The sequence below is a fragment of the Bidens hawaiensis genome, unplaced genomic scaffold, assembly GCF_021521415.1.
Source record: "Bidens hawaiensis isolate Kalapana, Puna unplaced genomic scaffold, B.hawaiensis_p1.1 tig00009863_1, whole genome shotgun sequence".
Lineage (NCBI taxonomy): Eukaryota > Viridiplantae > Streptophyta > Magnoliopsida > Asterales > Asteraceae > Bidens > Bidens hawaiensis.
Genome location: NW_027491741.1, coordinates 778,858 through 850,946, shown reverse-complemented (window position 1 = coordinate 850,946; position 72,089 = coordinate 778,858). Strand labels below are relative to the sequence as shown.

The window sequence follows — 72,089 nt, the reverse complement described above, 5'->3', positions numbered from 1 at the left end:
TCTCCCTTTACGTCTACCTACAAAACATTATTAAGTGTCAAACTAGCAAGAATTAAAAAGACTAAAATGCATTATTTCATAATTACGTGCAATATGAGTGATGACGTAGATGAGCTTAGCATAAAAATAGTGACCAGGTAATTAAGCCAACCAACTCAATTCTAATAGCACCAAGGCTTAAATGGTAAAACGTTTAAGTGCATCAATTTTGATGGGACGTCTACATTGACTCCTAAACATTTGTACGCCGAACACAAGGACTAAGGTCCATTGTAACACGTGGTTGAGTGAGGGATACGTCTGTTATCAAGCAAACCCAACCCTCACTCACCCAAAAGAGTATAGTCTTGCCCATGATCAAGGAAAGAAGGAGAGCGCCATACCATTTTGAGCTTCTGAGCTGTCCACAAGAAACATAGCACCTTCTAATACTAAACAAAATTTTTTTAAAAATTAATCACTTAATTTAAAAGATAGATAAGTTAGTCACCAAGTAACCAAGCCTTGATCTCCTCCAACCGCCCAATGAGATCAAACCGAACCTCCATACTTCGAGTGCTACTACGTTTCACACTCGTTTCCACCATTCCAATACCGGTTCTAGACAACCCCTTCGTTAACATATCCACCAAATGTTCTTCCGTGTTCTAACATACTTCAAAATAATATCGTCTTAAGCGCCTTCTCTCGTATGAAATGGTAATGAACTTCTTTGTGCTTGGTTCTAGCATGAAAAGTTGGGTTCTCGGCCAACTGTATATATAGGATGGTTGCGACCTTATAGTCCACATCTTTACGCAACTCCTTTAACAAATGCACCAACCAAGTACACTCTTCAATTGGTCATAGCTGCTCGACATTCAGCTTTTGTAGTCGAGAATGACACTGCAAGCTGATGTTCGCTACACCATGAAATTGCCCCAATTCCAACCATGAACACACTACGAGTATCTTTATCTCTTGCATAATCCGCATCACAATAACCTACCAATGTGATCTTGGACTCCCTCTCAAGCATAACACCGTAGCTAGGAGTTGATTTAATGTACCAACGCACTCTTCAATAGCATCGAGATGTGCCTTTTGTAGTCTTTGCATAAATTGACTTAGGGCTTCTACAACATACTCAATGTCGGGTCTAGTAAGAGTAACATAAATGAGACTTCCAACTATCTTCTGGTACATAGTAACATCCTCGAGCTCCCTTCCTTCATCAACTCGTGACTCCAAGTTCTCATCTAGTGGAGTTAAGGCGGGCTTCCAACTCACATTCATTTGCCATAAAGCGCAACCTTTGCTAGCGGCTAGGGCTAACAACACACGAACAATTGTGAGCTTTGGTAAGTGCTACAATGGTAATGAAGAACGTCATTGCTAACCAATGCAAGGAACTAAAGCGTGAGCAAACGCATATGGTGATCGAGGGTGGAAAGCCTCTAGTGGCAATGACAATCAAGTCAGAGGTCTACATCGATAAGTTAAAAGAGCCAAGCTTGTTTGACGGGCTTTGACTCAACTCGTTTATTATTTACAACATGTAGTTGACCCATACATTACGAACTGATAAAGAACATTGATTGATCTTGTAGATCATCATTATCGATAAGAAATAAAATAATCGAAGTTTTATATAATTTACTATAAAACGATTACAATAAAGTGGCAGGCAAACGGGCAACAAGCTGCGCCGTTTGTTGCGCTTAATGAGGGTTACATACTTACATGATGATTTATGAATTAGTAAATACCAATCGTTTAAACTTAGAAAGTCATAAAGAAGCAAATCAAGTATTTATATTATTATTTTCACCTAAAATACGTGAAGAAAAGAGATGATACGTGAATGACTATATTAAATTTTGTTAGCTAATATGAGTGAAAATTTTACACGCCAACACTGCTTTGAGTAAGTCATGCTTTTCAGCATAACCAGATAGGAAAACTAGATAGATACTTGAGACATGTCACATGTTATGTCAAATATTAGAAGAGAGGTGTCATTTTAGTATATGTGGTTTGACCAACTACGCAATTTTATTATCTATTATTTATTTTGTGTAAATGACTACCTCAGTTTCAAAAAACTTGCATCTTTAGTATATTTTTTCTAACCCCGTCTATTTTTTCCGTTAAGTCAGGGATAATTTGATAACTTCGTTATTTTCTTTGTTTTTTTCTTTTCTTTTAAACGCTTATATCTTGTAAACTCTAAATCATCAAAATCCAAATCCTAAATCCTTAAACCCTTTCTCCATATCATCATAGGGTTTGAATTTCTACGACATTTGGGGATTTAGATTTGGATTTTGATGTTATGATTTGGGGATTTAGGGCACACGATATAAGCGTTCAAAAGAAAAGAAAAAAACAAAGAAAATAACGAAGTTATCAAATTATCCCTGACTTAACTAAAAAAATAGCCGGGATTAGAAAAAATGTACTAAAAATATAAGTTTTGAGAAACTGAGGTAGCCATTTATACAAAATAAAAAAACTGATGTACTAAATTTACGTAGTTGACCATACCACATGTACTAAAATGGCACTTAACTCAATATTAAAATAACTTAAGGTTAACAGAAATTTTATGATTTCTTGTTTTATTTTACGAGTCTATACTTAACGGCCGTTAACTTGTCCTGGTATACGAGCCTATCTTATCGACACGCGTAACTGTTTCTCCTCCGTTAAACACTTATCGCCTGTCCTATTCAATCGCTGTATGAAAAAGGGATAATTCTATGGCATAAAACATCCAATAGCAACTCGTTTCCCTACCACGTAGGATTCTACTCTACACTTTTTCCATACATGGCATTTTGCCAATTTGCAGCAATAAATCTTTATTTTTAATATTATTAACTATTTAACGAGTATTTTGTTAAACCCTTTCATAATACAAAACTATTTAAGTTCTAGCTATAATTATATATTAAGACCTATATGCAAATTTCTAATTTAGTTATAACCAATTTAATGTGATTAGTGATAAACTAGTACGTAATCACCAATGCTCCATGACAGATTAATTTCGCACAACATACATATATACGAAAATAGACATTGTAGAAATGAACGTTAAGAAATACAGCAACATTAAAAATAATGGTTAACAAAGCGATTAAATGTGTAAAACAATAGCCTACCTAGATTGAGCGTATAAAATTTTAGTTTGTGAAACGTTATAATTAATTAAGGTATTAACTCGTTCTCCACGTTTAAAAAATTAACGTTTTGGTGTCTAGACTCATTGGATCTCGCAACCATTTCTTGAAATAGTATTGAATTATCAAAAGACTATTTTGAGAAATGATTATTTGATGTCAGATTGTAGTAAAATAAATACGTTAATAAAAGGTAATTATAGGTTCATTAAATTAAATTAAATTAAATTAAATTGTGTATATATCCTGGTGGGGTAAAGGTGGTTTTCTTATTGTTTAGTTTGGTGGTGGTACTTTTAGTGAGCGCTATGCTCAACATCCCCTCGATGCTCATTCCCATATCACACAAAAATCTCGTGGGGTGAGGTGGTGTTCCTCAACATTTTCGGCTAACATAGCACCCGGTCTACATACATGTCACTTCCACACCCACACCTCTTGCATGTTTGATTTATTAGATGTTCTTAGAGTTAGAATATTAATTGAAGGGATGAAATATTTGCTAACATGAAAATGATAACAAGATATTTTAGTTAAATAAATTCAGAATCTTTACGAATCATTAATGAATGAATTCAATCAAAGAAACCGAAATCTCTTAGCAATGTCAACCCTCCACCAACACCATATCACCACACCAAATATACATAGTCTAGAGTCAAATTAACTTGTTTAGTAAAAAAGAAAAGGCATAAAATTTATAGTATTTTTAAGTGTATAATCTTTATCAATAAATAAAAGGTAAATTAGGTAATTTTAAATAGTTACAAATTGCATTCTTAAGTTTCTAAACCATTATTTCATATTTCCTTAATCTCATCTCACTTCTAAAAGCATAAATCACTACACAAAACTAAATTAAAATGGACCTTTTGGTTCATACACATGGTTTTATTTTTTGCCTTACTTTTTGGATACCGGAATTAATTTTTGGTGCTTGAATTTGGATTATCCGGTTGTAATAACGGGCGTTGTTGATAAAGAAAACATTTGATATATTAGGTCTGTAAATTTATTGCAGTTGTTTCACACGTTTTTTCTCCCATTGATTTACAGATTATCGTCGTCTTTTGTGATTCGTTTGACATTAAAGATAAAATTATTAGTGGAATCACTATAGTTTTTTTTTATTGCACATTAAGTGTTTGCGTTTTTCTTTTAGAAAAGTTACACACACACTGTTTCAACTTTTAATGCTTTGAGTATTTCCACTAAAATGTGCAACTTTGTTGCATATTTGTAATCACTTTACGTATATAGTTATACATTGAACATTAAAACTTATTACAAGCGAGTATTAACTAGACTTGTATGGTTTAATGTACCATTATAATGGGTTTTAATATGACATATATATTAAACTATGAATCAAATTTGTAACATTTGATGTTGTAATGAGTTTTTAACGCCCCATAATAAACATATGACGTACATAAAAACTCATTAACCATGTGAAAACATGTATGGCTAGGGACACAGCCACTTATCCTATGTATTTTGGGTTTGAAGCTTTCGAAGTAATCATTATTACATCAAATCTCATTAAAACGTTTAATATAACAATTCTCTTACCGAATTACAAAATTGAATGCTTCAGTTTGTTTTAAATAAAAAATAAAAGTATAATAAATATATTTGAGAATTAAAGGTTTGATAGAAACCATACTATTAAGAGATTGCGACCTCTTATTATATACATTATTTGATACCATATACACATAATTTCATTATTTAACAATTCATTTTAGTCACAATAAATTATAACTAGAAATTATTTAAGATTTAAATTCTAGTATATAAATAATTTTTATTGTATAAATTACCTAGAGTCAGAAAACAATGATGTAAAGTTAAATCGATAAAGTTGAACATGACCGACATATTATTCCTGAATTATGAAAACCTAAACATGACATGCATAACAAATTTAATTAAACGAGGCAAACATGTTAACGGGTTAACTTATTCAATACCCATACTAAAAACAAGACAATCTAAATATTTTCTATTAAATGAAACAAGTTAAACAAATCTACTTGAACACACCCTAATAAATTAAACTAGTTAAATAAATATAAGTAACTGAAATAGACATTACACCTCTATTTACGCGAAAATAAATGATAACGATATAAACAAAAGAAGACTATCGTTACAGATCGTCTAAATATAGAAGAACATGTTCAAAAGGATGTCCAAACTCACCAAACCAAAATGGCAAAAATACCCTTGGTGTGTTAAATGACCCAACGTTTTTCTCGATCTGGCTAATGCCGTAGACACCATTGGATTGAAGACCGCTTTCCACGTGGCGACATCTGGAGTGGTAGAACCGGTCATATAGGTGTCTGTCACCTGCTGTAACCGGTAATTCATCCGGTCAATTGAGTATAATAATAATATTAATATAAACTTAAAATAAAAGAAAGAAAGAAAGAAAGAAAGAAAGAAAACAGTTGGGGGTTTAAGGCCAATGGTTGGGTGGTTTTCACAGGGTTTTCGTAATTTGTATTTGTATTTGTATTTGTAATAATAATAATAATTGTATCCTCATCTCTCAACTCTCATTCTTCATCTCTTCTTTCAAAATTAACAAACACCAATTTCTCACTTTCAATTTTCCGATTTGGGTTTTTCTGGGTTTTCGATTTCAAACCGATCGTGCATTTTGTGATTGAATTCCGTCTACAAATCAGTGAATTCTTGATCAAATCGTGGGTTTATCACAGGTAGGGTTAAATTACAAGTTTTTGTTTCGAATTTTTATAATTTTGATCTGAATTCATCACAACCGAACAAGCATTATCGTGAATTTTGAATATTTTGGGTTAATTTTCGTTCAGAATTTGAGTTTTGATGGATCGATCTGATGTTTTGATGTCAGGATTGTTAAAAAGTTTGTATTTTGGTTGGTGGGTTTGACGATCATGGGGTGGGTTTTAGGTTAACTGTATGTTAATGATAACATCAAAGATTAATATTATTATTATTATTATTATTATATTTTTTCAGGGTTTTATTTCGTCAACCGGAATTCTTCAAAATTCAAATCCTTTTCAATTATTACTTTAATTTTTATTTTTTTTACATATTAAATTTCAAGCTTTTGAGGGATATAAAGTTGTGTCAAATCTTGTAAGTGTGACCTACCTTTTAAGAATTGTGTGTCAGATCTATACCTTTATTTTCCTGTTTGTTATTATTATTATGATCTGAATTTGAATCTGCATCTTTTAGAAAGTTAGAAGTGAATCTTTGTGGGTTTATGTTAGGCTGCGTAATTATGATTACAAAGTTATTGCATTCTATGTGTTTGATGTAATGCCTCTGAGAGAATTTTTAAGTTAATTACATGAAATCTATGATGCAGATCGAGCCGAGAACGTATGGCGTTAATTGTTTGTTAAGTTTGTTGAAACACAGATATGGTGTTGCAAAAGCGGTTAGAATATGGTTTTAACGGTTATCAGGTCCCCCCGACACCTCGGGCTCCCAGATCAGCGAGGGTAAACATTGTACATCTTTAATGAATCTTTCCTTAAAAGTAAATGTTGTTTTTTTATATGTTTTCTTTTTATACAAATTGTTTCAGAAGCGGGTTTCGTCTTTGAAGAAAAACAAAACTGAGGATGATAATCGAATGTGCGCATTCGACTTACTAGCCACTGTCGCAGGCAACTTATTATTGGAAGTTGATGATTCTGTGAATAAGATAAACAATGAGGAGGTTAAAACCGTTAACGACTCTTCAAAACCTAACGTTTGTGATCAAGTTAGCTGCAATAAGAGCTTTTTCTTGTCTGAGATAATAAAAGCTCCCGTTACCGACACATGTTCCGGGCCTGCTTCCGGCATTACGATTTCTGATTGTAAATTAGAGGATATAAACAACAAACAAATGAAGATCGGCTCGGCCCAAAATGGGAAACTGCCTGTTGTTAATAATGTAGATTGTAATTTGAACTTAGTTATTAGAGATAATGATGATGATGAAAAATCTTTTGGGCCCACACCGCCTGATACCTTAAATAGCAAACACTTTAGGGCCCGACCGCGTATTGGTGACCGAAGAATTCAGAGGTTATCTGCATCCAAACAGTGTGGTAAGTTTTATGGTTGAAAATTTTGTATATTAATATGTATCTTTAATTCTTTATAGTTACTTGAATTGAAATGTTTTATTGTTGTTTCAGATGCGTACCGTAACAAGAGAAATGGTTGTAAATATCAGATACCGTTACGGGATTATCCTTTTAAAAAACGAAGACTTTATCAGTTGGATGATACTTCCAATTCAGACAACAAATCTGGATTTATCGAAGACGGTTCTAGTTTGGATGCAACTTCTCAAGATTCACATGGTAATTTAAAAGGTTTAATATATATATATATATATATATATATATATATTTGTATATATATATATATATTTGTATCTATTCCTGTAAATAAAATAAAAAGTTATTTTTGTGTTTAAATGTTAATCAGTGAAGCTGAAGATCAAGTCTTTTAGGGTGCCTGAGTTTTTCATTGAAATACCAGAAACCGCAACCATTAGTTCTCTAAAGGTATATTATATACTTTTTGGTCAAACCAATTGTTTTTAAAGTTATACGTATAGGTTGACTTATATTGACTTTTTTTATAGAGGACGGTTATGGAGGCCGTGACTGCTATATTTAGTGGCAAGTTACATGTGGGTGTGATGCTTCAGGGGAAAAGAATTAGAGATGATAATAAAACATTGTCACAAACGGGTATTTGTCATGATAATAAACTAGATGCTCTCGGTTTTACCTTGGAGACCGATGAATTACAAGTTTCACCATTTTTATGCACCGAGAATCAGCCATTAACTAGGTAAACCGCTAGATTCTTGAATGTTATATGTTAGTTATTTATGAAGTTAATGAATTGATGATATTATATATTTATAACAGGTATACACCACCTCAGACGGTAGCTAATGAAGTAGTAATCCAGCAGCTGACAAAATCTAGGAACATAACTGAAAGTGATCATGAGATGTCGGTGGATGATAAAAGCGTTTTGGATTCACGTGCGTTGGTTACGGTTCCTGCTGGTGAGCTGGCGATGGTCTCTGCTAGGAAGTCAAAGGGAGCTGAGGTGGCACAACGCAGGATTCGTCGCCCGTTTTCTGTTTCGGAAGTCGAAGCGTTAGTTGAAGCTGTTGAGAAGCTGGGAACCGGAAGGTATATTATTATTATTATTATCATAATGATTATTATCATCTCACTAAAAACATAAACTTTATTTTGTTATGCTTTTGAACATTTCAGATGGCGTGACGTTAAATTACGGGCATTTGATGACGCGAATCATCGAACTTATGTGGATTTGAAGGTGAGTGTTATTATTATTATTCAGTACAAACACCATTTGCATGCATATAATGAATCTTGCTGACATGGACCATGATTGGTTTGATAATGCAGGATAAATGGAAAACACTGGTGCACACTGCTAGGATATCACCACAGCAAAGGAGGGGTGAGCCGGTGCCTCAAGAACTGCTGGACCGTGTGCTGATCGCGCACGGTTACTGGTCTCACCACCAAGCCAAGAGCCAGTTGAAGTTCAATCATCAACTGGATTCAACACAAACTTGCCGACTTCTCTAGAACGATTATCACAACATGTAAAAAGATTAATTCTTTCCTTAAATATTTTGAGTTCATGTGATGTGAGCCATCAATGACTAACCAGTTTAGGTTCACATGTGAAGCAGGACCAGATGGACATGGGTTTGAGCCTGGTCGAACCCGTTTCTCGATTTGGTAGCCGTGTTAGTGGTTGGGTTCTTTCTGATTTAGTGTTTTTTTTTTCTGTTACTGTTTGTAAAAAAAAATGACAAAAGAAAGAGTTTGTGTAGTTATGTTTTTGTTTTAATGGATGATGGTAGAGAGGAACATAGGTGGGACATTTGTAAACATGGGTCGTCGATGGAATAAAGATGTTGATTTAGGATAAGACATCATATTGTTTATCAAAGTGTCAATTATTTGTATTGACTTTTTCTTCTTAGTCGATGCTTGCTTTTGTCGGTTTCTAAATCAAGGTTGCATCATTTTGTTAATAGTAATCTGTCTTAACTATCTATTTTAAATAATTATCGACATCATATATTTTATGATCCATTATTAATTATTAGTGTACAACTTTCATGGTATGTTGAATAAAATATTAGGTTTGTCTTGTTGATTCAAATGAAGCTATCATGAATCATAGAGTCAAAGGAGAAAATAATAAAATTAGTGATATCTCAATCATCCATTAAAATATCATATAGGGATAGAAAAGGTTTGCTTTAATAGTTAATGATTATCGTTAAATTCTTGTATATATTTGTGTGTCTAATTTGCTTATTGATTCAGTATAGTCTGTTTGATATGAGATAATGGAATGAATGATCATTAACATTCTATTGTCTTATTTGGTTATCATATGAAAATAAAATGAATCACTACTTTGTGTTTTTTGATACGCATGAAGAAGACAATGGAATAAGATTAAATTGGTAGTGGAGGCGGTTGCAATGGTGGGCAGTAGTCGGTATGATGCTTGGCGCTGGCAGATGGTGTGGAGGTGGTGGTGGGAGGATGGTAGAGGTGATCTAGAGGAAAAGAGGGGATGAAATATTAAGAAAAACATGGGTGTATTGTGGATAGAATAAATTTGGGTTATTTGAAAGTGTATGAAATGGACAAGATGATAGACTAATAGGTGATTCCGTTCCATTAATAAACCAAACTCTTTCATTTTCATTTATTCACAATGATGTATTTTATTTCGTGTCTCATTCTTATATAACAAACACTATGTATATGATTTAAATATATTTTATATACATTTATTATGTCTTAATATCTTCTTTTTGTGGCATATTCTTTGTTGGTAGTTTGTTACGTTTGGATACATTATTATTTTATGAAAAGTAGTATTTGTGGAAGTGTTGCCAAATTATAGGATAAGGATAATGATCCATGCCTAATATTAAAATGGATGGAATAGAAAAACAAACAAAAAATATGATATGTATAATTGAGCTGAGTGTTTTTAATATCTCGTTTTCTTCATATATTCAATTATTCATTACTTATAATACATTCACGTCAATCAACTAATTTACAACCTATCCAAGTAACTTTATTACTCTAAGGAAGTGTTGTATTTTGTATTATTATTTTTTAACAACTATCAAACCCGGCCCACCCGGGTACATCCGTTGGTGCTAAGCCACCCACACCCGTGATCTCAAACAGTGGCCATGACCTGGCCTGCCACCAATTTTAGGAAAAACCTACCGTCTAAAGGTTTAGTGTAATAAAACCCTAGCTCGAGCATGACTTGAACTGGTAGCCTTCCCTTGAGGAAGTAATACGGTTACTGCTAGAGCAATGCTCGTTTGGTAACTATTGCATTATTAGGCAATCATTGTGAACCAATATATTAGATATGTAATGACAAATTAAGATTTTTTGTTATGAGAAAATGGGATGATCAAAAAGAGGCAAAGTTTGGGCCGGGTTGCAAATGATAATAAAATTGCATAATACGATTAAATTAATAAAAAAACTAACAAATGATAATAAAATTGCATGATACGATTTTTTGACGGAGTAATAAAGAAAAGTAAGTATATTAACTAGCATATTGAGTAGTTAAGTAACTATTTTTCAGTTGATTATAAGTTCACAGTTAAACTTAGAAACTTGACTTGTTGCTTGTGACATGTTTAGTTTGAAGTTTTATAAGAGTGTAGATATTTGATAAATGATTGTAAGAATGATAAAATGATTTAAACTTAAATACTTGATTTAATTTAACTAATTACTTGCTTTTCATCTACATAAAATTACTTATTTACTTGTTTTGATTTATATGAATTTTAAAATTATTTGTTTCACAAATCATATGCCAGTTTGTTTTACATATTTAGGGATGGACAAGGTCCCAAAGAATGAAAACAAAGGTGAGAAGGTTCATGTGCCTAGGGTCCAAAGGCGGGCTAAAAGAGTAAAAGGTATGAAGCTTGAAAAATAAAAGTGAAAATGATATAAAAAGGTTCATAAAAAAGAGAGAAAAAAAGATGGGCCAAATGAAGGGGGACAAGGCTATATTTGACAATGGTACAACTAGCAAAATAACAAATTTCAACCAAAATCTAAGTATTTGAGGCCCATGCTTTTAAGAGAAAACTTTTCTACGAGTGTTCTCATTTTCTTCATGGGGTAACCCGATATTAAAAACTGACCCGCCTAACTACAATAATGACGCAACACAAAACATGGCGATGAAATCACCACATAACTCAACACATCGATTTCATCTAACTAAATATGTGTTGTGGTGGTGCCCCCTCACGTGGGCAACAAGGACACAGAACACCGTTACTGTTATTGGGTGAAAGGGGTGCTGCCGTCTCTAGAATTGGCGGAGGCACACGAGAGCATGTCACACACATGAAATCTTCAAGGAATTTATTAACAAAACCTTTCAAACACAAGAGACTGTCAATATCTCGAGGTGATAAGAAAATAAAAATTTACATTAAATGATTTAGAGAAAACAAGATTGTTATCAACTTGTCGATATCACACAAAATATACAAAACGGAATCCACTAAGGTCTCAAAGATGAATTTCACCAATTGGTAGAAAACCAACTCTTTTATTTAAAGATGTTTATTCTCCTCTTTTTATCAGAATTCGACCCACAACAATTTGTAACCAGTTATGGGTCGAACCCACTCTCTAACTTGTCTCCCTTAATGCTAAAGCCCACACGAAGCCAGTCCATCTATAGTCAAAACTCGTTAAAGTCCAACAAGTAAAAGCAACCCAGCATGAAAAGAAATATAATTCAGAAAAACAAAGAACATTTATACAAAATTTTATACATCTATACGTTTGATATTGAATTGAAAACAAGCATATATATCAACAAAACTGATACCATTCATTTTCACATTTTATATAGACCGTGTGACATGTGACTTTTAAACTTATCTAGTCGTTTTTAACAATGGAATTCATTGGCTTTATGGAGAAAAATGTTGAACCCATTACCCACAAATATTTTACGAAATAAATGTTATTATTAAAACACTAACTAAACAAGAAAAAGATTGCTAAAGGTTAACCAATTATATTATTAGTCTCTTATTTCCAATTTAAAGAAGCCTAATTATTTTATTTTATATTTTTATTTTTTTTATCAATCAAAAGAAATTTATTTTGTTATTTACCCAGTAACTCAATTCTCGCAATCACACGTGAAAGCATCCAACGATCTTCATTCCTGTCTTTATGATTTTTTGCGAGGTGCAACCACTCGAGTAGGCGGAAAACAGATAAAGCTTTTTGCTTGGTTTATTACCGAATGATTCTTCAATTTGTTTAATTGAATAAGAGTTATTTGCAAAAGTTGTGACTAAAGATCGATGTAAAGGATTATTAGTATACGGAAACAACTATAACATGTAGGTTTCATATTTTAAATAACACTGAATTTTTATTTTTTTTAATGACGATATTTTTTATTATAATATTATCTTTATTACTTAGCCCGAACCAACCTGAAAGTTATGACATGGATTTTGGAAATCCAAATACCCAAAAACACTGACAACACAAGAAAAGAATTTTGGCTTCATATCACCTCTTGTAAATCAACAATTATCATTTTTCCTTTCATAACCGCATCTCTTTGTTGGTCTATTTATTTATCAAAACATTTTTTTATTCACTTTGGTTATTTTGGTTAACGGGTTCATTAAAGTGACAAACTGGATGAGAAGATGATGCAATGTGTTTGCCCTAAAGATCGTGTTTGAGGTGTAGGTTGTTCATAGACCGATAAAATCGATTGAACTATTCAAGTCGAAACAAAATTTCCTACTTCTAACGGTTCGTTCAACACATTTTATGATCCAAAGGTTGAGTCCGACTGAGCTGTCACCCGTGCAAACCTAACCGGTTGGGCTTATAGAGATATGCTCAAGTTATGAATAGGCTTATTATGTATATGTATATTCTTAAAGGCTTACTTTTCCACCTACTCCTAACTCAAAAAAACTAAAAAAGTTTGTTCAAATGAAAATAAAGTTGGTCAAAATAAACTATTACTTTTGAAAAAAAAGCAACTTTTAATACCGATTACTCAATTATTGATTCCGGAGGCTAAAAATGGATATTAATTTACCTTATTAATATTAAGTTTTTGTTGTAGAAAGTAGAAACTTACGTTATGTAATTTAATAATTTGTAGTACTCGTGACAAATGCATGTCCGCTATTACTTTTCATCACGCAACCTATTAGACAACAACAATCTATTGGAATTTAGGGTGTCTCATTTCTTTATCTTATTAACAATACCACGGTTGGCTCAACGAATGTGGAAGCTAAATCAAAAAAAGATTTTGGGACATTTTTTATGGCAATTGTTAAAAAAAATTGATTGATACAAGTTTTGAAGTCATGACCTATACTTTAGTAACAACTAAGCTAACGCATGGGTGGCTCGAGGGATATCGACAATAAGTTAGGCCTTTAGGCCCACGCTTAATTAAGTGCCCCAAGTCTAAAAACATTATATATAGATATATTATAATAGGTAAAGTAAACTCAAAGTAATGTACTGGTGTAGTGGTAGGCTTGGTTATTATTGAAGTATAAGTTATTAGTTCAAAACTTGTAATAAGCAAAATTTATTTTATTAACAATTGCCATGAAAAGGCCCCAAAATCGTGTTTTGATTAGGCCTCCACATTCGTTGAGCCGAACCTGTGCTAACGCCACACCAATACATTACTTTGAATTTACTTTACACATTATAATATATCTATATATAATATTTTTTTAGACTTAGATGCCTTAATTAAGTGTGAGCCTAAAGTCTTAACTTGTTTTTGATAGTTCATGGGCCAGCCCTGAACAATATATTAGGGTGTTAACTTCACAACAATATGTAACATCTTATTTGGTCTATTATAGGAGATGACAACCATGGTATTCTATTTGACATACCCGTGGCGTCCACAAAGCATTACTTCGGTGTAGCTTAGTGTTCGACATTTGACATACAACATTTGGCATAAATCGTAAGTGTAATCTCATAACTTACCTTAAAGCTAAACGGTTCCTTGTAGTTAACTTACTATATTAGACAACAATAGCGCATGAGTGTGACTTGTGCATTAGTGCATAGCAAGATAAAGTGGTCTAGTCTATAAATTTTAAATAGAGTTAATGATCATTTTCGTCCCTGTGGTTTGCTACTTTTGCCACTTCAGTCCAAAATTTGTATTTTTGTCAATTTAGTCCTCATAGTTTTAAATATTAGCCAATTACGTCATATCCGTCTAACGGCATCTAACTATGTCGTTAGTTTAAGGGTATTTTTGTCTTTCTCCTATTTATTTTGAGTTATTGGTCATTTTCTTCCCTGTGGTTTGATACTTTTGGCTATTCAGTCCGAAGTTTGAAATTTTGTCAATTTAAGTCAGTTTTTTTTGTCTATAACCATAGAGAGCATTATCCAAGCCCAAAACAAGTCTGCATTTACTCTGTCGACAACAGTAATCATACCCCCTCCTCTCGTATTTAGTTTCTAGACGGTTCCTAAACTCTCCCCCCATGGTGGAATTCAATGGTAAAGTGGTCAAAGCAATTCCTTGAAACCGAATTTACGGAAAAAACTAAAATCGTTTCTTTGATGAATGCATAATATTTAGGGTTTAGAGATTAACCTATCATAACGAAAATCTGGGTCGTAATCAACAATTAGACATTAATCAACAAAACGATTTTTAGTTTTTTCTGTACAATTCGGTTTCAGGGAATTACCTTGACCACTTTACCATTGAATTCCACCATGGAGAAGATTTTAGGAAATGTCTAGAAACTAAATATAAGGGGGGGAGGGTATGATTATTGTTGTCAACAGAGTAAATGCATACCAGTATTTGAGGTTGCTCGATGATTTTGGGCTTGAATTATGCTCTTCAAGGTTATAAACAAAAAAAATAAAAAATAAAAAAACTAAATTATACTAAACATTAAATTGACAAATTTTCAAACTTTGGACTGAATTGACAAAAATATCAAACCACAGGGACTAAGATGACCATTAACTCAAAATTAAAAGGAGAAAGACAAAAATACCCTTAAACTAACGGCATAGTTGGATGCCGTAAGACGGATGTGACGTAATTGGCTAATATCTAAAACTATGAGGACTAAATTGACAAAATTAAAATTTTTGGACTGAAGTGGCGAAAGTAGCAAACCATAGGAACGAAAATGGCCACTAACTCTTTTAAATACCGAAAAGAATAGTAGAAATAATTAAGTGATTTAAATAAACAAGTTGATTATTAAAACTCTTACAAAATCTTTTGAAATGTATTAATTTCTTTAGTAAATGTACCCGTTTTTTCAATTCAAACTTTCAAATTAGTTTTGATCCATCTAAGAGTTTAAAAATATATACATTTTTGCTTCTATTTAATACAGAAATTATGATTAATCAACGGTAAACGTTGCAATAAACTTGTATAAGTTCACACTCTTATTTATTTACTAACTAAACGAGTGCCCGCGCGAGGCCTTGATAATCACGTAAGAGATTTTGGGTGCTCATCGTTCCATTTAAAACCGTGGATTAAAAATTCTTATTTTAAACTCAATTTTGTAGTGAAATACAAATGAAACCGAAATCTAACCATTGTTAATCGTTTGTTTTTGTTGGGTTTTAATTTTCAACGGTTTGGTTTCAGTTTTCGATGGCAAAAAACGGCTTGGCTCACGGCTTAGTTTAAAACCATCAAAACCGGACCACAAACGACTATACGTAAGATGTTGTTTTTTGAATTGAAAACAAACTTTGACAATATCATACTCAAATTAAAGAGAATTAAATGCTTGTTTTTATAATGCAATTTTTAAAAAAAAAATATTAACGTATGAAAAAGTTATGACCGTTTAAAAATCGTGGGGAAATTTGGGTTAAATGTGAAATTATAAATAATATATAGTTAAAAGATGGGGGATCAAAGTGGTAACTATTCTCTAAATTTCCAAATGTTGATTAAAGTTGAGGGGCCATTGTTGTAAATAATTTGAATAAATATGAAAAAAACGTTAAATTTAGTATTAGAATGTCTATTATGTCCCAATTTAAGGTTGTACAATGTGTTTGAAAAACTGTAAATTACTTAAAATTGGTGTCTTAATTTGCCCATGGGTGGTGCATTATATATAGTACTAGACGGGTGCCCGCGCGATGCGGCGGGAAATAAAAAAATTAGTAATCATGTAATAATTGTGGATGTTCAAGGTTCGTTTGAAACCGTGAAAACGTTTGAACCAATCATCACTTTTGGTCAGCCAGTTTTCGAATGTTCAAACCATAGCAACCGGATTGGTTTATGGTTTATACAGAAAATTGACCATATAAAACCGGACTGGACGATAAACTTATTATTGAAGCTCAATTCATGAAACCAAACCATTAGTAACGATTAAGTTTAAAGTTTCTACGGTTCAATTTCGGCTCTCAATGACAAAAAATCGAACCAACAGTTTGGCTCACGATATAACTTAGAAACCGTTAAAACCGAATTGTAACACCCGGCCATATGTAATATGTTAATTTTTTTATTTGAAAAATTATAGCAATACCATACTCAAAATAAAGACAATAAAATACTCATTTTTATGGTGCAATTTTTTATAAAAAATATTAACGTATGTAAAAGTTATGGCCGTTGGAAAATCGTTGGTGGGAAATTATTTACAATTAAAATTAAAATGAATATATAGGTAAAGCTAAATGTCCAAAGTAGTATTATTTCTTAAATTTATAAAAGTTGCTTAAATTTGAGGGGACAATGTTGTAACTATTTCAAGACATATTTTCTAGTTGACAAGTTTGTCCATCTCTTACATGCTATATAAGGTGTATATTATACATTAAAATTTGTAAATCCCTTAAAACTAAGGTGTCTTAATTTGCCCTTCTCTCATACATTATATATAGTATAGATGTACATCAAAAATCAATTCACTTCTATTTAAGTTACTATAATCTACTAAAAACAATCAAGGATTGGGTAAGTTCATTGTCACTGTCACATTGTCGTTGTTACAGCCTCCAAAACACCCATATAGTTGTTTGTGTGGGTTTTTTAATTACTAGTTGTAAACTTGTTAAATAAAATCAAATAAATAGACGTTTACGGTTGAAGTGTCACATGCATAATGCATTTGTCTCTTTCGTTAATGTAAAGGTAGTTACACGCATTAATGACAGGTATTTGAATGCAATGATGACATGTCTCATTTTCCACCCTCCACGTGTCAGATGCATAATAAAAAAAGTTACACCAATTTATAAAAATCAAGAAACCAGTTTGGGTCAGTTTCTTAGTCTCAAAATCTTCAACCGCCCACATTTTGCTTATAAATTCAATCTCAAAGCCATTATTCATTTGTTCATTCGACACTCACATTTCACTTATTCCTGTAACTGTAAGCATGTTCATATGTTTTAATTTGTTTTTATCATTTTAAATGGTTGCATCCATGGCCACTGATTACTCTTTTAAGTGTTTTCAGACATTGATTTTACTTGTTATAATCCTAAATGGTAATGCATCTTTGTGTCACATTTGCATGATTAGATCATCATTCAATATCAAGTTGATAAAATAATAATTTGAATATTTTTCTCATTTTATTTCCATGAACATGAAATAAGTTTGAGTAAATTGGATCAGGTTTGTACCAAATGGAATACGAAAAAGGATACCAGAAACCGATCCCAGAATCGAAATACGAATGCCTTCTTTTCGGTTAGAATTAAATTTATGTCATCATTATTGTACTATATTTCTCAATTTGCATTTAACCTTCAATGTTACTTTTATTTTTTAGATGTTGATGATACTCTTTATCCTCTGAGTTCTGGCTTATCAGCAGAATGCACCAAAAACATTAAAGGTATTGCCTATATTCATCTTGTAACATTTGTTTAATTGTTTATGTACTTAGTGTTTGATATTTGTTACACTTCTTAGAGTATATGGTGACTAAGCTTAATATAGAAGAGAGTAAAGTACCGGAAATGTGTGCTCAACTGTACAGGGATTACGGGACAACAATGGCTGGTCTTCAGGTACGATTTCAATCCTAAATATGATTCACATAAATCATAGTAATTGCATATTTGATAATGTGACATCAAACCTATTAACCTTTTCTCTTTGCAGGCTGTTGGCTATGATTTTGACCATGATGACTACCACAGGTATTAAATTAATCTTATAATTTCATTTTTGTATCAAAACAAATCCCAAATTTTTATATTATGAAATGGGCGGTGATTAACAGATTTGTGCATGGAAGACTGCCTTATGAATATCTGAAACCCGACCCTGTTCTTAGAAGCCTTATAAATAGCTCGCCTTTGAGGAAAGTGGTACGATTTCAAGTCTTTTTCAACTATTTACACACTTCATTGTTTCTTTAACCACTTTGTAATAATTTATAGATTTTCACAAATGCAAATGAGGCACATGTGGCTGAAGTTCTTGGCCGACTTGGATTAGAAGACTGCTTTGATGATGTCATATGTTTCGAGACATTAAACACGGAAAACCAAACAACTGATACTCCTAAGACTAATGAACCCGTTGGTTTACCAACAAGTCCCGTTGTTTGCAAACCGTCGGAAAATGCTTTTCAATTGGCTTTTAAGATGGGATATATTGACCCTCAAAAAACTGTAAGTTATTTCAGATGAAGTTATAAAACGACATGTGTCACTATCGTGTTGAAACTCATGATAATTGTTTGGGTATTTCAGTTGTTCTTTGATGACAGCATACGCAATATACAAACCGCAAAGCTCACAGGCCTCAGCACCGTGTTGGTAAGTTGATTATGTTATGAACATTAAGAAATATTTTTATAATGTTGTAATTATTAATTGTGGGTACAACCAGATTGGGACGTCAGTGCGTACGAACGGGGTGGATTATGCTTTGGAGAGCATACACAACATCAAGGATGCGCTTCCCGAGCTATGGGAATTGGTCAACAAGTCAACCGATGTTCGAAAGATTGGGATTGAAACTTCTGTGGAAGCTTAAATATCTATAAGAATAAGACTATAACTATGCTCTTCTTTATGGTTCTAAATTTCTAATGTTGATGTGCAGTAGACTCTTTTATTAATCCATGTCTAGTTCTTATTATTATCTTTGCACTGATATATTTATGGTGTAAATGATAGCTTCAACTTTATTAATTTAATTGTGTTCCTTTCAATGTATCTTTTATTCTAACGAATCATATGATAAAAATATATTCCAACTTCATAGCATTTTCATTAAATATATAAGTTAAAACTTACAATTTACATACTTTGGATTATTGAAATTCTGAAATGGCAAACTACACATGACGAGAAACACAAATGTAGATCTAAGCTTCCACAGGAGTCTCGATCGCCATCTTTTGTGAACGATTAATGTCTAATGATTTATTGACCGGTTCCCATAGCTTGGGCAGAGCTTCCTTGATATTGTGAATGCTCTCTAAAGCATAATCGACACCTGTTTTACGCTGTGATGACCCAATCTGTTTCCGCCATTAAAAAGAAAACCCATGATGTTAAAAAAATGGTATTCGGTATATATCAACATTTAAACCGGCAACTAAATTAACATACCAAGACGGTAGTGAGGCCGGTGAGTTTTGAAGTTTGAATATTGCGTATACTGTCATCAAAGAACAACTGAAAACCCAAAATTAACATTATGTTAGACATATGTTACGAGTTTATGACAGACGATGATTTTGTCTTGTGGTTCCCGGTTAAGATTCATTGACTTACGGTTTTATGCGGGTTAATGTTTGCCAACTTGAAAGCTTGTTCAAACGCGTTTTCAAAGGGTTTACAAACAATAGGACTCTCGGGTAGTACAACACCATCATTATCATATCCGATAACAGAACCCTTGGGAGCATCAGAATTGGTAGTTTGGTGTTTAGGATTCAAAGACTCGAAGCATATGACATCATCGAAGCAGTCCTCCAATCCAAGTCGGTGAAGAACTTCCGCCACATGTGCCTCATTTGCATTTGAGAAAATCTGCGACATTAATACAAATAAAACTTGAGTATTTTATACTTCACAAAAATCATGAAATTTGTGGTCATTCATTTAAATAAGACAGAATTACAAATTCTGTCCTTTAAATAAGACGAATTACGGTTCGTGTCCTTTTCTAAGTTTCCTTGCATGCGGTGTACTTTAAACTTTTTTTTCCTACAAGTTTTGTCCTTTACGCTAACTGGGTTAGAAAAAGTCAGTTAAATCCCATCACGTGAGGCGCATGTGAGGGTAGTTTTGTCCTTTCGTTTATGCCTACAACAAAACCCCCTTTTATCAGTCTCTTTGTACCTCACCCACCAGACACCAACCCACCTTCTTCTTTCCCCATTCACCATCGTTAACCACTACTCAATCACCACCATCAATTCCTCCAGCCACCACCAGTCCACCCTACCCTCTTCTTCCCTTGCACCACCATTAACCACTCCGTCGTCAATCTAACACACACAAACCCTAACTACCACCGCCTGCTACCTTCCGATGGCCATGTTCCAATTATATGTTTGCCTAAACAACAGTTTCTCACTCATAGCCACCGTCTCACCCTTCATCTCCACGTCTCCTCCCTGCATCGTTGCCACCGTCTTCCACCTCCACCCATCTCCATTACCCGGAAACCACCACCACATCTTGTCCTTCATCAGATCTGTCTTCGAAACCAAAATCACGGTTGCTATCAGCAAGGGGCGTTGATTGTAAGCCCAAATTGGTCCACCATTATTTGACTGCAAGTGACGGCGGGGCTGCTGTTATAAAAGAAATACACTCTGATTAGGTTTTTGGCAACGATTATTAGGGTTCAATTATGGCCCTAGCGGCGCCGGTGGGTTTCCGACAGCGGATACGGATGTTGCAGTGGTTGTAAACTCCGGCGAAGCACCGGAACTCAACATCTCCGGCGACGCTAGAATGGTTCAAGGCAGTGGTGGTGTTGGCCATGATTTGAAACTAAGATATGACAAGTAATCGGGGGAATTTAAGAAATTGATGATTGTAGTGATGGGTTGTGTTTCAGTGGTTGAGGGAGATGAAAAGGGAGAGAGAGAGAGAGTGAGTATAAACTTTTTGTAGGTGTAGATGAAAGGACAAAACTACCCTCACATGCGCCTCACGTGATGGGATTTAACTGACTTTTTCTAACACAGTTAGCGTAAAGGACAAAACTTGTAGGAAAAAAAAGTTTAAAGTACACCGCCTGCAAGGAAACTTAGAAAAGGACACGAACCGTAATTCGTCTTATTTTAAAGGACAAAATTTATAATTCTGTCTTTAAATAAAGAAAAACTTACCACTTTCCTTATGGGCAAGCTATGCAAAAGAGTTCTCAAAACCGGGTCGGGTTTCAAATATTGATAGGGCAATCTCCCATGGGTCAAACTGTAAATTACCAATATCTTAAAATCAGATTTTAAGTTCCTTTAGTGACAAAAAAGGAATGAAAGGATTCGGTACCTATGATAGTGATCAGCGTCGAAATCATATCCCAAAGCCTATACAATGAAAAATTGTTGGTTTTTATAATATTTTTCAAATAATGAATGATTTCGTAAAGACCAATGATATCATACCCGAAGACCAGCCATTGTTGTCCCATAGTCCCGGTATAGTTGAGCACACAACTCGGGCACTTTGCTTTCGTCTATATCAAGCTCGTTCACCATATACTCTAAAAAAATTGTAATATATGTTAAATACAAAATGTTAAAACAAGGGTCACATATATATGCAACACAATGTCAATACCTCTGATGTTTATGGTGCATTGTGCAGATAACCCAGAGCTGAGAGGATAAAGGGTGTCATCAACATCTAATTACATTCACAACACAAGAATATTATAAATGGTAATCAAGTATATGAACATTTTAAAGCATCTATTGAAAACTTTAAATCATGTACTCTATTTAGAGGCTTACCAAAGAGAAGGCATTCGTATTTTGACTGATTTTGGTATTCCATTTTTTGCACAAGAATCAGTATTTGATGAAAATTATGATGAATGGAAGGAATGAATATTGTGATTAGAAATGGAAACCAAGATTTTATTTATAGGCTTTAGAAAAAGCTACAAGGTGGCTAATTTTTTATTGTATCCAAAATAATGATTAGCTTTTAAAAATTAAAACAAATCAACTTTAATGATCTTCTCAGGCAAGGTGTAAAATGGTGGGTCCTTAAATAATCAACGGATTTAGCTATAAGCATAACCTGTACACATTTAAAATAACCGTGGCAAACCGGTTGACTGATAATAATCAATTTGTAAACGTATTAACTGTATAAAAAAAAGATGAATTAAACAGATCAGAGAGTTAATTTGGTTAGTTAAGCAGGTTGACATGTTGATTAAGCATGTCAATCCGAATGTGACCTGTTTAGTAAATGAGTTATATATGTCGTACCATGAGTTTGCCACCCCATGTTACAAGCACTTTTTTCGCTTGTTTATTCATTTTCGGTTTGTTAGAAACAATAATTATCTATACTATATATAATACATCAAACAAGGGTAAATTAAGACACCCATTTTTAAGTAATTTATAACACTTAAAGCATGAGGTACATGTGTTAGTAAGGGTAAATATGTCTTTTAAACACAATCTATTCAACTTACAAGTTTGGTCCCTCATCTTTAACCATATTATGTTTTTAATTTAACTTGTAAACTAACTTCCCACCCATGATTTTTAAACGACTATAACCTTTTCATACGCTAATATTTTTATAAACAAATTGCACCATAAAAACGAGCATTTTATTCTCTTTAATTTGGATATAATATTGTTGTATTTTTTTTTCATTTTAAATAAATTAATATGTTACGTATGGGTGTTCAGTGTCGGTTTTGATGGTTTTTAAGTTAAACTTGTGAGTCCAACCGTTAATACTGATTTTTTGTCGTCCAAAACCAAACTCAACCATTGAAAGTTGAAACCGAATCGTTACTAACGGCCTGGTTCTGGTTTGATTTCACAGTTTAAACTTTAATAATAAATTTAGTTTAAAATAATTAATAATGTAAATGTACCGTCAAAGTTAACTAAAAACCAACATAATATGATACTTGAGATGATCATAAATAAAAAATGATAATTTTAGTCACATAAATGGTAAATATTAATGGAAGATTTAGGACGTGAAATAATAACAATAAATATTACAAAAGGAATCATATTGCAATTAGGTTCATTTACAGTCTTTTCTGGTTTCATATGGTCGGTTGCCGATATAAACCGCGAACCAACCGTTCACTACGTTTTGAAAATTTTGAAACCGACCAACAAACCAAAAGTATAAAAGAAAAAGAAAAAAGAAGTCAAACCAATGACCGGCTTAAACGATTTCAAGGTTTTAACCGAACCATAAACACTTATATTTGTACGTGATTAATAGGTTCAAACATCCGCTGCATCGCACGGGCACCCGTCTAGTACTATATATAAAACATCAAACAAGGGCAAATTAAGACACCCATTTTTAAGTAATTTACAACACTTAAAGCATGAGGTACATGTGTTAGTAAAGGTAAACTTGTCTTTTAAGCACAATCCATTCAACTTACAAGTTTGGTCTCTCATATTTAACCATATTATGTTATTAATTTAAGTTGTAAACTAACTTCCCACCCATGATTTTTAAACGACTATAGCCTTTTCAAACGTTAATATATTTATAAAAAAATTATACCATAAAAACGAGCATTTTATTCTTTTCAATCTAGATATGATATTGTTATAATTTTTTTCATTTTAAATAAATTAATATGTTACGTAGGGGTGTTCAGTGTCGGTTATGATGGTTTTTAAGTTAAACTTGTGAGTCCAACCGTTAATACTGTTTTTTTTGTCGTCCAAAACCAAACTCAACCATTGAAAGTTTAAACCGAATCGTTACTAACGGTCTGGTTCCAGTTTGGTTTCACAGTTTAAACTTTAATAATAAATTTAGTTTAAAATAATTATTAATTTAAATGTACCATCAATTTTAACTAAACACCAATATAATATGATACTTGAGAGAATCATAAATAAAAATGATAATTTTAGCCACATAAATTGTAAATATTAATGGAAGATCTAGGACATGAAATAATAACAAAGATCACAAAATTAATCATACTACAATTAGGTTAATTTGAAATTGTATAGCCAAGTTATTTGTAATAAAAAGATTATGTTCAATTAAATTTTAACTATATCTAACATCTATTACAAAACATATCTAATAATTAATAATAAAAAAACATTAAAATGCATTCAACATTTACAGTCTGGTCTGGTTTCATATGGCCGGTTGTCAGTATAAACCGCGAACCAACCGTTCACTACGTTTTGAAAATTTTGAAACCGATCAACAAATCGAAAGTAAAAAAAGAAAAAGAAAAAGAAGTCAAATCAATGACCGGTTTAAACGATTTCAAGGTTTTAACCGAACCATAAACATTTATATTTATTACGTGATTAACGGGTTCAAACACCCGCTGCATCGCGCGAGCACCCGTCTAGTATAATTATAGTGTTTTATTTCATTGTCTTTTTTAAAATTATTTAGGGGGGGTTTGGTAGAGGGATTTGATTGGGAAGAAATGGAATTAGAAATATTTCTTTTGTTTGTTTTCCACTTTTCATTTCTATTTCTCTAAAACTAGAGAATTCAATTTCTCTTTAAAACAAAGAGAAATCCATTTCTCAGCAGCCTCCTCATAGCATGTCACCACCTCGTCTCCGGCCACCACCCCGTCTCCGGCCGCCACCTCGTCTCCAAGTCTGCAACCGCCACCTCGTCTCCAAGTCTGCAACCACCACCCCGTCTCCGCCGTTCGCAGTGGGGAACACAGAGATGGTAACCGGTTGTAGGTTGCAGGTGGTACGGGTGAACAGAGATTAGGGTTTTAAGTGGTGGTTCGTGGTAGGTTAGGGTTTTCAGATGGTCGGGTGATTGTGGTCGCATGTGGGTGACAGTGGTGGTGGAAATCGGCGGTGGTCGCAGGTGGCTTCTGATTATCATCATTATCATCGCCACCACAACCACCACCACAAAATCTCTAAAGAGGCAGTGATGACAGATCTGAGCCTCCTTTTTCTATATCTTATGTTCCAAAAATTTGAATCTTTTTAATTTCTTGTGTACTGTGGTTGAAGAAGGGGATTTGGTGGCGGCAGCCGGTGATGGTGGGCTGTGGTTGAAGAAAGGGCTGTGGTGGTGGTGCTGGTGGTGTGGGGCTGTGGTGGTGGGGCTGGTGGTGGTGGTAGGGCTGTGGTGGTGGTGCTGGTGGTGGTGGGGCTGTGGTGGTGGGGCTGCGGTGGTGAGTGGTGTCAGGTTGGGTGGAGGTGGGGTTGGGTATGGAAGAGTTCTCTGTTTATTTTCTCGTGTACCAAACAAGAGAAATGATTCTCATTCTCCATACCAATTCTCTTTCTCTACAATTCCATTTCCATTTCTATTTTCTCTCCTTTTCCATTCTCTGTACCAAACACCCCCTTATTTTATTCAGTTTGTTAGAACCATTCTGACTGGTCAAATAAGTTAAAGCATCCAACCGTTGGTGACTAATTTGTTGATTGGTAAGGTTCCAAATGTTGATTATTCTATAATTTGAACGCGTTGTATCTACTCGGATCAATAACTAAATATTATATAAATAGAACGCGTGGATTTGAACGCTTTCAACTACTTTACAACATATAAAATGAAGGGGATTAAAGAAATGCTTTAGCTTCCATTATTACCAAACATGATCACGTGGGTTTTAAAATGTTTATAACAAAATTACTTATACAAACATAACCAAAATTTCCATATATCTCTTCTACCTTAATACGTTACAGCATAATATAAGTATTTAGAGTGTAATATATCGTTTTTGTTAGGACAAGGGCATAAGTTTTCTTTGTCTCATGAGTCATGAAGGGGATGCTAAAAGCCTAAAATTAAAATTATTTTTGTAGAAAAAATCTATTTTTACTTAAAATCATAACATTTTAAAATATGATAGCGTATAATTTTATATACGATTTTTAAAAGATACGTGAACACATGTTAGAGTTGACGTGATTTTTAATGAAAAAAGTTTATATTTAATTTTTTGTTTTAAATAGAGAGTCAAACTTTAGCTTATTTACGTTTAAGCTATACCTAGTTACAACTTTTTCTATTTGCAGTTTCAAATAAAAACTTTTACAATTTTATATAACAAACACAAACACAAACACGTGTAAATAATACAAATCACTTTGTAGTTAAGAAGTTTTTAAGATAGACACGTGGTATAAAAATAAAAAAAAAACTTGCTTTGAAGTTTAAGTATTACTTATAAAATAACAGTTGATTAGCTTAGCTAGCATTATAGTTTATGCAATAGTAGAATCTTTTTCATAAAAAAAATGTTTCTCTCTTGTCATATATTCTGTCTTTCAAGGTTTGGATTATGACATTATATATTTATTATTTAAAATTATTAATATGTTAAAAATGTTTTTAAATAAATAACATCAATTATTCATGATATATAATAAGCCAATCAATAATTCCAATAGTAAACAAACTAAATATGTTACCTTTTTCCTTATTGAGTTTTTTTCAGTTTAAAATAGATGTCTACATATCATAGTATCATAGGAGATACATGTTTATCAGATGTAGTTAATATATTGCTTTTAAATTTTAATAGTTAAATCTCGACTTAACTTTATAAAATGCATTTAGTTAATTCCATCAATGATGCAATTGTTTCTCTATTAAATGGATGGGGTAATAGATAAAGCTAAGAGTTTTAAGGTCTCTGGCTTGAAACCTAATTCTATGGGCGGTTTTTATAATGTGGGCTTTTCTCTTGATGGTGTTTCTAGTGAGTCAGGTCTGGAGCGGTAAAATTAGTATCAAAGGTTGACATTCCACTTCAGAAAGGCTTACTCGGGTAGTAGAGTGGTTTCAAAATATAATTTATAAGTGATTGGCGATTTGGCGGTTAATTAGGTAACTCTAACCTAGGCCATCGAGCATGGGTCTCAGTAAAGGTCCGGATAATAGAGAAAAATATGACAAAACATAACTGAAACCAAAATTGATGAAAAGAAGACCTATGTATAATAGGGTGGTCTCCATTGCAAGCACGCATGCCCTAAAAAGACCGGTTTCAAAGAAGAAAGAGTTGGGGCTTCCCAGATAATGGTTAAGCCCTAACATGATTAACAAAGACAAGTCAAGATCTAGCTGGACTTTGCCTTGTTTTAGCTTGGTGGTTTTAATAAAATTTGCTTTTCGAAAAAAAAAGACAAAGATAAAGGATACATGCATGACAAGCTCAACGGATATTTGCCATAATATATACTGAGCAAGCCCAGCTGCCGATGAGGTCCAGCCCAGCTGGTCGGAGGTGGGGGGGATAACTCGCTTGCGAGGGTCCCGCCCGGGTGGTGGCCTAGGTTCGAGTCTCTGCGGAGGCAAAAAAAATACCATTTTAGGTTGAAAGGTCCCTCTCTCTGGGAGATTCGAACCCGGGTCCTTTAGGTGTTAGGGGGTGTGCATTGCCAGTAAGCCAAACTGTTCAAAAAAAATATATACTGAGCAAGCAAGATGTCATAAAAAGAAGATCTTGCACAATAATTGGATTGATGGATAATACGCTTATCCCATGATAAAGACTGTGATAGTTAGATAATCAGGCATGACATAAACCTTGAGCTGCCGAAGGTTAGACAACATAATTAGCAACATTAAATGCACTTGAAAAGCAACATGTAATTTAGCGACTCTTCTCATTGAAGAGTCACGTTTTCTCATTGAAGAGTCACGTTCAATCATTTCAAACTACTACACTCACTCGAATTTTAATTACTCATTATCTGAGTTATGTCACCTATTTTGACGTCAATAGTTATCGCTCTCCCGTGTGTTATTTCTAGGCCTCCAGCCGGTATGTGCAGATTGTTGTAGCAATGTTGGTGTTAAATTTGACAGGACTCGATGGTCGAATCTCCAAACCTTTATGTTTTAGCTGGTTCGGTTTGAGAAGGTTGGATCGTTAACGAGTGAAGTGATTGGTATTTTGCCTTGACAGTTGAATATGCAAACCTCAGACCGGGTTAGTCTTCGGTCGTTCCGCTTCTTTACCAAATGTAGACTCTAACTTAGAATTAAGAACTTTTTTTCCATGCTGATAACTTGTCAGCATAGAAGTAAAAAGTTTGTACATCATAATCCTCACCAGATTCAAAATCTGACAATATTTTAACAAGCTTTTTCTTGTTTCTTTTAGCTTTCTGATGTAGTTGCAGGAATTGTTTAAAAGTCAAACTTTCCTTAGACCTTTTAATCAAAGGAATTTCAACAATAGATGCATCATATGCTTTATAACTGTCTCAGTTACTACCTTCCTGTTTTTCTCACAAAACATGTTTAACCGGCGCAACCCATTTAAACACACTTGATTTATAAACTTGCTTAATTCGATTTAGTGTCATAAACATGGTTTTCTCACAAACATGGTTTCTTCTCAAGATACTTCTAACTAAGGTTGGTTTAACTTCAGTTACAAGTCTGGCATTGTCATTTACCCTAGTTTCACAGCTTGTGGTAACATGACCTTTCACAACAAAAGAAAGCAAACTCGTTTTTCGACAAATTTATATGATGAGACTGGTCATGTTGTGGAAACATAAGGTTAAGAAGTAGAACCATGTTTATACATTGAATGAGCATGAGTCTCTCCTCTCTCTTTTTCTTTATATAATCAATGTTTGAACAATTCTCAAAATTCTGTAGCACATTTGAACCAATAGATTTTAAACATTTATTTTGTTGGAAAAAAACTGGATTTAGTGATGTATTAGGCTTTTGCTGTAGGTCTTTTAACACCCCTGATAGGTATTGTTGGTGCATCAGAATCATAAGAAAGAGCTTTAGAGATGTTATATACTTGGTTAACGACTTTAGGTTTAAGAAGTGCTAATGGTCTTATTGCATCATCATATAGCACATCAGACCCTTTAACTCTATACCATCTACAACTTGAACTATTCATAGTGATACACAAATCAAGTTCAGGCTTAGTTGATGGTTTACTGACTTGATTAGATTTGACAACCTTATTAAACTTTACTGAATCAACACTTTTAACAAGTTTCTCAACTAATGGTTTCACAAATTTAACATATGATTTAACAACTAGATCACAAAAAATATGATTTTTAATTGGAATATCATCTCTCTTTGACCTCGAAAGATCCAGCGACATCCTCAAAGCAGGTTTAGATTTAGAGTCAGATTTAGTCTCATTCACTATTTACCTTTCTTTTTCATATCCTCATCATTCTCATATTTCTTTTGAACAATTGGGTCTACAATTAATGGAAAAGAAATATCCACTTCTTGTAAACTTTCCTTGTTAGGCATGCTTGAATAATTTTGCTCGAATGGTGGAGGATTCTCAACATAACCAAGACATTGACCATTCCCATCAACAACTTGAGTCTCATTTATATGGTTGAGGATGAAAAATGAATTCTTAAAATTATCTAAACTTTATATTTAAGTTCAAAATCTCGCTTTTAGCTTCAACATATTCTTTATTACATTTATTAATTATATTTAGCTGAATATTTGAAGTATTTTGTTTATTCTAAGCTCAATTTTTAACTCTTTAACATCTTTAATCAAAGAATCAATCTTATCCTTATAAAGCTGTTCATGATCAAGCATGGTTTTGTAGTTATCTCTTAGCTTAGATAAATCTGTGATCAAACGTAAGTTATGTTCCCTATATCCATCAAACTTAGAGATATTTTCTTAACAATGTTCACATGAAGAAGAATCAGAACTATAAGAATCAGATGACTCTAAGCTTTCTTAAGTTAAAGATTATTAAGAAGAAATAGAAGAACTTACCTCAATTATCTTAGCTATAAGAGCAAACAAATTATCTTCTGAACTATGTGGAGAAGAACTTGAATCTTTAAAAGCTTCATCATCAGATAAATCTGAATCCTCATTTGTCACAAAACCTTCATCTTTATCAGCAATCAAATCACCATAAACAATCTAAGCCAAATTAGCTTGGATTTGACTATCAACAGTAGTCTTGAATTTGCTGGAGCAGTCAAAACCCTCATCAGACTAAGTAACCAATGCTTTAGAGTATGATACTTTCACATCTTCCTTAGATTTTTGACTACTTGAATCTCTTGTATCATTAGAACTTTGATTGTTGTTGATGAACTTTATTGAAGAATTTGACTCTCTGTTGTTTTGATTGTTAGGAGAGTAAGGCTTTTTTCGGTTTACAACACTCCTTAGCAAAATGATCGTTCTCTTGACAATTATAACACCTAAACTTGAGTTTGTCAAACCCAATTCTCTTATTTATACTTGGAAGATCATTCCAATTTCTCTCCATGTACTTCTTGACTTTCCTCACAATCATGGTCATATTCCACTTCAGATCCATAACTTCCAAATCATCGATTTAACCATAATCTTCATATGTAAGATCACATGCTGCAACCTTACTTCCAACCAATTGTTCATAAACAGTCATAAATGCACACATGAAAGCAAAGTTTTGTTATGCATCTTTCATGTTTACATTAGGTTGTTGTTGGAAGTTTGGTGCAGCCTGACTTGACGAATGACTTGTAGAGAAAATACCAGGTGAAGAATGAATTTTACCATGAGATACATTTTGAGAATAATTCCTGGATGAATAACTACCAAAAGACGAACCTTGATTGTGGTTAGAATAAAATGTTGTAATCGGTGTTGAAGAACCTTTTGTAACTGAAGTGGTAGCACCATACAGAGTTGGATCTTGTGTAGCTTGGGACATACTCTTATATTTCAATTCATTTTCTCTGGCTTGTATCTTCATTTTCTCTGGCTTGTATCTTCTGAATGAATTGATTACAAGTTAAAGTCTTCAAAGTATCATTCTCATTGAGGATGATGATGAAGTTTGAATAGGAGATAGGCAATGATGAAACCAAAGTATCAATCCTGTCACCATTATCTTTGTGCAGACTATGCTTGTCCAATTCAGCCAACAGATGACAATATTTGTTGATCAGTTAGTTACTGACTCGGTTGCCAGTATATTAAAATTTTTGAACAAAGACTTCAACACTTTGATTCTACTCCGTGTCACTCTATCATTCCATGTGCATATTATCCTCAAAGATTCATACAACACATTTGATGTTGTATACTTGTGAAACTAATGAAAAATATTCTCAGGTAATGGCTTTGATTTCCCAACCATGCTCAATCTTTTGTTCAGCCGTTAGTTGAGATACATGTTTAGTTGGAGCGTCTTTTTGTAAACCAAGAGTTTGAACCTTTGGTGCTTGGTAGCCTTCTTTAAAGGGATCAAACAATTTGGATCAACCATGCCAAAATGTGCTTCAAACTGTTACTCCGCTTCAGGAAATCATCAAAACTAGTCAACTTTGGAACTTTAGCATGCGTTCCAATTTCAATGTCAAGATTCAACATCGCTTGCATTGAGGCATTTTGAGAAGCTAGCTCATAATAGCCAAACATCTTAAAAAGTTTGGGCAGGAATGTGAAATAGAGTGAAAGTTAGGGGTAAAAATGAAATATTTGAAAGTTAGAAAAATGGATTTTAGTAATCCCATCCTTTTGTAGTTGACTGATAACAATCTTAACTGAGAAAATAGATGACAATGGTCCCACCTTTCATACTAATTGTTTTCACTGGGCCTCTGTTAAAAACCGCGGTTAAGTTTTTTCCAAATTCAAAACTAATGTTTTAAGACTTTTGATCGAAATGAAGATACAAGTCGATTGATGTAAAACTTACCTCGAAACAATGCTCCTAATTGCAATATGTTTCCTAATTGCGTTGTAATAAAACAGGTTATGTCTTGGCTAGCAAGTTAGGGTTAGTTTATATAAATCAAGTTATGGTTAGATATTATAGAACACGAGATGCAACCGAGTTAGGGTTGCATTTAGAGATACACAAGAGATGCAACCTAGTTAAGGTTCATTTAGAGATGCACATGAGATGCGATCAAGTTAGGGTTCATCAAAAGTCAAATCGAGTTAGGGTTTGTTAAGTCTTGAAAACAAAATTAGGGTTTGAGATACTGTAATTAGTTCGTGTTTGATTTTCGATAAGGACTTGCTAGTTTAAATGAAGAAGTCCATATGTGTTTACCAGAAAGTCATTTTTCAAAAAATTGAAACTAAAGTTTGCAAATTAAGTAAATCTTTCTATGGACTTAAATAAGCCCTTAGGATGTGAAATGAAAAATTGGGAAATATCCTTATCAAATGTGGTTTTGTTTAAAGCAAATGTGACAACACCTCTATTAAAAGTGAAAAATTCCTTTCTTGTTATTTGCTGGTTTTTTGTTGATGACATGGTTATTACATGAAATGATCAAAATGAGATAATCAAAGTGAAACAAACTCTTAAAACCAATTTTTTGATCAAAGATCTTGGACTACTAAAATACATTATTCGAATAGAGGTCTTAAGGTGTGAAAAAGGTATATATTTTTCTCAAAGGAAATATTGTGTTGAATTATTAGTTATATTTGATCTTAGTGTGTGTAAGCATGTTATCACCCCTATTGAACATTATGATGTCATGAACTTTTGTAAAAAAAGAAAAGATGAGTCGATTTTAACAAACATCACATGCTATCAAACTTGTTGGGACATCACAGGCTATCAAAAACTTGTTGGAAACTAATCTATTTATATCACACTTGTGCTAACATCTCTTACACTATGTATTTTCCAAGCCAATACATGCACCAACCCATTAATTCACATATGGAGCCGCCCTTCATTTGCATAGGTACTTGAAGAAAGCCCCAGACAAAGGCATCTTATTTAGAAAAAGGTCGAGCCTTAATATTGGTGCCTATTCTGACTCAAATTGTGGTAAAAACACAAAAATTGGTCACAAGGTTTGCATCTTTTTTGGGCAATCCCTGGTTTCATGGAAAATAAAGAAACAAGATATTATTTCAAGGTGTTCTAATGAAGTTGAGTACAAATTAATGTGCGCTTCCACAAGTGATATCATATGAATTATAAATGTCTTGAAGGAATTGCATGTCCATATCAACCTTCCCATAAACGTATTTTGTGAAAACAATTATGAAAACAGTGTTTTCCCGTAAGCTTATTTTGTAAACTTATCATATGAATACGGTCTTCCGTGACCATATTAAACATTTCAAAGTTGATCTATTGTTCCATAAAGACAAAATCACTGATGCATTGATTAAAACCATGGCTTCAGACTCTAACAACCAACTTGTAGATGTCTTCCCATAAACTTATTTTGTGAAAACAATGTTGCTATCTCCATTGCTACAAATTCGGTCTTCTGGATCGCACTAAACACTTCGAAGTTGATCTATAGTTCCTTATAGCCAAAATCACTGATGGGCTTATTAAAACCATGGCTTTGAACTCTAACAACTAACTTGTAGATGTCTTTACAACTGGTTTGTTGGTCTCTCAATATGATTTCTTTAATGATAAATTATCTTTGTATGAGATGTTTGAATTATTAAATTAAGAGAGTGTTAAGTTTTATAATTCGATAATATTTTCTATTTAATAATATTTTCTAATTCTAGTTTTTTTTCTTAAATTTTGTAGGCCTTACAATTTTGAAAATAGTTGATGTCTTAGGACTATAATTTTGCAATTTTTTGATGACCACTACATCTGGCACATCTCAGTTTGTTAAAGTCTTTGTCTAAATCAAATGTCGCGTAGCTGTTCGTAGCTTCCTCTCTTTTCAAATTCAATGACTATTGGTGTTACGAACCCACGTGGCACATGGTCTTCATATTTTCTTTGTAATTTGTGTTGATTTTAATTATAAGAACCTAGATTACCAGTTTATAATAGATCTTAGTATCTTACATAACTTGATAATAGCATTGTCAACAAATACATAAGTTAAAACTTACAATATACATAATTTGGATAATTGAAACTTGAAATGGAAAACTACAAGAAAAAAATAACCATAGTTGTAGACCTAAGCTTCCACAGGAGTCTCAGTCACAATCTTTTGTGACAAACTAACATTTAATGATTTACTAATCGATTCCCATAGCTCAGGTAGTGCTTCCTTCATATTGTGAATGCTCTCTAATGCATAATCCACCCCCGTTGTGCGGTGTGATGACCCAACCTATTTATTTGGACACGCCATTAAGAAAACACAGCATACCAAGCATCAACATTTGAACTTATAATAAAAGTGACATACCAACACAGTGGTGAGCCCCACGAGTTTTGAAGTTTGTATATTGCGTTTACTGTCATCAAAGAACAACTGAAAAACCAAAATTAAAATATTGTGAGACATATGTTATGAGTTTATGACAATATGATGATTTTATCTTATGGGTCCCATAATGAAATTGGTACCAGGTTATAATCAGAAACACGCACTCGTTAATTTGGCTAACACCCAAACACGAATATTATTATTGAGAAACTTCACAAAACTCAATTACCTGATTACACTGTTATAATATCTAACCCCAAAGCACGGGTATTTATAATCTAACTTATCACAATTAGACTACAACTAGGATTGTTAAATAATAGGACATGATAATTATACTAACAATTAAATCTAAGCACATTTAATTAATTGTCTATAATTATCCACTCCTTAAATCTCGTTACTTAACCTTGCACGCCAAGTAACGCCTTGAACCGAAATTCCCAACAATCACCCCCGGAATTTCGAACTCGAAACCGATAATTCTTCAACTCCAAGTAATTCTCGCATCTCCTTGAATTTGATTCTCCCAAGAGCCTTCATCAAGATATCGGCACATTGCTTAACACCACTAACATGCTCGACACTTACTTCTTCACGATCAACACATTCTCGAATGTAGTGAAACCGAGATTTAATGTGTTTGGTCCTTCAATGGAAAACCGGATTCTTCACGAGTGCTATTGCTGATGTATTATCGATACGTAACACCACTGCTTGAATTTCCTTGTCGAATAACTCACTTATCAAGTCTCTTAGCCAAACTGCCTGACACGCGGCTGCGCTTGCCGCCATGTACTCTACTTCACACGATGAGAGTGCAACCGTACACTGTTTCTGAGAACACCAAGTAATTGGTGAAGACCGAAGATAAAACACGTGCCCCGTAGTGCTTCTGTCATCGTCTTGGTCAATGTTATGGCTACTATCACTATAACCAACTAACACGTTTTTCCCACGAGTATAAGAAATACCAAAACTGAGAGTACCTTGAATATAACAAAGAATTTGCTTTATAAGAGTTGCATGAGATTGCTTCGGGCTTTGCATGTACCGGCTTACGACTCCAACCGAATACGCCAAGTCGGGACGAGTTTGTAAAAGGTACCGGAGACACCCGACAATCTTTCGATATCTCGTAGCATCAAAATCTTCTTCGTCTTAAATTTGGAAACTTTTATACTCGGATCCAATGGAATTTGGGCAGGATTACAAATCTCCATTCCCGCTTCAGCTAAAATTTTATTCGCATACGCTTCTTGCTTAATTTTTATCCCATCCTTGCTTTGTGAAACTTCAATTCCGAGATAATAAGTTAGCTTTCCCAAATCCTACATCTCAAAGTTTAAAGCCATCTCGCGCTTAAACTCCATTATTAAGTTTAAATTGGAACCCGTCACGATTAAGTCGTCAACGTACACACCGACTATTAAAAGATCGGTTCCAATTTTCTTTCGGTATACCGCTTGTTCTTCTATGCACCGGTGAAACTTCATATTTAACTAAATACCGTTCAACTTTGTATTACACGCCCTCAGAGCTTGCCTTAAGCCGTACAACGCTTTGGATAATTTGTATACTTTGTGTTCTTCACCCTTTTTAACAAAACCAAGCGGTTGAGAAACAAAAACTTGTTCTTTTAACTCGCCATGTAGGAACGCGGATTTGATATCAAGGTGATGCAATTCCCAACCTCCATTCGCTGCGAGAGATAATAATAAACGAACCGTTTCGAGTCTAGCCACTGGTGCGAAAACCTCGTCAAAATCGACTCCGGGTTGCTGAACATAACCCTTTGCCACGAGTCTCGCCTTGTGTTTATTAAGCGAGCCATCCGCGTTTCTTTAACCTTGAAGACCCACTTTAAACCAATCGCCTTTGCACCACGTGGTAACTCGACCATCGTCCACGTATTATTTTTATTTATCGAGTCAATCTCGATACGCATTGCTTTCATCCACTTCGGTTTCGATTTTGCATCATCAAAACAAACCGGTTTATCATCAGCAAGCAATAACAAATCGTCATCATTTATAATCGAATTCAAGACATAATCATTAAAATGTACCGGGGTAACCGTGGCTCGAGAAGATCTCCGAACAGCCGGCTCAGGTGTAACCATGTTGCTTGTACTAGCCGGGCTTGTTGGAGCATTTTCGACTATCGGTTCTTCGTCGTCTTTTTCACCCACATCACCACTTGAACTCGTAGAGTTCGACTCAGGGCTCGACCCGATGTTTTCGTTATTAACGGTTTTTCTTCTCCGGTGTCAATTTCATCACCAAAGTTAACCCAAAACATGCCAGGTGCTCGATCCTTCTCATCGATTGTTTCGGTACTTTTACCCCAATTCCAACTTTGCTTTTCATCAAACACCGTGTCACCCGCTCGACTCACAACAATTTTTCTAGTCGATGGATTGTATAAACGATACGCCGCCGAACCTTTCTCGCTTCCGAGATAAACTAAACGAGTCGAACGATCGTCTAACTTCTTAATATTTCCCGCAACTATTTTTCAATACGCAACACATCCAAAAACTTTAAGAAATTTAAGATCCGGTTTCTTTCGCTTTAACATCTCATACGGTGTTTTGTCTTTTAACGCTCGAGTTGGAATTTTATTAATCACATCGGTTGAATGCCTCACCGCTTCACCCCACATGTAATTTGGAACTTGTCTCGCTTTTAATATGCTCCGGTTCATATCCAATATCGTGCGGTTCCGCCTCTCGACAACCCGTTTTGTTGAGGCGTATATGGAGCGGTTAAATGCCGAATAAACCCCTCGTTTTCAGAGAACCGATTGAAATCACGAGAAGTAAATTCTCCCCCTCGATCGGTTCGAAACGTCTTGATTTTCTCACTATTTTCCGCTTCCACCATGACTTTAAATCGCTTGAAGGTGTCGAAAGCTTCACTGTTTTTCTTCAACAGAAAAGTCCACATGAAACGAGAAAAATCATCTATCAAGACGAACACGTACCTATTTCCGGCTATGGTACTAGGAGTAATGGGCCCGCATAAATCTCCATGGATTAGTTCCAACACTCGGGTTGCTCTAAAAGTTTCCGACTTCGGAAACGGTTTTCTCTTTTGCTTCCCAACTAAGCACGAGTCACAAATTTGATTTTCTTGATCAACTTTTGGCATTCCAACGACCATATTATTTTTCACCATTTGTTTCATAGACTCGAAATTTAGGTGTCCTAGTCTCGCGTGCCAAAGCCAATTCTCGTTATCAATCCGGGCTTGTAAACACACGGGTTTCCCCGTCTTTAATTTAATCGTATAAAGACGATTCTTGGATCGAGTAACCCGCATCAACAATTTTCCTTGATCATCATACATCAACAAGTAATCATCTTTCATACGAATATCACAACCACTTTCTGTTGCTTGCCCAAGACTAATAATATTACTTTGTAAACTAGGAATATAATAAATGTCGGTCAATAATTGTTGCTCCCCCGTTTTACCGACTAGCAATATCGACCATTCCCCGCAAATATCAACATAAGACTCATCTCCAAATTTAACTTTGCCACCAACACGCTTATTTAATTTAGAGAAAAAAGATAAATTATCCGTCATATGGTTGCTCGCACCGTTATCCAAATACCACAAGTCTTGTTCGTTCGAACCACCCTCGTAATCTTTTGGTATAACCTTCCGTTCATTTAAGTACACTTTTTCTTGAACGCACTGCACCATATAGAGGGACGGGTCTTTTTCTTTTGCTTCGGCCAAATGTGTTTGCCCCTCTTTCCTTCGTAACGGACACCTCGAAACGAAGTGACCAAATTCATCACAACGAAAGCATTGAACTTCCGAGTAATCCTTTTTACTCTTTCGTGTATCCCCTTCGTTGGACCCTCCTTGTGAACCACGGTTCTGACTCCCACGTCCACCACCACGTCCACTACCACGTTCTCGATTCGAACCTTTCCCGCGCCCCCTACTCGATTCGCATGAAAACTGATTCGAACTCGAAGAGGATTCAGAATTATTAAACAAAAGTTTACCTTCTTCAGAACGCAACACGTGTCCTTTGATACGCTCCTCATAAGTCTTTAACCTCCCGACAACATCCTCAAAACCGACTGTTTTAAGGTCTAACACTTGCTCGAGGGATGCTACAACTTGGATAAACCGGCTCGGCAGGCTTGTGAAGAATTTCTGAACTAACTTTCTTTCTTCATACGGTTGTCTAAGTGTGGCTGCTTTAGAAGAGATCGCGGTTATTCTCGAGGCATACTCGTCAATGGTTTCAGTTTCTTTCATCATCATACTGTCAAATTCACGTATTAACGTATGAAGTCTAGCATCTTTCACACGTTCCGCGCCCATATTTCTTGACTTTATGGCATCCCACATCTCTTTTGCCAATTTAAAATTACCGATTTGAAGTATCTGTTCCTCTGGAATCGACTGAAACAGAAGCGCCTTCGCGATGTTATTTTGCTTCGCGTCATTAGAGCCTGGGTCAATCACATCCCAAACTCCATGAATCCCAAAAATAACCTCCATATGCATACTCCAAATCGTGTAGTTTGTTTTTGTCAAACGTGGACACTGAAACGACCCGGTGATCGTCTCCTTTTTCGCTTGGTTCGCGTCACCCATCTTGATTCTCCAGCTATAGGTTACCGAAAAATCCCGTGACCTTGATTCAATTGTTCCAACACGTGATTTGATTTATTTGCACAACCAAACCACCTTAATAAAATATGGAATGGAATAAAAATTTATTCAATTATATTCTTTTATAACACCAAAAACCTTTCACCAAAATTGGCATACCATCCATCCTTACTGTACACCTTTTCTTTGTACAGTGGAACCAAAATTGGATGGACAAAGTGACAAAGTACACTAACTCACGTGAAAAATTAATAGCACCACCTTGATATCTGTGACTTTTTAAATCGCCAACCACCAAAGTGTTTTTACGCCGGTCGCCGATTGCTTCTGCTCACTGCTCGGAATTTCCCTCACGTCGCGGGTTAGTTCCGACTGCAGGTCTTGTAACACATGTCTGAGAGCGCCGATTCCCGCCAACGAACAAATCGATCGCTGCTGCTTCTACCCTCACGACACAGAGCGCCGATTACGATTGCAAGAATCAATTCTTGTGAACGCGACTGGTATCTCGAACGCCGCCGGTGGGAGCTCCCTCACGTCACAGGTCCAGCCTCCACGCCGGTTCCAGGTATGTCGATTAACAACGCTCTGATACCAATTAATGAAATTGGTACCACAGGTTATAATCAGAAACACGCACTCGTTAATTTGGCTAACACCCAAACACGAATATTATTATTGAGAAACTTCACAAAACTCAGTTACCTGATTACACTGTTACAATCTCTAACCCCAAAGCACGGGTATTTATAATCTAACCTATCATAATTAGACTACAACTAGGATTGCTAAATAATATGAAATGATAATTATACTAACAATTAACAATTAAATCTAAGCACATTTAATTGTCTATAATTATCCACTCCTTAAATCTCGTTACTTAACCTTGCACGCCAAGTAACGCCTTGAACCGAAATTCCCAACATCCCAGTTGAAATTCCTTGACTTACAGTTTTATGAGGGTTAATATTTGCAATCTTGAAAGCCTGTAGGAGGGCGTTTTCAAAGGGTTTACAAACAATAGGACTCTCGGGTATCACAACGCCACATTCACCAATACTATCATATCTGATAAAAGAACCCTTGGGCACATCAGGATTGATGATTTGGTTTTTAGGATTTAAAGACTCGAAACATATGACATCGTCAAAGCAGTCCTCTAGTCCAAGTCGATGAAGAACTTCAGCCACATGTCCCTCATTTGCATTTGAGAAAATCTATAATATCAATACAATTGAAGCTTTGAATATTTGATATACTTTACAGAAATCATGAAGTTTGTAGTCATACTAAAAAGAGAACCTTACCACTTTCCTTATGGGCAGGCTATGCAAAAGAGTTCTCAAAACCGGGTCGGGTTTCAAATATTGATAAGGCAATCTCCCATGGACGAAACTGTTAATCATCAATATAATACACATCAAATTTCGAAGTTTATATTTTGATAAAAAGAAAAGAAAGGAAAGGATTCGGTACCTATGGTAATGGTCATAGTCGAAATCATAGCCAAAAGCCTGTACTGTGAAACAATTGTTGGTTTTATAATTGATCTCATACAATGAACGCTTTCATAAATTCTAGAATATTCATTTTAAGATCATATCATACCCGGAGGCCAGCTATTGTTGTCCCATAATTCTTGTAGAGTTGAGCAAACAATTCTGGAATTTTGTTTTCGTCTATATGAAGCTCATTCACCATATACTCTAAAAAATTGTAACATTTATTAAATTCAAATTGTGATTAGACAAGGGTCATGTTTATATAATGTATATATGCTATACAATACCTGTGATGTTTTTGGTGCATTGTGCTTGCAAACCGGAGCCGAGAGGATAAAGGGTATCATCAACATCTAAGAGTCCAACACAAGAAGATATAGAAATGTTAATCAAAGTTATGAAAAGATGAAGCATTTGATATTAAAAGATTAGAGGCTTACCAAAGAGAAGGCATTCGTATTTTGACTGATTTTCGTATTCCATTTTTGCACAACCTGCTCGACCATGTGATTGTTCAAAACTTAATTATTATCACACTCCAAAATCCAAACCCAGAAGGTAAGATGAAGACTTACCGAAGAAAACAAGTAGAACGTGCAAGCAAGAAGTAGTAGAGGAGTGGAAGGAATGAATGAATGAATGTGACTTGAAAAGGAATTAAAGATTTAATTTATAGAGTTTAGAAAAAGCGAACATGGGTTATGATTTTAAATTAAACAGGAAGTAAACGTGGCAAATTCTTTATTGTATCCAAGATTATGCTTTGCTGTTAAATGATCCACTTTGACCATCTTGTTAAACAAAGTATAAGTTGTGTTGGGATGATAAGTTGAGAGATTATAGGTTCATGGACTAAATTATTCAATACGGACACATGACTCATATTTTTATCCGTGTACTAATTACTCCAATCCTAACGTGCAACATTTTAAATAAATATGCTAAATTGGGTGACGGGTTAAGTGGTAATAATCAAGTAGTAGCGTGTTAACTATGTGGGTTGGTTTAGAAAAAGTAAGTTAGTGGCTTTAACATGTTTAATTAAACAAGTTGAAAAATAATATGTCTAATCATATATGTTAAACATGACAAACCAAACACGACCTAATTAATTAAATAGGTCAATCAGAACACAACCCCATACTTACGTGTTAAACATGACAACTTAAAACTTTCAATTATGGTAAAAAACAAAGTTGCACTTTATTGGTCCTTCTCATTTTCTGTTTTTAGAGAATTATTTTCATTTTTAGTCTTTTTGTAATACCTTTTGTAATTTTCAAATTAATTATTATACTCAATTATTATATTCAGTTTGTTAAAACTAAAAAAAAATGCTTTTTATTTATTCCAAAGAGCTAGAACATGGGCTTGAATGCTATCAACTACATATAAAACTAACGTGATTTAAAAATTGTTGTAGCCTCCATTATTACCACATGAATCACGCAAGTTTATAATAATTTTATAGGACAAAATTACATAGGACTATCCAAAGGTTAAGACTTGACTCTTTCATCTAATATTTTACACGGATTCTTTATCCTTTCAGGAAGAAATGTAGACTCGAGATCTTACCCTCTAAACAATAAAAAGATCGGGTATAAATAAGGGTTTCAAGGGTCCAACCCTTTACCCTTAAAGACAGTAATCACATCTCATTTTCTGCATTTACTAGTTGCATATCTCACATATAACTTTAATATATGAATCTTAAAATAATTATATTTTCATTTAATAACATAGTAAAGTCTAACTTCAAACGTTTATCAGCAATTTAAACCGATCCAAATAATATTCACATTCACAAGTTACATGTAGAGAACAATTCAGTAATTCCCATATATATGTTTTCATCAGTAATATGACCTAATATTTTTATTTTTCTTAGTAGTTAAGAAATTTGAATAACTCATATATGAAATACAAATCTATCATAAATTTCAGATTAATCGTGAATCTGATGTATATATATCTAAAAACTAGTAAATGGGTCAAGGTTTGAAAAGGGGTCGGACCCTTGAAACCCTTTTACCCTTTAAGATAAAATTAAAATACAATTAAACCGACCCATATTGTAACATCCCGAAATTTCCAAAATGATATTAATTATATTACTTAATAATAGAGGGAAAGTTGACTCGGGTTCGGGAAATAAATAATAGAGTAGGAGTTGGTATGAGTCGGGCTAGTGTTAGATTAATTGAGATGGGTTAAATGAGAATGGGCCTTAGGTCCATGGGCTTTAAGGGATATAAATATCCCCTAAACCACCATAAAACCCTAAACCTCATCTCTTTCCATTCTAATCTCTACACATTCAAACACACACACCATAAACGAGCAGGATCCGAGAGAGAGTAAACGTTAGTTGGTGCTAGATCGTCGTGACGAACCAAAGCAACAAGACCAGCTCGTGTTCGTAAGTTCGACTCGTTCAAGGTACGTTTATGGTTAGAAATCGTTCGTATAGGTTCGGTTTGATTTGAGAAATGGTAGATCTGAGTTTGTATGGTAAAAACGAATCCAACAAAGCTAAACTTACTGAAAATGGTTATGATTTGATGGGTTAATCGATTGATAAAAAGGACCCGTAACCTATATGCCTAAATCGCACCCTCTAAACATCGATGTTAGGTCGATTTGATAGTTGGGGTTTGTAGGCGCTAGTCAGACGATTCCATGGGTACCTAAATCGAGTTATTTGGTTAAGGAACGAAGGATTTAAGAGCGAACAGAACCTGCAGACGACAACTTCGCCTGCAAGCTAAGTTCGCCTGATGAACTTCGCCTAAAGCTAAGTTCGCCTAAGGTTTAACTTCGCCTAAAGCTAAGTTCGCCTATGGTTTAACTTCGCCTAAAGCTAAGTTCGCCTAAGGTTTAACTTCGCCTAAAGCTAAGTTCGCCTAAGGTTTAACTTCGCCTAAAGTTAAGTTCGCTTAGAAAATAAATTAAAAACCTAATGGAAAATGTGTTAAGACAGTTAATGTAAATAAAATTTTTCCAAGCTGACCTGGCAGCTCGACCCCAGCCAGGGGCTCTGCCCCTTGGACCCTGCTAGGGGCTGCCGCCCCTAGACCCCGCTGCCAGGGGCGCTGCCCCCGGACCCCCGTTCGTTGTGGGTAGTAGTTAAGACTGGAAAGATGATATGAGTAGTGATAGTTGTTTGATACGTATACTTGTTATACAGTCAGCCGTGCACAACTGAAGAAAGGGATTACGATTAACGGTGAACGTAACCGTGTTCAGGTGAGTTTCTAGCCCCATTCCTTGTTATGTTTTCGGGGCTGTGTGCATACTCGATGTGTTGTTAATACATTTATCCTAAGTGATAAGTGTATGTCATATGTGATATGTGTGATAGATATGAATGATTGTTTGTCGGTACGCGAACGATCTTCGGATATTGCGCGTACTGTCAGGTTAAAAATAAAGGTACGAATATTATATATCGTAGATGTATGAATATTTCAAATGAATACTTGTCGGGGCGTGAACGATCTTCGGATATTGCACGTAACGACAAGGGGTATGGTTGTTAAATGAATGAGGTAAAGAATGCCTAGAGTGTTCTTATGTTATAATGTAAGTATGTGTATTTAGGTACACGAATGGCATGTGAGTTCTACGTTCGACATAGTAAGTTAGGATGGCAAATCCCTCTAGCTTCTGTCGGACATAGACTCGGCTGGTGATGGCGTAGTTAAGGACTGCGAGCCTTATACGTGAAGTAGATGATATATGTAAACGTAGATAAGGACTGCGAACCTTATACGTAATGTAGATAGGTGTCAGCATAGGAAAGGACTGTGAACCTTATACGTGCTGATTTTGTAGCATAGGGGAGGACTGCGAACCTCGTACATGCTATGAATTAGGTTGCAACATAGGGAAGGACTGCGAACCTTGTACGTGTTGTGGATGTATGTCAGCATAGGAAAGGACTGTGAACCTTATACGTGCTGATTTTGTAGCATAGGGGAGGACTGCGAACCTCGTACGTGCTATGAATTAGGTTGCAACATAGGGAAGGACTGCGAACCTTGTACGTGTTGTGGATGTATGTCAGCATAGGAAAGGACTGTGAACCTTATACGTGCTGATTTTGTAGCATAGGGGAGGACTGCGAACCTCGTACGTGCTATGAATTAGGTTGCAACATAGGGAAGGACTGTGAACCTTGTACGTGTTGTGGATGTATTATGGTATAGGGAAGGAACGCGAACCTTGTACGTACCATAAATGGTGAACATAGGTAAGGACTGCGAACCTTGTACGTGTTCACAACCTTGAGTACGGGTATAGTCGGCGGACTATGAACGTACTCCCGGTAGACTGAGGTTAGTGATTGTAGATATGTATGTATGTATGGTAGCAAGTATGTACGTAGAACAGAAGGGTAACTAATGATGTATGGATATGTATCTACGGATAAGTATGTATGTGTATGTATTGTATGGCGTTCGATTAACTAGAACTCACTCAGCGTAGCTGACTTTTAGTATGCACGCAGGTGAGCTGATTATAGAGTTAGCATGAGGATGACACACGGCATGGATTGAACGGCTGGCATCTGAAGAAAGAAGTAAAGATGTTTTAAATATAAAGTTTTGTGTTATGGTATCAAAGAAAAGATTTAATGTTTTGTAACAAATGATTGATGTTTTATATTCCGCGAAAAGTTTTAATAAACTCTGATTTGAAGAACTGTGTTTATGAGTAAATCCGACGCTAAAGTAGGGTCACCGGGTTCGGGGCCTTACACATATTATATATTCGGGTCTAATTAAAGATTTTACGAGTCAGGTAACTGGATTTCAAGAGTCCGGCATTTACCTTGCTCACCCTTACAATTATGTAAAATATAAACAAAAGAGTAAAGTTTCACTTTGTCCTAAAGGTCTTGTCCAATACAAAAATTATTATTATTATTATTATTATTATTATTATTATTATTATTATTTTATTTATCTTTTACAGGTGAACCCTTAGTTTTTAAATCTTACCATCTTCATTTATTCAGTAACCTGTTTAATTTTATAACGTTAAATCAGGCTTATATCAGTCCTTAACCTATTTGGATTTAACCTATTTGGATGAAAGTGACAATTTTAATCAAAGCTCATCGACGATTTTATAAGGTTAATATTTTTATTTAACCATCTCAATATTTATTAATAATAATTAATAAAATATCTATTTTACTTACGTTTTTAATAAAAATATAAAATTGCTTATCAAACAATTAACTAATATATTTTCCGGTTTCAGAAATGCAACTACTAATTTATTGGAGTTTATTAGTTTAATGTGTTCAAAATCATCATATGAATTAAGAGGCTCAATATTTTTCACAACGATGATATTGATGAAAGATAATTTTATTAATTATTTTAAAAATTCGTCATGTCATTACTTGCACTCTTGCATTGAACTGATGCCTAAATGTTGCCGAAGCTGAAACTTTACCTAAAAGAATAACTTACGATTTATGTTTACTGGAAGAAAATATGAATTTTGCAACAAACGCTAAAAATAATTTTAGCAAATATATATAATGTTTATCCATCAAATTACACACACACACACACACACATATATATATATATATATATATATATATATATATATATATATATATATATAGGATCAGGATCATGAGAGAACCTTTTTGAAATTGAGAACTATGAGAACCATTTTGGACCACAAAAAACAAAAAAATAAAAAAAATCATAAAATAAAAAAAACACAAAAATCAAAAAAGTAAAAAAACCAAAATTCTTATTTTATCATCCCGGTTTCATAAAAAAACTCGGTTTAGCTAAATTATATACACATATGTATAATATATACATATATGTACATTTACATGTTTTTTTGTACACATGTGTATAATTTAAGATAAATGATATTATACATATGTGTATATTACGTAACTAAAGATTATATAAAATTATACATATGCGTATAATACGAATTTTGGTTTTTTTTACTAAAACCGGAATGAAATATAAGAATTTTGGTTTTTTTACTTTTTTAAAATTTTTATTATTTTTTGTTTTATGATTTTTCTAAATATTTTTTAAAAGATGTTTTTAGTGGTCCCAAATGGTTCTCAAAGTTCTCAATTTGCAAAGGGTTCTCTTAGGATCCTTACCCTATATATATATATATATATATATATATATATATATATATATGGTTGGTATCATTTAAGAACTCTAAAAAAGTTAAGAACTCTTAGAAGCTCTAAACAACTAAACATTTTTTATTTTATTTTTATATACTAACATTATTTAAGAGTAGCTTTATCATATTTTATATAAAAAATTTTGATTACACATATTAATCACAAGTTTACATATGTGTAAAATTAATGTACTAACAAATTTACATAGGTGTAAAACAAAACAAAGATATGTATAAAAACTAATTTTTAAAATTGTAATCGTAAATATAGATATAAAAAATGATAAAATTACACTCAAATAATATTAACATACAAAAAATTTTATAAAAAATGTTAGTTTTCAAGGGTTCATTCAAGTTTTTAAATAATTTAACAGTTCTGTAATGATACTCATCCTATATATATATATATATATATATATATATATATATATATACACACTAGCTTTTAGCCCGCGTGTTACACGGGTTTATTTAGGCTTTTGTTTTTAATATACATATTAGTTTTTTCCGTTAATCATTTTTTTTTATGTTTGAGCTCTTTGTTGGTGTTGGAGTTGAAGTTTATAGCATGATTATTTGAATTGAGATGAGTATCCTGAAATTTAGTTTGTTCTTAGGTGTGCCATGAAAAATAACAAATTATTTTGGGGGTTAGTTTTGTTCTTAGCTAGGAGTGCCATGAAAATGAAATGGATCGTATTCCTAAAACTTTATACAAAAGCAATAATATCTATTCAAGCAACATAATATTTTCATGTGGCCATTGACATATCAAAGTCAAATTGAAGATTTAAAAAATGGTCAAAATTGTATTAGTTGAAGAATGGATCAGTTCATCAATCAATTTGAATACCTGGACGAAACTTGTAAGAATAATTCATTAATATTCTGAACTCTAAAATAAAATAAAAAAATTTAATCTCACTTCTTACAATTAAAGGCTCAAAGATACTGTTTGACCAAGCTTTTGTCAACAGATTTGTTACAACCATGGAACCGGAACCGTCAGACCCTATTAAAACACGAATCATATACTTTTAGTTATCGGGTCACGAGTCGAGTCTAAACGGGTCTAAAGAAAAAAAGTCATTTGCACACCCCTGTTAAGGATGCCATTGTCTGCATCACATCAGCGATCAGCCTCCGAACGGATAACATCTTATCAACTTTAAACATCTACCTGTAAGATTAACACAAGTTATCAATAACTTTTAAAAGCTTTTTAGATCTAAATCATGAAACCTCATAGGTTGTTATTATAAATTTAATAAGCACAAAATACCTTTGCACCCATCAACAAATGAAACATGAAGGGTGCTAGAATCCAGAGTCACAACTGTCCAAGACAGAGAGACAATGTGATCCCTCTCAACTTGATCTCGATTATTATTATTATTATTATGGTAATAACTTAGATCGCTTTTAGATAATAGAGGACATTGTAGATATATAGTTCATCAAAATTTACACACCTCGAAATCATGACTCGTTCTTAAAGAAACATGCCTTCATATGCCAACTCCAGCCTATCAACCCGTACATTCCAAACTCCCCTACCATCCTCGTCATCCAATGAAGCGCATTCCAATCCATCCTGATGCAGTTTCGACTAGCAATCAAATGGCTCAAGAACACAATGATTTCATTCAAACGATTCAAACCGAATGATTCGGTAAACAAGCTTAAAAGCTTACAAATACTTTAATTAAAAACAATCAACTGTGTAAATAAAATGTCTAACAACCCTATTTATAAATAATAATAAGCATTTGGGCCGGCACAACTTAATGGATCGGATGCTCCTGTATCATACTCCCTCTCTTAAAAAAACTCGTCCTCGAGTTTTGTCTTCAGCGTGAAGCCTCCCGGATCAAAAGGAACATCCACCCGATTTTGAATTATTATTATCACAACTCTCCTAAAAAAATCCCACTTCACCGATCGCCTTGCCAACTCTAGATTTATACCACCCGGGTCAAATGGAGTATTGAACCGTCTCTTATTCACTTGTATCATTTTTTTTGTAACAAATAGTTGGTTCACTAAAATTAAGTTGGGCGGATCCAAAACGAAATTGGATACCCATCCTATAATGTGCAAGTAAATAATAATCTTTTTGATTTACCTTCACATTTGGCAATAATGAAAAAGTGTCAGTATTTTCGGTAATCATAACCACAATTTTAGAAACCCCATCAACTTCTTCAATTTGAAAATTTAAATTTAAAGGAGATATCAAATATTGTGAAGAAAACTTCAAATCCTCCTTGATTTTCGATTTCATGGTAGGACTTTCCATAAGTCGTTGATCAATTCCAACAAACTCAACGCCACCATGATTCATTCTATTGGCATCCACAAGAACTGCATGGCCACCCACGTGCACCATATCATCACTGTTGGCCACCGTTACACCATCTAAGACCACCATATTACCACCAAAAACATTTTTGCAAAAACAAACATTCTTCTTCGTCGACGTTACTCACGTCTTCATCGAACAAGGGTTTGTCTTCCGACACACCTTCTGGATATATCGGTTCAAAGAAAAGAGGTGAGAAATAGTGAAACGGATACTCCTCTCCATCGCCACCTTCGTCTTCATCAAACTTAGGCTCATCTTGCGACTCGCCGGTAAAATTCGGCTCATAGAACTGGGGTGAGTGATTGCCAAACGAATGCTGCTCTCCGTCGTCACCTTCGTCCCGGACGTCGGTGCTCGACTCGGTTTTCGCTCTACGCTTTCAACTCGAGATCTCGGATCCTCTGTCGGAGCCACGTAATCTCATGTTGTATTTCAAGATCGCGGACTCGTTTTCGGAGCCGTTTGATCATCTTAAGATCTCGTGGGTCGGAATAGACTCCGTCGCTGCCTCGGTCGGCGACTCTGCGAGTAGGGCGTCGATCGTCTCCACGAGCACGTGAATCACCAATGTTCTTGTCGATGCCTCGGTCGGCGACTCTTCGAACAAGTAAACATGCACCTTCACGTAGAGCCATTTGAACAACCAAAACTCTGATACCAACTGATGCAGTTTCGGAAGCGATCAATGGCTCGAGAGACTCATGATTAACAAAGACCATAAAACCGAACCAAAGGTTCAAGAACAAAGTTCTTATAATTCAAATTCAATATCAAAATCTAATTAACAAAGAAACCCTAACACCCTATTTATAATAAAAGAAAATGAGATAAACATGGAAACGAGATAAACGTAAAATAATCATAGATAAACTAATAATAAAAAAAAAGATTCTCGATGCTCCTGCATCACATCCACTTATGTGAGACGCGTCCCCTTACTGTATTCTAACCCATCTACAACCATTCTAACACCTCTGATTTATCCTCAGATTCTACATAGTCACCCCTATCTTCGCGTACACGTAAACCAAATTCAAAATATAACTCCAAATTTGTTAACCACACTACACTTTACTCAATCCCTTCTACAGTTGAAGTTGAACTGATGACTCCTAATCAGGCCTTGAAAGATCCACACAATTAGTGTAGATAAAACAACATTTAAATAACTTGAATTAAAATGGTAATCACAGTGTGCACCACAAATTATTTATGTCATCCATGTTTTATTTAGGCCAATTACGTCCAGCCATACAAATGTAAGTTTATTTCAGTTGGGTTGACATATAGCTTCCTAAAACCTATTTTAAATGGGCTAACGTTGTGAAAAAAGTAATTAAACAAATATTACTCATAAATACGGGTGACAACTTTTAAGAACCGAATAATTCATAACCAATTTAATAACTTAAAAAAGACTACCCTTATTTGGTAACAACTTCACAACTTCAAACAATTATATATGAAGTTATGTTTGCTTACGTTTGTGAACGGGCCGCTTAGATTTCTTACGAATAAACATAAACAAACACAAACACGTTCGTTTTTAAACGAATGAGCATGAACAAAAAATCTGTTTCATTAAATATATGTTTTCGTTTAAAGTTAAATAAACGACACAAACATGCACTTGTTAGTGTTCATTCAGTTCGGTTACAGCCCTAAAACCATATAACATCAGAGCTAAAAGCAATCCAAAACTCCTTTTAATCACTCAAAACCACTTAATCCGCCCCTCAGATCTACACACCGCCACGATGATGGAAGATGCTTCAAAACTCGACAGTGGAAATAAGTGTTTTTTATATGTTTAATTACCCGCCTAGACTATTATATCAATGCATAAACCTCCTTAATTGAAACAAAAACTGTAAGCATGAAAACTTATATGTTTATGGATTGTATAGATACCAGAATGCAAAACTGCAAGAAATTTTGTTTGTTTGATGTATCGGATTGTAGTTGTTGCTGAAAGCGTTGTTTTGTCGAGCAATGAAATCGACTTCTTCCATGGCCATGATGACTTGTTTGCAGTCACTCATCTTATGATTTCCTCCACAAGTGTCACAGGTGAGTCTGGTTTTTGATAGCTTGGCTTGAAGTTGTTCGAATTTTTTAGAATGGGCTTCAAGCTGTGCTGTGACAAGAGTGTTGGAATCAACGTGGTGTATTCCTTTGTGGGTAGGTGTAGATCTTGGTGGGTTGTAAGCGAAACTCTTCTTTGCGGCCTTCTCCATGACTTCAAATGCTTCGTTAGGTGATATGGATCCCAGGTCTCCACCAGCGATCTGGTCGATGGCCTGTTTGTCTTGACTGGATTGGGCGTCAAAGAAAGTTTGTACTTGTAACCATACGCTCAGTCCATGATGTGGACATCTTCTTAGAAGACTTTTGTATCTTTCCCAAGCTGCGTGTAACAACTCATCATCATCGGTCCAGAATCCAGTAATGCTGGCTCGGTACTTGGCAGTTTTATCGGGTGGAAAATATTTGAGGAGAAACTGTTCAACCATCTGGTCCCAAGTGGTGATGGAACCAGAGGAAATAGATTCTATCCATTCTAGGGCTTGGCCCCTTAGAGAGAAAGGAAAGAGTTTGAGTTTGATTTGATCGTCCGAACAGTTTTATATTTTAAAGGTTCCGCAGATTCGTTGGAATCGAGATATGTGAGAAAGAGAGTCTTCGTCGAGAAGACCATGAAATTGAACTGAATTTTCCACCATATGAATGGTGCTTGATTTGATTTCGAAATTTTCGGTGATTTCGGGTGGAGCCACTCCATTGCCGTAGCCTTCGAGAGTTGGCTTGGTATACTGGCTCATGTTCGGCTCATTGTTCTGGGCCGCCATCATTTCTTCGGTTTGATTCTCTCCTGACGTGGTGGCGTCTACTGATTCGTCTTTGATTGCTTCGGCGGTTTTTGCTGTTCGTTTACGTGCTCGTCGACGAAAGAGTCGTTCCGGTTCAGAAATTGGAGAAATAAGCTCAGGCTCAAAAGTAGAGGACATACATGGGACTAAATCAAAATTAAACACTAAAGTAAAATTTAGCTAGGATTAGTCTAAGTTAGTCTAATATTAAACTACAAGTTATGCTACGCTATTTTAAACTAAACTAAACTAATGTCTAAATTAATTAAGCTAGAGTAAAGTAAGGTAAATAAAGGTTAAAATTAGGCTAGTCGTAAAATTATATAGTTTAATATTTAGTAAAAAAAAATTAAAGGTAAAATAAAATAGAAGTTAAATATTTGTACAATTATAGACAATGATTAAATTAAAACTTGGATCTTTCTTAGAAACGTACCGTGTCCCCGGCAACGGCGCCAAAAACTTGATGCGTGCGTGCATGTGGTGTAAAATATAAAGGATGGGATGATTTGCTTTTGCACAAGATCGTGTTTTAAATTTATAAAAGTGATTTCTACAAATACTAAACACACACAAAATAGGCAAATGTACCTATCTATATGTTGAATAGTATTGGTAAGAACCAAGTATCGATCCGTGGACACAAAGGTTTCTAATAATGAATTGTTGTTTTGCTTTAATCGGAGGTTTTAATCATTTTGGGGTTAATTTTTGAACTTTTTATAAAATGTAAATACTTATATATAATATATAGGTGACCAAGATAAGAGATTCTAAACGAGTAATTCAATTATGTGAAGGTTACCATCTAATATCTAGAACCCACTCCATTGTTCCTTGATGATTAATAGTTAAACATGTGATAGACTTGTCTTAATAATATATGATAGAATTATGATCCTCATTTTGGAGTGAACACATTCTATGACATAATGAATAATATTTTCAAGTCCATCCTATGCTTATAGCATGCTACCCCGAGAATGTCAATTTAAGTAGATAAGCAGTTGGTAAAGTAGAATGATTAGAATTGACTTCGATTTCTCAAATACCAATCCTAACAACTTTGAGTAGTTGTAGTTAACTCACACAACCTCCCCTTGGTTGATTTATGTAGGTTATAATTACACATTCCGTTAACATATGATTTCTTTAACTAGCATGATATCCTAAGCAAAGCCATTTTCGGATTACCAAGACTTAGAGAAATACATCATAACTTATATCTCATCATTTCTAAGTACAATATAAGGATACATGTTTCGATAATGCATCAAAGTATTTCTATCTTTCAAGAACATGAATCGATCATGAACGATTGCCAATCACCAACTTTGAATTAGTATTTTAAGATGGCGAAACATTTCTCATCAAAAGATAATTGTAAGATAACCATGTACTTTACCAAACTAAACCACATGTTTTATATAATCATCAAGTAAAACAAAGCTTCTTCATAGATTTTAGATGGTAAATGGAGTTTAGCTCACAATGAGCATGATGATAAACATTAAGATGAATGATGATAACAAATACATGATTAAACTTGAAACAATCTAACCAAATGTAGATGAATCTTCCTCCTTAATGGTGGTAATGATGGATGATGATGATGATGGTTGATGGTGATGACCTCCAAGGCTTCAAACTCTTCACTAAGTCTTTTATGTGAGTGTTAGTGTGTGTTTTTATAAGTGAAAACCTGATATTTCACCAAGTAGTGCAAATTTCTCCCTTTTTAGAATGGCTCCAGTGGCTACATTTATGTTAAGTCTGGTCACTCGGGCCGTTGTACCTTTTGATTATGGTATGGTATTGTCAGATCCGAACATAGGGCTACTTTATTTGTTTGCCATATCTTCGCTAGGTGTTTATGGAATTATTATAGCAGGTCGGTCTAGTAATTAGGGGGTGGCCGTTCGGTCGCCTATGATACTAGGACCAATAGGTCAAAAATGGGTTTGTGCCGCAGGTGTTGAACGATCCACTCTACATAGGTGTGGGCTTACAGGGCTCATAAAGCCTTTCTTTCATTCATCAAGAGGGCCCTGGTCGGTCACTTTTCTGTGCCGGGATCGATAAGTGGAAGGGAAGTCATAAAAAAGATATCTTGATCTTCGCACCTCAGAGCAAGAGGCTTGTCAAGCTGGCCTAAAATTTTCATTAACTCTTTTCAAGGCACACCTAATGAGTGCAACATGAGCCACTATTTATAGGCAATCTGGATAGTGAGGCACGGCCCCGTGCTTGATGAGCACGCCCCCGTGTATTTTTATGACATGTGCCAGATTTATTTTGTCGTTTCTGGAAGGTAAGCACGGCCCCGTACTTCCTGAGGCACGCCTCCGTGCTTTTTAGTGACATGTGCTAATTCTTTTTGTCGTTTCTGAGAGTTAAGCACGGCCCCGTGCTTCCTGAGGCACGCCCCCGTGCTTTTTATTGACATGTGCTAATTGTTTTGTCGTTTCTGAAAGGTAAGCACGGCCCCGTGCTTCCAAAAGCACGACCCCGTGTCCAGCTATTTACTATTTTGTATTTTCTTGTAGATTTTTTTGTCCTTTTTGAAAATTGACCAGAAGCACGGCCCCGTGCTTCCAAAAGCATAGCCCCGTGTTTACAAAAGCACAGCCCCGTGTTTCCAAAAGCACAACCCCATGTTTCCTGAAACACAGCCCCATGTTTTTGCTATTTTCTTTGGTTTTTCTTTGTTTTTTCATTCGTTTCTTCGTTTGAGGCTTGGATTCACCTGAAAATACATTTTAACATGATAAGTAGTTATTTTAACTATATTATACGATAGAAGTTGCAGTTTTTGGAGATTATTTGATGCTTAAAATATGTATATTTTTATATACATCAAACATCCCCACACTTGAACCTTGCTTGTCCTCTAGCAAGCTACTTATAAATATTCTCTAAAAATAGCAAGTTAGGACCATAGCTAAAACATCCCCAAAAGAGTTCTAAGAAAATGGGAACAAAATAACCAACCTTAAATCATAAGAACATATGAAGTGATATATAAAAAAGTGATTTTGTTTTTATAAGTTTCCGTTTATGGAAAACGTCACGTTCCCACAATGTTCACTCACTCTCGGTTTTATATCTGATCATACTTGTAATGTATGTATGTGAACACTTTTAGTCAAGATGTAACCTGTGAAAATAAGCTTGTAACAAGTTCAAATCTCCACCTTTGTGAAGGGTTGCATAGATTAGAAGGTAATGTGGGTTGGTTTTGGGTAGGGATTTGGTATTTGGTGGTGGTTCAAGGGTTTTAGGTTAATGAGGATGGTAAATACAACTTCTGCTGATTGTCTGGAGTCTTAAGATGTCTTCAACGGTTAGCTCCTTTCTCCCGATTGCTATATTTTTTTAACTAGTGACTCTTATAAGGTCAGATCGTCAAGTCCAGTTTTGTCGAGGATGTGGATCAGTTCTTCCTCAATCCTGCTTTGAACATAACTCCCAACTTTAATGGATCGTTCGGCTTTGAGCCTAATAGCCCCCACCCTCATTAGTTCGGTATATTCATGCTGAGACTGCGTTTGACTTTTTCTACATCTTCCTTCGTGTGACCAGTTTCCGTAACCTAAGCATTATTCATATCTTTTTGCTCTTCTCTTCATTGCGTTTTTGGAAATTCCACAGAATGGTGGCCTTTGTTCATCTTGTCGCCACTTTTTCCTCACCTCATTGCTAAAGAGAAAAATTCTCTCCCTAAGTTCTGGAGGCAACCTAGGTTTTTGCGAAATGTATGCAACAAAGGAAATTGAAATCGAAAGAATGCATTTCCAATTCTTTAGGGTCTGCCGGTAAAATACCAGTGTTGTATTTTACCGGTAAGAGGGATAAAGTGGTATGGTAGGGTTTTTTGTAAGGTTTTTGGGTTTTGTAATTTGGAGAATAGTTTGATGGGATTGTGACAATATTAGCTTCTTCCTTATACAACGCTTCGTGCGGTCTTGAAATGAATAATTGCGACAAGTTCTAAATCACACGAAACATGTGACTCACTCAAAGCTTCCAAAAAAATATTTATATGGCATGAGGTTTATCTCACAGTAACGGAAGGAATTAGGTATAAATGCCATATTTTGCATAAATTTCTTCTCAATATTACAAAACTTATTTTTTACTTTTTCACTTTTTTTTTGGTTATAATAAATTTGTAGTTGGTTATTTGCAAATAATTTTCTTGAATTTTTCTTTAGGTTTTGTTATAAAGCTAATATTTGTTTGCTACAAAAATTTTGTTATTAGAAAATCTTATAATTAGTTGAGCAATCAATTGGTCAAGTAATTCCCCTCCCCACACTTGAATCTCACATTGTCCTCAATGTGACAAGATTTATGAAAATATAAAAATTCTAATTAAGTATTACGGGTTAAAATGGAGAGTTAATTCCCTACGGCCAACGAAATTTCGACAGAGCGTCCCCTGTTTTTCGTCCGTTTTCCTGTAGTGTATCTAAATCATAAAAACTGCATACAACCATAAACATCATAATAATACTGAAACTTGTTATTATTATTTTTTTATTTTTATTTTTATTTCTATTTACAGTGCCTAGTTTAATCAGGGTCTTGGCCAGACCCTACTTCCAATATGTTCATCGCTTCTGGTGGAGGATTAGTACCTCCGAGACGGTCTCGAATGGTCCATCGATGTATGGTTTAATCGATATTCATTAACTTTGAACTTGTGGCCGTCAGAATTTGAAATCTCAACTGTCCCATAGTCAAAAACTGATTCAACTATGTGTGGACCTGTCCAACGAGATTTCAACTTTCCTGGGAAAAGACATAAACGTGTGTTATATAACTGTACACGGTCGCCAACTTGAAATTTCTTGTTTCCTTTTAAATGGGCGTCGTGTAAACGTTTAGTTTTTTCTTTGTAAGACCATGAATTTTCATATGCCAGTGCTCTTAGTTCTTCAATCTCGTGAATTTGATCTTCTCGGTTTTTACTGGCGGACATTAGATCAAAATTCACTGCTTTAAGAGCCCAATACGCTTTGTGTTTTAGTTCTACGGGTAGATAACATGCCTTCCCATAAACAAGTTTGAATGATGTTGTTCCTATGGTGGTTTTGTAAGCCGTCTTGAGGGCCCACAAAGCGTCATCTAACTTTTCTGCCCAATTTTTTCGATTCATTCCTATAGTTCTTTCTAAAATCCTTTTAATTCCTTGATTCGAGACTTCTACTTGCCCACTAGTCTTAGGGTGATATGGTGTTGCCAGTCGGTGGTGAACCCCATATCGTGCTAAGACTTTGTCCATCAGAGCGTTACAGACGTGGGTACCTCTGTCGCTGATTAGTGCTTTCGGAGTACCGAATCGTGAAAATAACTTTTTCAGAAATCGTACAACTACTCGAGCATCATTAGTGGGAAGAGGTTGTGCTTCTACCCATTTAGACACGTATTCGACTACTACAAGGATGTACTTATTTCCGAATGAGTTAGGAAATGGGCCCATGAAATCTATTCCCCATACATCAAAGACCTCACAAAATTGAATGCCTTTTTGAGCCATCTCATTTTTGGCTGAGATGTTTCCGGCTCTTTGACAAGCATCGCATGCTTGGATCAAAGCCTGTGTGTCTTTATATATGGTGGGCCAGAAGAATCCTGCATCAAATACTTTTATGACCGTAGTGGCGGTACCGTGGTGTCCACCAGTAGGTCCTTCATGACAGTGTTTGAGAATATCTAAGGCCTCCTTTCCCGCTACACACCTACGAACTACCTGATCAGCACCTATCCTAAACAAGTAAGGGTCTTCCCAGAAGTAGAACTTAAGGTCGGAGAAGAATTTCTTCCGCTGTTGATAAGTGAGCCCTTTCCTTAAGATTCTACATGCTAAATAGTTCACGAAATCGGCAAACCAAGAGCTTTCATCTTCCTCCTGCATGACTGCTTGGATATGCATGAGAACATCATGTGGAAAATTATCAATGATAATTTCCTCATGGTGTCCTTTTGAAGCTGGGCATTCTAAGTGCGAAAGATGGTCTGCAGCTACATTTTCTGCTCCTTTTTTGTCTTTAACTTCAATGTCGAATTCTTAGAGTAGTATAATCCATCGGATGAGTCTGGGTTTTGCATCTTGTTTGTTGAAGAGGTATCTTATGGCGGCATGGTCGGTGTATACTATGGTTTTGGAAAGAACTACGTAGGATCTAAATTTTTCAAAAGCAAAGACTACTGCTAGTAACTCTTTTTCCGCTGTGGTGTAATTTTCTTTTGCATCGTTAAGAGTTTTACTGGCATAGTAAATTGGGTGAAAGTGTTTTTCTTTGCGTTGTCCGAGTACGGCTCCAACTGCAAAGTCACTTGCATCGCACATGATCTCGAATGGAAGGGTCCAATCGGGTGTAGTCATGATTGGTGCGTTGACAAGTTTGTCTTTTATTGTGTTGAATGATTCAACATATTCTTCAGAGAAGACGAATGGTGTGTCTTTTTCCAGAAGTTTGGTCATAGGTCTAGAAATTTTGGAGAAGTCTTTTATGAAGCGGCGGTAGAAGTCAGCGTGTCCTAGAAAACTTCTAATGGCTCTGACAGAAGTTGGTGGTGGAAGTTTGGAAATGGTTTTTATTTTGGCTCTATCAACTTCTAGTCCTGCTTGGGATATCTTGTGACCTAGAACGATGCCTTCTTTGACCATAAAATGACATTTTTCACAGTTGAGTACTAAGTTTACTTCTTCACACCTAGCCAACATTTTGTCTAGGTTTTTCAGACAATGATCAAAGGAGTCTCCAAAGACTGAGAAGTCATCCATGAAAACTTCCAGAGAGTGCTCGATCATTTCATGAAAGATGGCCACCATGCAATGTTGGAAAGTGGCTGGAGCATTACATAATCCAAATGGCATTCTTCGATAGGCGAAGGTTCCATACGGACATGTAAAGGTGGTTTTATCCTGATCTTCAGGAGCAATGGGAATTTGGAAATATCCGGAAAATCCATCAAGAAAACAGTAGAACATTTTTCCAGATAATCGCTCAAGCATTTGGTCGATAAAAGGAAGTGGAAAATGATCTTTTCTTGTGGCGTCATTAAGCTTCCGGTAGTCAATACAAACTCGCCAGCCTGTAATGGTCCTCATTGGTATTAGTTCGTCCTTCTCGTTTATTACGACTGTCATTCTTCCCTTCTTGGGTACTACTTGAACTGGACTAACCCAAGGTGAATCCGAGATTGGGTAGATTAATCCGGCATCAAGAAGTTTGATTACTTCCTTCTTCACCACATCTTGCATGTTGGGATTTAGACGTTTTTGATGTTGGACCACGGGTTTGTATTCTTCTTCCATGAGGATTTTATGAGTACAAAAGGAAGGACTGATGGCCTTGATATCCATGTTCTTCCATGCGATAGCCTTCTTATGGTTTTTGAGAACCTTAAGAAGTTCGTCTTTCTCTTCTTTAGAAAGGTGAGATGAAATAATTACTGGGAGTTGAGAATCTTTTTCTAGAAAGGTGTATTCGAGATGGTTTGGTAGTTCCTTTAACTCTAAGGCTGGTGGTTCTTCAATTGATGGTTTTGATTTTTCGTTGCATTCGGTGATCTCACATACTACAGATGCTTCCTGATAGTTAGCATTGAGATTTCCATTTTCTAAAATGGGTATGGTGATGGTTTCGGTTAAGACTTGTGTTTCGAGCTGGTTAGTGATGGAGGAATCTGGCACATAGCAACTCACGATAGAATCGATGATGTCAACACAATATAATGTGTCATCGTGATGTTGCAGATATTGCATAGATTTTCCTATGTCAAAAGTGATTGCCTCGTTATTGACCCTGAGAGTGAGTTTGTAGGTGCAAACATCAATAATAGCCTTTGCAGTGGCTAAGAAGGGTCTTCCTAAAATCAGAGGTACACTTTTGTCTTCCTCCATGTCTAGAATCACAAAATCTACTGGGAAAACGAACTTGTCAATTTTGACAAGCATGTTTTCAACAATGCCCCGAGGGTATTTAACTGATCGGTCAGCTAACTGAATGCTCATGTGGGTGGGCTTTGGTTCTCCTATCCCTAGTTTTGCAAAAACCGCATAAGGCATTAAATTAATACTAGCTCCTAGGTCAGCCAGGGCATTGCTAACAGACAAATTTCCTATGAGACAAGGGATAGTAAAACCCCCTGGATCGGTCATTTTTGGCGGCAACTTGCTTTGGAGGACAGCTGAACATTCTTTACTCAAGGTGACATGCGAGAGCTCCTCCAGCTTCCTTTTGTTGGTCATCACTTCTTTGAGAAACTTTGCATAGTTCGGCATTTGAGCAATGGCTTCGACGAAAGGGATGTTGATGTGGAGTTGTTTGAAGAATTCTAAAAGCTTCCCATACTGAGCTTCCAATCTCTCCTGTTTCAGCCGTCCAAGGTATGGAATAGGTGGAACATAAGTTCGGACTTGTTCCTTAGGCTGTACGGTGCATGTCGGGATCAGTTTTTCCTGCATTTTCACAGGGGATTCCTTTTCCATAACTGGTTCTGAAGTTGGTGAGGCAACAGTGGTTGTGCCACTTCTTAATGTAACAGCGTTGGCTGCTGCATTTGGGTTTGTTATAGTGTTGCCTGGAAGAGCGTCAGGTGATCTTTCTGACAATTGCCGGGCAATCTGTTCGATCTGAGTTTCTAGATACCGCAATGATGCTTGTTGACTTTTGAGGTCGGATTCATGTTTTAACAATACTCCGCTAATATCAACAGCTCTTGAGTCGGCCTTCTTCTCTGCTTCATTTATTTTGGTTATGAGTTAGATTAACATCTCTTCGATCTTTGAGTAGTTCGGGTTTTGATGGTTGCTAGAACTTTGATCTTGGAATTGAGGTTTAGGCTGGAAGGATTGATTTATCGGTCTTTTTTCGAATTCGGGTAAGGGTTGAGTGTTGCCTCCATCATTCCAGCTGAAATTCGGGTGGTTTCTCCATCCTGGATTGTAGTTGTTGCTGAAAGCGTTGTTTTGTCGAGCGATGAAATCGACTTCTTCCATGGCCATGATGACTTGTTTGCAGTCACTCATCTTATGATTTCCTCCACAAGTGTCACAGGTGAGTCTGGTTTTCGATAGCTTGGCTTGAAGTTGTTTGAATTTTTTAGAATGGGCTTCAAGCTGTGCTGTGACAAGAGTGTTGGAATCAACGTGGTGATTCCTTTGTGGGTAGGTGTATATCTTGGTGGGTTGTATGCGAAACTCTTCTTTGCGGCCTTCTCCAGGACTTCAAATGCTTCGTTAGGTGATATGGATCCCAGGTCTCCACCAGCGATCTGGTCGATGGCCTGTTTGTCTTGACTGGATTGGGCGTCAAAGAAAGTTTGTACTTGTAACCATACGCTCAGTCCATGATGTGGACATCATCTTAGAAGACTTTTATATCTTTCCCATGCTGCGTGTAACGACTCATCATCATCGGTCCGGAATCCGGTAATGCTGGCTCGGTATTTGGCAGTTTTATCGGGCGGAAAATATTTGAGGAGAAACTGTTCAACCATATAGTCCCAAGTGGTGATGGAACCAGAGGAAATAGATTCTATCCATTCTAGGGCTTGGCCCCTTAGAGAGAAAGGAAAGAGTTTGAGTTTTACTTGATCGTCCGAACAATTTTGAATTTTAAAGGTTCCGCAGATTCGTAGGAATCGAGATATGTGAGAAAGAGAGTCTTCGTCGAGAAGACCATGAAATTGAACTGAATTTTCCACCAAATGAATGGTGCTTGATTTGATTTCGAAATTTTCGGTGGTTTCGGCTGGAGCCACTCCATTGCCGTAGCCTTTGAGAGTTGGGTTGGCATACTGGCTCTTGTTCGGCTCATTGTTCTGGGCCGCCATCATTTCTTCGGTTTGATTCTCTCCTGATGTGGTGGCGTCTACTGATTCGTCTTTGATTGCTTCGGCGGTTTCTGCTGTCCGTTTACGTGCTCGTCTACGAAAGAGTCGTTCCGGTTCAGAAATTGGAGAAACAAGCTCAGGCTCAAAAGTAGAGGACATACATGGGACTAAATCAAAATTAAACACTAAAGTAAAAGTTAGCTAGGATTAGTCTAAATTAGTCTAATATTAAACTACAAGTTATGCTACGCTATTTTAAACTAAACTAAACTAATGTCTAAATTAATTAAGCTAGAGTAAAGTAAGGTAAGTAAAGGTTAAAATTAGGCTAGTCGTAAAATTATATAGTTTAATATTTAGTAAAAAAATTAAAGGTAAAATAAAATAGAAGTTAAATATTTGTACAATTATAGACAATGATTAAAGTAAAACTTGGATCGTTCTTAGAAACGTACCGTGTCCCCGGCAACGGCGCCAAAAACTTGATGCGTGCGTGCATGTGGTGTAAAATATAAAGGATGGGATGATTTGCTTTTGCACAAGATTGTGTTTTAAATTTATAAAAGTGATTTCTACAAAGACTAAACACACACAAAATAGGCAAGTGTACCTATCGTATATGTAGAATAGTATTGGTAAGAACCAAGTATTGATCCGTGGACACAAAGGTTTTTAATAATGAATCGTTGTTTTGCTTTAATCGGAGGTTTTAATCATTTTGGGGTTAATTTTTGAACTTTTTATAAAATGTAAATACGTATATATAATATATAGGTGACCAAGATAAGAGATTCTAAATGAGTAATTCAATTATGTGAAGGTTACCATCTAATATCTAGAATCCACTCCATTGTTCCTTGATGATTAATAGTTAAACATGTGATAGACTTGTCCTAATAATATATGATAGAATTATGATCCTCATTTTGGAGTGAACACATTCTATGACATATTTAATAATAGCATGCATATTTTCAAGTCCATCCTATGCTTAATAGCATGCTACACCGAGAATGTTAATTTAAGTAGATAAGCAGTTGGTAAAGTAGAATGATTAGAATTGACTTCGATTTCTCAAATACCAATCTTAACAACTTTGAGTGGTTGTAGTTAACTCACACAACCTCCCCTTGGTTGATTTATGTAGGTTATAATTACACATTCCGTTAACATGTGATTTCTTTAACTAGCATGATATCCTAAGCAAAGCTATTTTCGGATTACCAAGACTTAGAGAAATACATCATAACTTATATCTCATCATTTCTAAGTACAATATAAGGATACATGTTTCGATAATGCATCAAAGTATTTCTATCTTTCAAGAACATGAATCGATCATGAACGATTGCCAATCACCAACTTTGAATTAGTATTTTAAGATGGTGAAACATTTCTCATCAAAAGATAATTGTAAGATAACCATGTACTTTACCAAACTAAACCACATGTTTTATATAATCATCAAGTAAAACAAAGCTTCTTCATAGATTTTAGATGGTAAATGGAGTTTAGCTCACAATGAGCATGATTATAAACATTAAGATGAATGATGATAACAAATACATGATTAAACTTGAAACAATCTAACCAAATGTAGATGAATCTTCCTCCTTAATGGTGGTAATGATGGATGATGATGATGATGGTTGATGGTGATGACCTCCAAGGCTTCAAACTCTTCACTAAGTCTTTTATGTGAGTGTTAGTGTGTGTTTTTATAAGTGAAAACCGGATATTTCACCAAGTAGTGCAAATTTCTCCCTTTTTAGAATGGCTCCAGTGGCTACATTTATGTTAAGTCTGGTCACTCGGGCCGTTGTACCTTTTGATTATGGTATGGTATTGTCAGATCCGAACATAGGGCTACTTTATTTGTTTGCCATATCTTCGCTAGGTGTTTATGGAATTATTATAGCAGGTCGGTCTAGTAATTAGGGGGTGGCCGTTCGGTCGCCTATGATACTAGGACCAATAGGTCAAAAATGGGTTTGTGCCGCAGGTGTTGAACGATCCACTCTACACAGGTGTGGGCTTACAGGGCTCATAAAGCCTTTCTTTCATTCATCAAGAGGGCCCTGGTCGGTCACTTTTCTGTGCCGGGATCGATAAGTGGAAGGGAAGTCATAAAAAAGATATCTTGATCTTCGCACCTCAGAGCAAGAGGCTTGTCAAGCTGGCCTAAAATTTTCATTAACTCTTTTCAAGGCACACCTAATGAGTGCAACATGAGCCACTATTTATAGGCAATCTGGATAGTGAGGCACGGCCCCGTGCTTGATGAGCACGCCCCCGTGTATTTTTATGACATGTGCCAGATTTATTTTGTCGTTTCTGGAAGGTAGGCACGGCCCCGTGCTTCCTGAGGTACTCCCTCGTGCTTTTTAGTGACATGTGCTAATTCTTTTTGTCGTTTCTGAGAGGTAAGCATGGCCCCGTGCTTCCTGAGGCACGCCCCCGTGCTTTTTATTGACATGTGCTAATTGTTTTTGTCGTTTCTGAAAGGTAAGCACGACCCCGTGCTTCCAAAAGCACGACCCCGTGTCCAGCTGTTCACTATTTTGTCTTTTCTTGTAGATTTTTTTGTCCTTTCTGAAAATTGACCAGAAGCACGGCCCCGTGCTTCCAAAAGCATAGCCCCGTTTTTCCAAAAGCACAGCCCCATGTTTCCTGAAGCACAGCCCCATGTTTTTGCTGTTTTCTTTGGTTTTTCTTTGTTTTTTCATTCGTTTCTTCGTTTGACGCTTGGATTCACCTGAAAATACATTTTAACATGATAAGTAGTTATTTTAACTATATTATACGATAGAAGTTGCAGTTTTTAGAGATTATTTGATGCTAAAAAGATGTATATTTTTATATACATCAAACATCCCCACACTTGAACCTTGCTTGTCCTCAAGCAAGTTACTTATAAGTATTCTCTAAAAATAGCAAGTTAGGACCTTAGCTAAAACATCCCCAAAAGAGTTCCAAGAAAATGGGAACAAAATAACCAACCTTAAATCATAAGAACATATGAAGTGATATATAAAAAAGTGATTTTGTTTTTTATAAGTTTCCGTTTATGCAAAACGTCACGTTCCCACAATGTTCACTCACTCTTGGTTTTATATCTGATCATACTTGTAATGTATGTATGTGAACACTCTTAGTCAATATGTAACCTGTGAAAATAAGCTTGTAACAAGTTCAAATCTCCACCTTTGTGAAGGGTTGCATAGATTATAAGGTAATATGGGTTGATTTTGGGTAGGGATTTGGTATTTGGTGGTGGTTCAAGGGTTTTAGGTTAATGAGGATGGTAAATACAAATCCAGCAATGGGGTAAGGCAATATGTTATGACCTGTGGCGAGACCCATGACCCGCGAAATAAGCTTAAACGGGTCTAAACCGGGGTAAACGAATGAAAACTCACTATTCAGAAATCAAGCAATCTGGTGGCTCTAGAGAGGGTGGGGAGCAATGTGAGAGCGACACATAGGATTTTGTGGTAGGCAATTATATAGATAGTTAGATATATATCTACCTATACTAATAAAAGATAATAATTCTGGATACATGGCATTCTGAGGTTAATTCTTATTACAAATTCCCTCCAAAATCACTTCTCTTCTATTGATGGAAAAGAAAAAAAATCTTGATTCTAAATATAGTATTGATTATAAATTCAACATACCCTATTATTAATTGGCCAATCTCCATTGATTGAATTATTAATGTCATAAATTATATTTTCCAAACATACTTAATATAAAAAAATTATTTAATACAATAATTACATGTCATAAATATATTTTATTTAAAATTGAAATGTATATATAAAAGAGTTCATGTTTAAAGAGTACATTAAACATTAATAGTCAATTTTTTTAGACATCTTCATATTAAAGAAAACTATAATAATTTTTGTTGTATTTTTTTTACAAATATTCAGTCTTAAAAATCATAGACAAATTTTCCATTTTTAATATTTATTATAAGGACAATATGAAAGCTGTTTGAAAAGGAAAATATGATATCTTTTTTTCTATGGCCAGGTATGAAATGTATATCATTTTTGTGAAATACTTTAGCTGCATCTTTCACATCAAAATGCCTTATTGTTTTAAATGTTGTTTACAATGTCATTGCTTCATCATTGTATACCAATAGTTGAACAACTCATTCTCGATTTAAAATTCAAATATATTTGATGATATAAAATGACTATATTAGTAATACATTTTTTACATAATATAAAGAGACTTAATTAACTTTTTTTATTTGTATTAAATTATTCATTATAATTTATACATTAATTTATTCCGTGTAATACATGGGTTTCTAAAGCTAGTATATATATATATATATATATATATATATATATATATATATATATATATATATATAATGTACTCGACTTCAAGTAGGAGTAGAGGTGCACAAAATACCCGTACCCGTACCCGAAACCGGTTTTTTTATACCCGGGTATTCTATACCTGAAACCGGAACCGACCCTACCCTAGGGTATGGATAGGCTATGCATTTTGAGGTCAATACCCGTACCCGGAATCGTACCCGATTTATACCCGGACCCGGTCATACCCTATACCCATACCTGGTTATACCCGATACCACTTTTTTAATACCCGAAATAATGCATGAGTTTTTATAGTATATTTTCATGTTTACTTCACAACTTATATGTTTAAGTATTTGTAAAATGCATATTACTAAGTAAATAATTTGTAATTAATTGGATTTGTGGTTTTTGTAATATAGTTTAATTGTTTTTATAAATTACAAAGCAAATTTAAATTTTTAACAATATAAAAAAGTTACAAATTCAAAACCGGGTATTAGTATCCCGCTCGTACCCGGACACATACCCGGTTCCAATACCCGAACCCGATCATTCCCTACTCGGGTACATAGGGTTGAGTTTTTCTCCTCAATACCCTACCCGAACCCTACCCGATTTCTCTTAATACACGATTTTCCAATACTCGATCATATCCGAAACCGGTTCCATACCCGAACCCGGGTATTAGAAAAAACCCGGTTTGTGCACCTCTAAGTAGGAGTAGTGGTAGAAATTAAAATAGTAATTGAGCTCGGGATAGCGACCTAAGAGCATTCACATCTTACCCATCAAATTATGTGAGTGAGATTTTTATAATGTAGGGAGTGGTTTAGGGTGTTGTGAGTGAAAGAGAAAAAAATGCAGTGATCATGGGTCCTGGTCATGGAAACAACCTCTTTCACACAAAAAAGTGTAGGAAAGACATTGTGCATCAAATCGCGAAGCGATCTGGCTTCTTATTGGACCCTACGCAAACACGGGAGCCTACTACAACAAGTACACCCTTAATTTGTTTTGTAAAAATCCAGTTCCATTCCCTAACCCGATTCGCTCTAGCCCTACCTTGGTTTTAACCGGTTTTATTATTTTATTTCTTATATTGGTTCCCAATCCTAACCGATTACCATTATGTACTGAAACCATAACCGGTTTTTGAGTGAATAAAAAAAAGAGTGTGTGATTGCTGTCAGTATATAGTTACAACTCAGTTTGGGCTTGTTGGCCCATCAAAGTTGGGTCAAAAGACTCCAAAACCCATAATGATTTTACTTGTATCAAATCTTAGGGCATATGAACAAACTACATACAGAGTCAGTCAAGTGCTCACACCCAAAAGGTTATCCGATGATTAAATTCAAGTAAAAGTGATAATACACCGGTGTTCAAATTCCTGCATATCACAACATGGGATCACCCGTTGTAATCATCTTGGGTTCAAACCCTGGTGTGTTTTCCCCTAAAATCAGCCAACTTTCATTGACGCATTTCAACAAACACCTGGTGGGTGCTCACTTATCTTCTCATAAAACCCTCAAAACCACTCCACAGTCTCCGTCAATTAACAGGATTCGTTTCGTTCAACCAATCAGAAGCTCGTATTCAAGCACCACTGCACTAAACAATTTCGGTAATTTTTCAATTGATTCATTAAAAAAGTCTTTTTCGGATGTAAACCCAATTAGGGTTTTAAAGTGGGTGACTTTAGGGTCAATTGCAGTTGGGTTAGTGAAATGGGTGGTTAATACTTTATTAAGTCCTTTCTTTTGGATGTATTTTAGCTGGACTTGGGTGTTTTGGCCATGGTACATTGCAATTGGTCTAGCTGTTTATGGTATTTATGGTTTTATTAAACACGTAAAGGGTGAAGCTAGTGTAATTGAGCAGCTTGGTATTGTAAGTTCCGTGTTTACATGGCTTACGTTAGTCCCGCCTGGTGTCGCAAACGGATTCCTCGAAGGTTGGCCCTTTGTGTTCTTTTTCCTGTACCATTATGTCTTCTTTTTGAATGTTAGTATCCGTAAACGCTTGTATGGCGATTATTATCTTCGCGAGCATGATCCTAAGTGGGATATTACGACTCCCGGTTGGCATCGTGTCTTGTTTTGTGTGGGAGTCATGGCTGCGCATTGGTTAGCTGCGTTTGAAGCACCGCAACTTCACTTGATTCCGGGAGGATGGAGGAATTTGGGGATTTGGGGGGTGATAATGTCAACTGTGTTTTTACATTATCACTCTTCGTTGTATCTTGCAAATTATTCTGAAAAGGTGGTGGTGCCGACTGCGGTTGTGCAGTTTGGGCCTTACAGATGGGTCAGACACCCGATATATGCGTCTATCGGGCTTTTGTTTTTGAGTTACTTTACTGCAATCCAAGCGCCACTCAGCTCAGTTTTTGTTGTTGCGGTTTGCTTGTTGTATTATGATCAGAAAGCGAAGTTAGAGGAGGGTTTGATGGTGGAGACGTTTGGAGATGGGTACACGGAATATATGAAGAAAGTGAGGTATAAGTTTATCCCTTTTTTTTATTGAAATGTTCTACATGTACACTGAATTGTTAGCACCAGACAGTTGTATCAGTTTTCAAATGGATTTGATCGCCAAAGAGTAGATGATAAAGTTAGAAGGTAAGTGTAATAGTCCTGAAATTTGTATTATTAATATGGTTTGGATAATTGACTTCATGCCACCAACTAGCATATGGTATGTACTTTAAAATTTGAAGTTGCATGTTGCTGCTTTCCATTTTGTCTAACATGGCATTGACTTTAAACTTGGAAGATATTAGTTTAGGGATTCTTCATGGAGATAGTTATAGTGTAGACATGATTAGCCATCAAGAACATAATACCTAAAGTTGCATAAGTAGACTTGATCTGTAAGGTTGATGCTAATCCAAAATCCAGAAGGTAAATCGGTTATAAAATAGTTTCAGTTTTTTGGTTGTGAAATGTTAGAAGCTAGATGTATGCGCATTTGCTTTGTCACATCAAATTATTTTCTTAACTACTTCAGGTCTAAATAAGGTCTTGGGTTGTACCTGCACTATTAAGATTTTTTCAGTCTTTGCTTACATGGTAGTGAGTTTTGAGGTGGTGGCAGTTTTAATGTAGTCATGTTTGCAGCTCTAAGCATAAGTTATATTTGAGAAGTACATATGAGATTAGGGTTTGTTTATAAAGTTTCATTAAAAGTGTGGATACCTCATACTTGCCAAGTAACAACTGTATGGTATTTACAAGGATTCGAGCTTCTTTGATCAACTTGTTCTGAAAAGGGTCAATAATAAGGTTGTTTGTGACTTCAAACTTCAAGGGAGCTTCATCCAGTGTTTTAAAAAGTGCGTGACCCTTTGATGTGATAGGGTACTCGGAAATGAGGCAATGTACACGTTTAAAGTTGTAAAAGTGAAAATATGTTAAGGTGATTTAATTACAATGGATGGGTAACACTTAAGTTTATGACAAAGAATAACCAATCAATCATACTCACTAAAAGATCACACAAATAGCTAGGGGTGTGTATGGGTTGGTTTAGAATGGTTTTGCAATAACCATAAACAATATGTCGATAATCATAACAAATATGTCGGTTAATGGATAAGCATAACTATAACCGATCTGTTATGGCGGTTTCGGTTAATCATTTTCGATGGTTATAACGAGTCGGTTATGTGTCGGTTAACCTTAGCCAAGACAATGTACTTGAGCCTAAAAGTTTGGTACAAAATATTAAAAAACATGACATGACATCATCCAACAATATATATATATATATATATAGATCAGGATCATGAGAGAACTTTTTTAAAATTGAAAACCATGAGAACCATTTTGAACCATAAAAAACTTTAAAATAAAAATAATCATAAAATAAAAAATACACAAAAATAAAAAAAAGTAAAAAAACCAAAATTCTTATTTTATCATCCCGGTTTCATAAAAAAACTCGATTTAGCTAAATTATATACACATATGTATAATATATACATATATGTACATTTACATGTTTTTTTGTACACATGTGTATAATTTAAGATAAATGATACTGTACATATGTGTATATTACATAACGAAAGATTATATAAAATTATACATATGTGTATAATACAACGTTTTTTTTTAATTTTTTTATTTTTTTAATGAAACCGGAATAAAATATAAGAATTTTGGTTTTTTTTTTACTTTTTTAAAATTTTTATTATTTTTTGTTTTATGATTTTTTTAAAGGTGTTTTTAGTGGTCCAAAATGGTTCTCAAATTTCTCAATTTGAAAATGGTTCTCTTAAGATCCTTACCCTATATATATATATATACATATATATATATATATATAGGGGTTGGTTATTTTGAGAACCGTGGTGAGTTTTAAGAACTTTAATAACTCAATTTTGAACCACACATTTAATTAAATGATATGAAATATGTGGCTGAGATTAAATTTAATTAAAAAATGAAGTAGGATAGAGAATAAGTATTTTTGATAATTACACAAGTTTAAACGTTAGTTACACATGTGTAAAAAAATTCGAAAAAAAAAATTGTTACGTTGAGTTCTTTCGAGTTCTTAAAACTCAAAGTGGTTCTCAAAAGAAATCAATCATATATATATAGGGTAAGGATCCTAAGAGAACCCTTTGCAAATTGAGAACTTTGAGAACCATTTTGGACCACTAAAAATACATTTAAAAAATATTTAAAAAAATCATAAAACAAATAATAATAAAAATTTTAAAAAAGTAATAAAACCAAAAGTCTTATATTTCATTCCGGTTTCATTAAAAAAATAAAAAAAATAGAAAAAAAAACAAAAAAAACGTTGTATTATACACATATGTATAATTTTATTTAATCTTTAGTTATGTAATATACACATATGCACAACATCATTTATCTTAAATTATACACATGTGTACAAAAAAAAACATGTAAATGTACATATATGTATATATTATACATATGTGTATATAATTTAGCTAAACCGAGTTTTTTTATGAAACTAGGATGATAAAATAAGAATTTTGGTTTTTTTACTTTTTTGATTTTTATGTTTTTGTAAGGCCCCGTTACCGGTAGCCCTACTTTCGTGTTGGATTTACTCATAAACGCAGTTCTAAATATCAGAGTTAATTAAAACATTCGCGAAATATAAAAGCTTTCATAAAACATTTCATAATAAAACACGTCTTGTCTTAAAACATCATTTTGTCTTTCAAAATAAACGAAACATTAAACTTAAACGTCTTGAGTCTTCCGATGCCAGCCTCTTATTCAGTGCCACGTGTCTCCTCAAGCGAGCTGCCTCATCCTACTCACCTGCGTGCATACTAAAAGTCAGCTACGCTGAGTGAGTTCTAGTTAATCATACACTATGCAATACACATAAACTTATATTCTTTCATTCATACTTTCATACTTTCATACTTTCTTTTGTATTAACTTACTTTCATATCTTACGTTATAAAGAGCATTACGCCCTACATTCCTCGAGTATTATCAGGGCTCGGTACCCTCCTTCCTCGAGTATTATTGGGCTCGGTACCCTCCTTCCTCGAGTATTATTAGGGCTCGGTACCCTATTTCCTCGAGTATTATTAGGGCTCGGTTCCCTCTTTCCTCGAATATTAGTAGGGTTCGGTTCCCTAGTTCTCGAATATTAGTAGGGTTCGATTCCCT

At 34.9% G+C, this 72,089-nt stretch overlaps 5 protein-coding genes across 9 annotated transcripts; 3 read left to right on the top strand and 2 right to left on the bottom strand.

Annotated features, from left to right (window-relative positions):
- The first annotated feature begins 5,599 nt into the window (after nucleotides 1–5,599).
- LOC143533758 (telomere repeat-binding protein 2-like) lies at nucleotides 5,600–9,009 on the top strand. Of its 3 annotated transcripts, none has more exons than XM_077028437.1 (10): nucleotides 5,600–5,893; nucleotides 6,535–6,670; nucleotides 6,757–7,267; nucleotides 7,358–7,525; nucleotides 7,653–7,732; nucleotides 7,813–8,024; nucleotides 8,105–8,377; nucleotides 8,465–8,528; nucleotides 8,621–8,823; nucleotides 8,914–9,009. In XM_077028437.1, exons 2-9 carry the CDS (start codon nucleotides 6,590–6,592, stop codon nucleotides 8,804–8,806), a joined length of 1,575 nt encoding a protein of 524 aa, XP_076884552.1. In that variant the 5' UTR covers nucleotides 5,600–5,893; nucleotides 6,535–6,589; the 3' UTR covers nucleotides 8,807–8,823; nucleotides 8,914–9,009. The 3 variants fall into 3 exon arrangements, with proteins under 3 accessions (XP_076884552.1, XP_076884551.1, XP_076884550.1); XM_077028436.1 differs by having other exon boundaries at nucleotides 8,911–9,009; XM_077028435.1 differs by having other exon boundaries at nucleotides 8,621–9,009.
- Nucleotides 9,010–17,358: 8,349 nt separating this feature from the next.
- On the top strand, nucleotides 17,359–19,362 carry LOC143533744 (uncharacterized protein C24B11.05-like). Of its 2 annotated transcripts, XM_077028422.1 has the most exons (8): nucleotides 17,359–18,041; nucleotides 18,124–18,189; nucleotides 18,267–18,364; nucleotides 18,459–18,496; nucleotides 18,580–18,667; nucleotides 18,740–18,973; nucleotides 19,055–19,120; nucleotides 19,194–19,362. In XM_077028422.1, exons 1-8 carry the CDS (start codon nucleotides 17,978–17,980, stop codon nucleotides 19,338–19,340), a joined length of 801 nt encoding a protein of 266 aa, XP_076884537.1. In that variant the 5' UTR covers nucleotides 17,359–17,977; the 3' UTR covers nucleotides 19,341–19,362. The 2 variants fall into 2 exon arrangements, with proteins under 2 accessions (XP_076884537.1, XP_076884536.1); XM_077028421.1 differs by having other exon boundaries at nucleotides 17,359–18,189.
- Nucleotides 19,363–19,596: 234 nt separating this feature from the next.
- On the bottom strand, nucleotides 19,597–22,361 carry LOC143533757 (uncharacterized protein C24B11.05-like). The gene is made up of 8 exons (XM_077028434.1): nucleotides 22,285–22,361; nucleotides 22,112–22,177; nucleotides 21,937–22,034; nucleotides 21,821–21,858; nucleotides 21,658–21,745; nucleotides 20,087–20,344; nucleotides 19,922–19,987; nucleotides 19,597–19,830 (listed from the first exon to the last, which is right to left on the bottom strand). Exons 1-8 carry the CDS (start codon nucleotides 22,325–22,327, stop codon nucleotides 19,675–19,677), a joined length of 813 nt encoding a protein of 270 aa, XP_076884549.1. The 5' UTR covers nucleotides 22,328–22,361; the 3' UTR covers nucleotides 19,597–19,674.
- An 11,929-nt stretch (nucleotides 22,362–34,290) lies between these two features.
- LOC143533756 (uncharacterized protein C24B11.05-like) lies at nucleotides 34,291–41,749 on the bottom strand. 2 transcript variants are annotated; one of them, XM_077028433.1, is made up of 8 exons: nucleotides 41,236–41,749; nucleotides 41,083–41,148; nucleotides 40,902–40,999; nucleotides 40,770–40,807; nucleotides 40,601–40,688; nucleotides 40,244–40,510; nucleotides 34,627–34,692; nucleotides 34,291–34,548 (listed from the first exon to the last, which is right to left on the bottom strand). In XM_077028433.1, exons 1-8 carry the CDS (start codon nucleotides 41,276–41,278, stop codon nucleotides 34,393–34,395), a joined length of 822 nt encoding a protein of 273 aa, XP_076884548.1. In that variant the 5' UTR covers nucleotides 41,279–41,749; the 3' UTR covers nucleotides 34,291–34,392. The 2 variants fall into 2 exon arrangements, with proteins under 2 accessions (XP_076884548.1, XP_076884547.1); XM_077028432.1 differs by having other exon boundaries at nucleotides 40,601–40,807; nucleotides 41,236–41,289; nucleotides 41,371–41,749.
- Nucleotides 41,750–67,657: 25,908 nt separating this feature from the next.
- On the top strand, nucleotides 67,658–69,103 carry LOC143533755 (uncharacterized). Its single transcript, XM_077028431.1, has one exon. The coding sequence runs from the start codon at nucleotides 67,822–67,824 to the stop codon at nucleotides 68,944–68,946; it is 1,125 nt and encodes a 374-aa protein (XP_076884546.1). The 5' UTR covers nucleotides 67,658–67,821; the 3' UTR covers nucleotides 68,947–69,103.
- The last annotated feature ends 2,986 nt before the right edge of the window (nucleotides 69,104–72,089 follow it).

Excerpts from the sequence above, each read along its gene's own strand:
- LOC143533758 (XM_077028437.1), top strand. The coding sequence starts at position 6,590 with ATGGTGTTGCAAAAGCGGTTAGAATATGGTTTTAACGGTTATCAGGTC. Across the intron at positions 7,733-7,812 it reads CAACCATTAGTTCTCTAAAG|AGGACGGTTATGGAGGCCGT; the intron begins GTATATTATATA and ends CTTTTTTTATAG. Across the intron at positions 8,025-8,104 it reads GAGAATCAGCCATTAACTAG|GTATACACCACCTCAGACGG; the intron begins GTAAACCGCTAG and ends TATTTATAACAG.
- LOC143533744 (XM_077028421.1), top strand. The coding sequence starts at position 18,057 with ATGTCATCATTATTGTACTATATTTCTCAATTTGCATTTAACCTTCAA. Across the intron at positions 18,497-18,579 it reads GACCATGATGACTACCACAG|ATTTGTGCATGGAAGACTGC; the intron begins GTATTAAATTAA and ends GGTGATTAACAG. Across the intron at positions 18,974-19,054 it reads ATATTGACCCTCAAAAAACT|TTGTTCTTTGATGACAGCAT; the intron begins GTAAGTTATTTC and ends TGGGTATTTCAG.
- LOC143533757 (XM_077028434.1), bottom strand. The coding sequence starts at position 22,327 with ATGGAATACCAAAATCAGTCAAAATACGAATGCCTTCTCTTTG. Across the intron at positions 22,035-22,111 it reads ATGCACCATAAACATCAGAG|AGTATATGGTGAACGAGCTT; the intron begins GTATTGACATTG and ends CAATTTTTTTAG. Across the intron at positions 19,988-20,086 it reads ACATTAACCCGCATAAAACC|TTGTTCTTTGATGACAGTAT; the intron begins GTAAGTCAATGA and ends TTGGGTTTTCAG.
- LOC143533756 (XM_077028432.1), bottom strand. The coding sequence starts at position 41,278 with ATGGAATACGAAAATCAGTCAAAATACGAATGCCTTCTCTTTG. Across the intron at positions 40,808-40,901 it reads CAACAATAGCTGGCCTCCGG|GCTTTTGGCTATGATTTCGA; the intron begins GTATGATATGAT and ends TTCACAGTACAG. Across the intron at positions 40,511-40,600 it reads GCCTGCCCATAAGGAAAGTG|ATTTTCTCAAATGCAAATGA; the intron begins GTAAGGTTCTCT and ends TTGATATTATAG.
- LOC143533755 (XM_077028431.1), top strand. The coding sequence starts at position 67,822 with ATGGGATCACCCGTTGTAATCATCTTGGGTTCAAACCCTGGTGTGTTT.